Below are 72,089 nucleotides of genomic sequence, written 5' to 3' on the forward strand. Positions count from 1 at the left end.
CGCATGTGCCGTCCACGTACATGTATAATTTAACTGTGCTTGGAAGGGGATCAAGGGGACCAATCAGCGCGAGATTAAACAACGTTTGGCTCGGGACTCCGCCCAGGGGGATGCCACAGTAGGTGTAATGTATAGGAGTGTGGCCGTCCTCGGGGCTCACAAAGAAGGATCGCATAGATAGATATTTATGTATCTCTCGAAACATCCAACCACCGAGGTTTATACCTGTTCGAGAGCGGCGAGGATGGCTTCGTATGTAACGTTGTCGTACGCCCCTTTGTTGGCGAGGAACAAAGTGCAGAGACGGCGATACAAGCAGTTTATGGTTGACAAATAACCTGCAAAAGTTCTGCATGCGTAATTCTGGGGCTTTACGCGCCAGAGCACCGATATGATTATGAGACACGCCGTAATGGGGGACTCCGGATTAATTTTTACCACCTCGGGTTTTTAACATGCCCGCAGTGCCCGGTGTACACGGATGTTTTCGCATTTCGTCCCTATTGATATGCGGCCGCTGCGGCCGGGATTTGATCCCTTGCCCTCGCACTTAGCAGCGCAATGCCAGAGATACTACGCCACCACGGCGGGTTTCACTCGTACTGCGAGTGCGCTGCAGGGTAAGTACTCTTTCTCTCGACATGTAACGTATGACACGTTGGCACAGAAGGGGAGCAGACGCAACACGTACGTTGTTTTGCCAGGCGTGTACAGCTTGCTTTGCTTACCAAACTAGACTCCTAGTCCTGTATAATTCGACACCGCTGTTGTGTCACTTTGGTCTCGTGTGGTGCATTCCGGTGGGCTTTGGGACGAATTCATTTCTCGTTTGGCCGCACGTAACCCTACCAATACTGCCTGATGCATGCAGTAACGCACTCGTTAGTCCATAGTACGAACCATACGTCATACATACTGGTAGATTAGTGCTTACAACTTGTCACAAGTCCACTCGTCGTAGGTAAACTTGTCGGGAAGGCCAGCTTGCCATGAGGCATGACTTACGAATAATGCCCCTTTACTTCCCATGATTCCTCGTACCACTATTCGTCACACGGAAAATTCTAGTTAAGAGCTGGGTTTGAGCTGTAACAAACAATTCGGTTCTGCTTACCACGCGTCAGCCACCACACTTCAGAGCGGGCCCACACATGGGGCGCTCTGTGTATGCTTCGCCCAGCCATGAACGTGAACTTCAGTGTAACGTGCCAATAGATATATGAATAATATGGCCACTCCAGCCGCATTTCTGCCGTCGCCGTGATGTACCGTATAAATTCCAAGGGCGATAACATCCTCGCCACGCGCCGTTTGCTCTATGTACCAGTAAAAGCGTGCAAGGGTAAGCCGATGACGGTGCCTCAGTCTCGCGCGTGCAAGGAAGGAAAGCGGGAAGGAAGCGCGCAGTCTTCGGTCGCGGGCAAGGAACCTTGGGGAGAGAAGGGAGGGGGGCGTTGTACTCCTACGGCAACTGCGTAGGGCGCGACCACGCGGACCCAATTTTTAAAGCGATCTGCGATGGGGACACAGGCTAGGTGTGCCGACGGCTCATATAGCTTCATGTGCGTTGTTCTCACCGCTCAGTTTGCATTGAAGCGATAGGCAGCTCGAAGGTCACTTCGCTCGCTGCTGCTGCCAGGCTTTCTCACTCCATCGTTTTGACAGCAAGTGTCCTCAGTCATCTAGTATGATGTGTTCATGTTAGCCTCTGTGCGCGTGACGCTATGCTTGTCAATTCACTTAGTAAAGGAATGTGTGCAAGTTTGTACGGCCGATAAAACTACTATCCTTACTTATAACCATCTACTAATTTGCTATTGCCATCGATGCTTCTCCTTTCGGGAGGAACTGCGACTTTTTCACAATAAAATGAATTCGCAGTTAGAACGTCTTCATTGGTCTGCGGTCGCTAAACTGGCATCTCCCTAACCGATCCACCTCTCAGGAACCATATCCCTGTCAGGTGTGATGGCGAAGCATAGGAAAAAGGAAGATGTACTGCAGAAGTGAAATGGTGAATTAGTAAAATGCTGCAGCAATATTTCACCATGTATCTTCCCTGCATCAGTTCTCATTCCTCCAAAATATGTGGCTGTTTGCGCCCAACTTTCTATACGCCCCACCCTTCCTGCATAGACAAGAATAGAAAACAACAAAGAAATTATCTCCAATTGTCAACGCCAGGTGAATACCCACTTACCATTCCATTCTCCGCTCAGTGATTTCGTTCGCAAAGTGGCAGTGAAACGAAATTTGACGAAAACGCACTCTCCCCGAGAATTCCTATCTCAGATGGCATCGAACCAGATGGCCGGTGTGACGCGTTTCTCTATGACTTTTTGGGTGACGAGTGCGATCAGTGGCGTAGCTAGGTCAATCAGCACCCGGGGCCCATAAGTCTTCTGTTACCCCCCCCCCCCGGGTGTAGTGAGGAAGGCGAGGATATAAAAAATTTTTGAGGGGAGTATTGTTTCAGCGTCAGCACAGCCGCCTTGGATACCGCACATGTCCCCCCTCTCCCTCCCTTCAGTTTCGTTCCCAGAGATCGCGAATGTAGCAGGTATACACGATGTTTTATTTTCTGCGCTAAATACCACAGGTGGCACTACACTGATAACGTGTCATCAGCACATTTGCACATCTGCTGTCAGACTGTAACACTTGGCAGCTAATACACATGCGGCATTGTAGAAAATATGGCTCACCAGTAGCAAAACAATTCTAATGGAATTTTAATTAGCGAGTTTAGAGACGATATTACATTACCAAAATGCAAGCCCGCCAGTCATATGTTCCCCCAACAACGTCACAGAATTTGTCGTAGGTACTACGGCGTGCAGTATTTTGGCTGTGGGCAGCCCTGAACCCGAACGAAAATTAAATAGCGCGTCAGTGACGATGATTTCCTCATCCTATTAGGAAACTCCATCTGCTTTCCTGCTGCGCGGTTGACAACGCTATGACAATTACGAGTTCTCTTCATTCTGATCCATAAAGCTTTTTTTTTTATTTGCTGCTATTGGTAAACCTCATTATCCGAGCTTCGGTACCGCCACAATCTTTCGAACGGAATAGAGCTCGCTTCGATTCCTGGTGTTACCATGAGAGAGACAGAGAGAGAGAGAGAGAGAGAGAGAGAGAGGCCGCAATGAAGCCCGTGCCAGCGAAAGCTTGCGCTACTGTTGCTCTGCACTCGCAATGGCGAGGATAGAAATATCGACGTCGCTGGGGCAGTGTTTCATATTTATTTCGGTGCCGCCATACTGGGCCACCCACAGTGGCAAAGTACTGATAGGCTCTAGCACCCAAGATGATCTTGTTTAAAGAATAAATTTTATGTTACTAATATGACTTAGGGGTCCTCTATTCCAGAATTGCAACGTTTCCTCTGATTGTTATTTAAGCTGTTGCTTAAAATATCGTACTTTAAGATCGCGCGGACTAAACGGAAGAGGCACATGGCCTAACTATGTTTAGCGACGTCCGCTCTGATCATGAGCGCACGGCGAGTGGTTTAGCGACCACTCAACAAAATAAATTTTTTAGCCAGCACATTCACGCAATTACGTAGGATGTTGATGAAGCTGCGGCCGACAATTCTGCGGCTCTACACTTCTGGTACATCGGGTACATGAGCTCGGGCTGCTGGTTACCGGAGCATCTTAACCAGTTACGCCCAGTCAAGCCGGCGGAAAGAGGGATGTCTTCAGACATATACGACACCCCCTTACCCCCAACTGGCAGCTGGCACCCGGAGCCCACGGCCCCCTTTTACTACGCCATTGTGTGGGATTGTGCCGAGTGGGCTCGTTCCCGGTAGATTAAACCGATACCCGAGACTGTCGAATCAGTCGTAGGGTAGCAAGTGCGACTCACTTTTTTACCGCGCTGGTGTCGTGTGGTTACTCTGGTAACGACACGCGCGGCACGCTTACCTCGCAAAGGAAGAATCGCGCGATGGCTCACTAGTAAATAGCGTTTTTTTTTTTTTTTTTTTGCACTTGTTGGCCGTATACGCCGCACCACTGCAACACGTTAAATATGCAATGTTGCAAATGCTTTCTTAATAGATTCACCTTGTCTCAGGGTGAGTGAAACGCAGGGCTTATCCTTCTAGCGTCGGTCCACGAAGTCGTTTTCGTCGACGAAACTGTTCGTAGTCTTTTCCACGAACTGCTGAAGTGTTTCCCTCACCAATATTATGGCCTCGAACACGTGGAGAATTGTTGTCCAGTACTTCAAGCTGAGCACATTACCGTGGATCACGCAAGGCGCGCTCGCTTCGCACACATGCCCGGCAGTAATGGCAGCGCAGCTTGGCTGCAACTGGCCGGGACTGAGTACACGCATGCGCATAGCTGAATTCGAAAGGAAGAATGTCCTTGAATGTTACCAAAAATTACTGATAGCTTCTCAACTCGACTGTGAACATTGTGTACTCAGTTTTGTACTAAAAAATGATCAATCTTTCATCTTCCTTTAAAGCGTATTCTATGTCAGCTGTGACACCCTGTATAAGATACACAACCTGTTTATGCTGCACAACCTAGCTGTCTATTCTGAAGAGTAAGCTGTTCGAATTAAATACACTAAAAGCTAGGTGCGTGCGTGCGTTTGTGCGTGTTCTCGAAAAGCCGGTGACATGGTTTTCTTCTCGATAGCGGTCTTCGAAAGTGTGCATGTTTATATGACATGTTTACCTCCAGCACTGGTACGAAAAGTTGTGGCTGACGTTCCCTTTATGGCGTCCGCGGCGTTCCGTCCGTATTTTCTTATTGGAATGCACGTAGTTGTACCTCCACCCATAAATCTCGAGAAACCCTTAATTGTTCAGTCTGCCGCTCTTGACGTGCTATTCCTTTCTTTTTTTTTTTTTGCTTTCCTCTTTTCCTTTTTTGGCAGGCCCGCATTGACGTAAATGGGTGATGTTATTGGTTCCGTCCGCCAATGCAGTCACCGACACGCCTTCATGCAATGCGACTCGCTCCAGTGACGGTGGTAGCTTGCATACCAAGAAATCGACGATGCGCCCAAACAATGACGAAATTGGGATCCACCGATATCGTAGCCACACAATGTTATGTTGCAATGACGTCTTGAACGAGCCGTGCCCATAAAATAGCCTGGCTCATTTCTTTCTCTTTCCGAGGTCAGACACGAGCGCCGAGGCTAGAGCCCAAGCCCGTGACGCTCACGCTCAGCTGATAATTCTAACCGCTACAGCAGCTGGTCTCTGCTATTTGGCTACGCTAATTTCTAAGGCTTTCGATTACTTTCATACAATGCCACGTACCATCATAATCGATCTACAAGTATTATGCAAATCGAACGCACATGTTGGAATCGATGTGAAGCGAAGCTTTAGTGGAGCAGTTACTAAATTGTATGCGCCATTGCGTATACCGGAATATTGGACTCGCTGAAGCTCTCTAATATCTCGTAGCTGCAGGGACCTTGATGGTTCTGTGTGGAGCCCGCCATGTATTTATTGTATTACTATGTATTATTTCCTGCATTTATTGCTGTACTACTAGTGAACGGACTGTGACATATAATTGATTTGGGACGCAGCGTGAATAGACAATAGATTGTGTAAATTTGAACTCCGTACTTCTGGTCTGTAGCAAAGGAGGAAGCGGGATTTTGATATTTTGCACACATAAGTGCTTGTACGAACATTGAGGAGACTTTCAACGATGAACAATGATGATAAACGCTAAGCCACGTGCCAGTCTCCATTGCGCATATTTTCAAGCGCAGGCAAATATGTCGAAAGGACTCGCGCGCAGCCTTGGGAATCTTTTGCACAACGCTATACTAGCGTAGTGCTCGGCTTAGAGGCATCAAGGTTGCGTTCACCCATGACGAGTAAATACCTCTCGTTCCATTCGCCGCGCAGGTAGCGTATACTGAGATTGTGACAACCTTCACTTTTGGCAACAGAGTTACGTTACGAGACGCCCGCTGTTTTTGTTGGCTTCCGATTTTGTTCTCCGAGCGCTTTTTTTCCGTTCTACGTTCCTCTAGGCCGTGTGTGTTCCAGGATTTCCTAGTCATTACAACACTTTATTTTATTTGTTCATTGTGGCTTCTTAGGAGATCTAGGCGAAAGGCCAAACTGTTACGTTCAACGCAAATGTTGATTGTCCAATAGGTTCCATGGAATCAACAATGTTTGATCACGCACCTAAGCTGTCATGATTTGAACCTGCAAGGGTGTCTACCGAGGTGGCCGTATTTGCCGGCATATAGCCAGCTTCAGTCTCCCTACTAGCCTAGTCAATAATCGAATATAGTCCTTGCTTTTCTGTTCGTATTCGATTCGTGCTTTTGCTATTAGAAACTGTCGAATCCTCGTTCCGTTCGCATATTATAATAGGCAGGAACACCTGTTGCGGTCTACAGGGCGAAAGACTACTGCAAGTGCAGACTTCCATATCATTCTGCTGCACAATAACCACAGTTGTTGAGCAGATGAACCACTTCCTGAGCGAATGCGTGGTTACCATTTCTGCGTAGTTGTTCCCAGTCGTTAAATGAGCATTTCTCGCATTCGTCTGCTTACGAATTGGCTGCCTCGATTTAGGCCAGGCGATTCCTTTAAACGGTGTGCTCTATTATTGCGCTTAGCTGCTTCAACGAGCACTAAATTCTATGTCCATCTGGTGGCGGCGTGTTGTTCCTGTTTTTATTATTATTATTATTATTATTATTATTATTATTATTATTATTATTATTATTATTATTATTATTATTATTATTATTATTATTATTATTATTATTATTATTATTATTATTATTATTATTATTATTATTACGGCGATTGTCATGGTGTACCAAATATGATTTCTTCAGCTGACCGGAAATCTAGTTGATTATTAACGGCGTCATATACATCAAATAACCCGAATAAGCATATTATTACCAAACAGGACTCCACGAAAGCATTATATTTCAGTTTGTTTACAAATTTTAAGTATTCGATATTTAATTCGATATTTAATGGCGACTTTTTCTCGAATATTCACATTTGATCTAGGTCAGAAATTTGGCTATTCAAATGCATCTTAATAACATTCCTATGAGCAGCTCATTCTGAGTCCTAGTGAGTCATAATGCTCCCAGTCTGTGTGCGCGATTTCGTGAGTCCGAGTGAGCCTGCTTACGCTTGATTCTAGTGAGTCTGAACCAATTGCGTAGTAACCGGGTGGGCCGGGGGGCCGTGGGCCCCGGGTGCCAGTTGGGGATGGGGGGGGGGGGGGGGGTGTCGTATATGTCTGAAGACACCCCTCTTTCCGCCGGCTTGACTGGGCGTAGCTGGTAAAAAATGCTCCGGTAACCAGCAGCCCGAGCTAATCTACCCGATGTACCAGAAGTGTAGTGCCACAGTATTGTCGGCTGCAGCGTTATCAACATCCTACGTAATAATTGCATGAATGTGCTGGCTAAAAAATTTAATTTGCTAAGTGGTCGCTAAACCTCTCGCCGTGCGCTCATTATCGGAGCGGACGTCGCTAAACATTGCAGCTCAGCCTCTTCCGTTTAGTCCGCGCGATATTAAAGTATATCTTAAGCAATCAAGTATATCAAGTAACAATCATAGAGGAAACATTGCAATTCTGTAATTGACGACCCCAAAGTCGTATTAATAACTTAACAAAAATTTCTTCTCTAAACAAGATCGTCTTGGGTGCTAGAGCCTCTCAGTACTTTGCCAGTGTGGGTGGCCCAGTATGGCGGCACCGAAATAAATATGAAATACTGCCCCAGCGACGTCGATATTTCTATCCTCTCCATTGCGAGTGCAGAGCAACAGTAGCGCAAGCTTTCGCTGGCACGGGCTTCATTGCGGTCTCTCTCTCTCATATATAATATATATATATATATATATATATATATATATATATATATATATATATAATTCTCTCATGGTAACACCAGGAATCGACGCGAAGCGAGCTCTGTTCCGTTCGAAACATTGTGGCGGTACCGAAGCTCGAATAATGAGGTTTACCAATAGCAGCAAATAAAGAAAAGCTTTATGGCTCAGAATGAAGAGAACTCGTAATTGTCATAGCGTTGTCAACCGCACAGCAGGAAAGCAGATGGAGTTTCCTAATAGGATGAGGAAATCATCGTCGCTGACGCGCTATCTAATTTTCGTTTGGATTCAGGGCTGCCCACAGTCAAAATACTGCACGCCGTAGTACCTACGACGAATTCTGTGACGTTGTTGTTGGGGGAACATATGACTGTCGGGCTTGAATTTTGGCAATGTAATATCGTCTCTAAAATCGCTAATTAATGTTCCATTAGAATTGTTCTGTTATTTGTGAGCCATATTTTCCACAATGCCGCATCTGTATTGGCTGCCAAGTGTTAGTCTGACAGCAGATGTGCAAATGCGCTTATGACACGTCATCAGTGTAGTGCCCCCCTGTGGTATTTAGTGCAGAAAATAAAACAGCGTGTATACCTGCTACATTCGCGATCTCTGGAACAAAAGTGAAGGGAGGGACAGGGGGGACATGTGCGGTATCCAAGGCGGCTGTGCTGACGCTGAAACAATACTCCCCCTCCCCAAAAATTTCCGATATCCTCGCCTTCCTCACTACACCCGGAGGTGGGGGTGGGTAGGGGGTGACAGACCTATGGGCCCCGGGTGCCGGATGACCTAGCTACACCACTGGTCTGAACAAATCCGACCGGGTCTGCTTTTGGTGAGTCTGGATGAGCGCGGATAGGCCTGCTCTTGGTGAGCATGAATCCGAGCGAGCCCTACGCTAAATATATATTTTCTGAGTCTGAGTGAATTCCGCCTTCATGGCTGACCTATCGGTAAAACAGAATCAGCGAGCGCTTTTGGAGATGCACTGGAAGTATCCCCGCGCGCCCTCTGACGGGTAAACAGGAATAACCAAAGCAAGCGGCTGTGAGCGGAGTTAAAATGATGGGGAGAGGAAAGCGATCAGCAGGGTATTGATCATCAGGCATCGGATGGCTGCGTATATTATGCTTTCCTCAGTTAGATTGATCACCACGCCTCCTTAATATAACATGACATGCGAGCGCGTCTCGTTAGATTCAGCTTGTTTTACCACAGCCGCACCGTCGCTTTCAATGACCATTGAAGCCAAAGAACATCGAAATCCACGAGCGTGTGATTTTGGGTATTATACCGCAATCAAGCATGCACTTTCGACGACGATTGAAACCGAAGGCCACTGAAATTCGTTTGTCTAATTGGATCCATGTTTGAGCTCGCGGGAGGCAGCCAATGAGGCTTGCTAATTTCAGTGACCTTTGATTTCAATGCTCATTGAAAGCGAGTGTTCGACATAGGCTGAATCGATTTTTGACACGGAGTGGACGCAGTAAGCTTAGTGCAGTGAGTCAGCTCAGCTTCATATCTCCCCCCCTCTAGCGCATTCTGTAAGCTAGGGATGTGAAAACACATTGACATAGTTTCGTCATTTCATTTGAACCTCAGAACCCCACATTCCCATGCTGCCTCCACAAACACTTGCATTATCCAATTTACTCAGACATTCAATGCCTTGCTCATATAATTCGTAGGGAAGGCCCAAATTATCCAGAGAGCGGTGGCTAGTTTGCGCCGTGGGTCAACGTGGTAAACAACAGCAGGGACACCCCGTCGTAAGCTGGCCGACACAGACATGTTCCTGGGAGAAGCGAGGAATGCCCGAGATGGGCGCGGAGCGTGTCGCCTTTCTGGTAAGATGGCCGTGCTGCAACCGACGGCCAATTCAATCCGGCGCTCCTTTCCCAGCACCCTGACGGTGAAAGCAGCCCGAACGCGACGTCGTCGGTGGGACTTTCCGCGTTTAGGAGAGCGCGCCCGTCGACGATGACAAACTTTGCGCGCTCGGGAGACGTTTCCACTGCTTCCAGCCACTCCGCAGTTCGGCTTTCCTGCCAACCATACGTGCCCTCTCCACGCCAGCGCGGCCGAGAAAAAAAAAAAAAAAAAAACACGGCGCGCGTGTTCCTCCTCACGCGCTCGCGCGTACTTCAGCGTTTTCCCTCCGCTCACGGCGCGTCCATTCATGTATGAACAAAAAAAAAAAAAAATTGTCATTTGGTGAATGCTACATAAACAATTGGGATTTTTTTTTTTTTTACTCTGCTTATATGAATTAAGGCAAGCAAACTTCAAAGCGAGATGAAAGCGCAGTTAGCTGACCTAGCACCTCTAGAACACTCCGCCTTCTCTCTCGCCGCACGTGAAAGCGTTACTGAAGGCGAAGAGTGGCGGTGGGAGCCCGGTGAAGGTCCTTCGGCGAGCGACTGACAACGGGCTTAGCGCTGGCAGCGTCGCCGATATACGATAACCTCCTCCGTCCCTTTCCCACGAAACCAGCAGCAATCCGGCTCGTCTCGACAGAACTCCTCTCCGATTGTGAGCCCTTCCCAGCGCTTGCGGATGACTTTCTTCCTCTCTTTCGATGAACAGCGGGGAGGAGAGAACTGGAAGCCAGGGGCAAACAAAAATTCGTCATGCTCCTTTCCCAAATCTGAAAGCCGCAACCATGCCGACGCCCCCCCTTTCTCCCCTTTTACTCTTCTTTGTCACCGTCCTGCTCTCTCTCTACTTCCACCCTTCGCCCTCACCTTCCGTTTCGTCACTCAAGAAGGTGGGTGGTGAGTGGGGGAAGGGTCCTGGCCTGAGGTTTTTACTTTACCTTTCTCTGTTGGTTCTTGCCCCTTTTTCTCGTCGCTTGTCGTCGGGAAACGGTATTTAAGAAAGGCAGTCAGCTGCTAGGCTTCCAATAACCCTCCGCGAGTCAGCCCGAGACCCCTCTATTCTATTGCGCGGGCAGACGTGCAAGCCCTTCGGTATCGGCGAGCTTGTGTGCACCGGACTGCTTGCTTAGCTTCGACTTCCGAGCAGCTCCGGCGTTCGCAGGTCGCCGCACGTGTGCCTCACCAGTGACTGACGCGTGTGATACCCGTCTGTCCTGTCGTCGGGACTCGGATTTACTCTTGCCTGGACGCCTGAGAGGAACACCTGCAATCTTCTCGAGTGCGCGCCTGACTTCGAGCCCCTTCGTCGCGCGCAGTATAGATATATATCTATATAATAGTACTGCCCGCTCTTTATACCCCGCGCGAGGCCTGTGTCTTCGGCTGCTGACACCGTTCTAATAGGTAAGCTCACGGTTTTTCTTGTTCCGCAGACAATGCAGTAAACAAGATTGGACTTGTTCTGGCGTGTTCACTGCATTCATGCGGCCGCTTCTGTTAAGTCATGTTATTGTGAATCACTTACTTCGCGACTCTTGGTCTTTCTGGTGATCGCGATAAGACAGTGATTCTTTTCAGGCATCTTTTTTATATTTTCTTTCTCTGACGAGTAGCAGCCGATGCCACCAAATCCTTCTCTAAATTAATTTTAACCTAAGCAAACAGTGCCTCGGCTGAGCTATTCGGTGAACACTCAAGTGGCGCGTCTTGTTTTTGCTTCTAAATAGGTTTTTGAAGGCAGGACTCGTGTTGAAGAGTGAAAGAAAAGATTTACGCTATGGGAGTCCGTAGTTCGCCTGCTGAAAGCAGTGATACCATCCGAAAAGAAAAGGTTATGTAAAAATCACTCTTCCTATTATCGCAGAAACCCAGGCCGAGAGAGAAAGGCAAAGGAAAGACAGGGAGGTTAACCAGAGATTATCTCCGGTTGGCTAACGAGGCTGTCACTTCAGTACTTTCTCACCTTTAGAGTTGTCTTCTTAATATAACGCTGTTTTCTGCGTGCCTGGTGTCGCAGAACAGAGGCAACTAGCCAACCTTACCATCAATTATTCAAAATCATGAAACCGATCGATGTTTAATGCAAAAACTCGAGTTTATTCATGCTACCAGCGCAAAATTAGACGGGGCAGGAAGAGAAGCAGACACTACAAATTAATCATATTAGCACCGCTTCTGCTGGCATCACATATATCTCAGGATGAATGGAGTGCATGCGTGTTAGCAATGCTTTGCTTCTGGTTCTTGCTTTATGTAGCCCTGCGTTTACTAAATATGTTGTCCATCGTTTGCAGTGTCTGCGTCTTCTGTGTCCCCTCTAATTAAGCTCTGGTAATACGAATGAAGAATTCGGCGACCAATTGGCCCGCCTAAACGAATTACAACTTACAATTCTTCACACTCTTTCATTTAAACGCAAACGTCAGTTCTTGTGCAGACTTGCGGTGAAAATGTATTTTTTTTTTTTTGCAAAATATTGTTTCAAAGATTTTCAATATTTCTCGTGGAGAAATAAAAATTCCTTTGATTCATTTATTGCGCAGCTATAGAAAATTGCAGCTGTGCCAGCATGCATTCATCGCTAGCCTCAAAGTGGTGAAAGCGTGTTGCCCGCAGCCTGCCAAACCTCGCACCGCCGTAAATCCTTAACGAAAGATGGATCAACTCCCGCAATTTCCGTCGACGTTTTTTTTTTTCTCCTTCCTTCTTTCACGTGGGCTTGTGCCTCTGCTCGCGAGTTGGAGGTTGTGTTGTGGAGGGAGGCGATTCCGCTTTCGTCCATGGCGTTCTTTTCGGGCGCCTCCGTGCATATCAGAAAGAGCACCAACGCGCACCAGAAAGCAGTGGCCTGGTTGACCAGTACATAGGCGAATTGCTGGCATTCCGAATGGTAGCGATTCTTGCCTTTTCCCGCTGGACAAACTATTTGGTCTTATAACATGTGGCTCATTATTCTGGAGTTTTCCTGTTCGCGGCGCAGTAGCGCGCGATAACAAAGCGCGACGCCCGCTTCGACAGGACCGCTTCCTTGCCAGCAGTCCTAACTGGGAAGCCCCGAAGAAGTATTCAAAGGCCGTCCGCGCTGATGCCCGTAGGCTTGCTTCAACTGACCACACAGTGACGCTTGGTTCGATTAGATCAGCTGACGTTGTGAACGGCACTGCACTGCACTTCCACAGCGAAACGGCTTGTCGTTCCGTCCTGTAACGTCACGATAAGTGCTTATCGGCAACCGATATCTCCCGGACCCGTTCACAACGGATGCGCAGGGCCAATATAATCGACTCGGGAAGTGTGTTTGGAAAGCGCGGCAGACGGTTGCGTGTACGCCGTGAAGTAAGAAAACAAGGGCAGCGTAGAGGAAACTCGGCGGAGTGCAGAGCGGTCTGCCCGGTATTTATACGCCCTTATCATAGTCTCGTATCGGATAAGCCACTGCAACGCGCCCGTGACCATGGGACCGCGTATATTGGAACGCGTTTCGCAATCACTTTCTGCACTACCTCGCACAGCGCGGCTCGGCGATATTGGCGAAACGAGGAATCGCGTGACCCCCACGAGATCGACGCAACTTTCGATTTCGTGAGGATTATACATTGCAAGAGCGTGTGTGGAACGACCGCGGACTTCAGCTTACCCGTTGATCTGTAACTATGCCTTGGAAGTTCTGTTTGCTCCTTCTTGCTTTCGACATAACGCAGCGATGTGTAAAATTTTGATTTCCGGCAACAGCCGGTTGGCTGCGCTTGCGCAAAATGAAAGCAAAACGAGGAACGGTACCCGAAATGCGAAAACAGCTCGCTTAAGTAAACAGCGCGCCGCAAGAACGAAATCAAAAACCGCGCGGTGCACTTTCACCGGTGTCGCCTTCCTTACAATATAACTCTCCTCGCCGACGAAAATACGGCTGATGAAACATTTCGTAGAGGAGCCCGCGCAGTTAGTGTAGTAGCCTAGTATCCCGGCATGGCTATTGTCATTTCACCTGCGCATGGCACCTTTACGCCACCTAGTTCCTGGTGGCAACGACATGTATTACTTGGGCTTTGATACCAAAGTTTTAGGGCATTGAAGGAATCCACCTCTTGCGCAGTAGCGCGAAAATCAACAATACTCGCGTTCAATATTACGGAAATAATTCTGGAAACCTGTCTGTCGGATGCAATATCAATTACGTTTATCATTAGTATTCCTTATTACGCGGGAGGACACTTCACTGTTTTTTCGACATGTCTTCTTATCACGACGAAAGGACCGCGTTTGTAAGTTGCACCTGAAAGGGTGGCTACTTGGGCTGGTTGGTGAAACGTTGTCGCCTTGTGCCTTGCTACCTACGAATTGCGCACTGCAAAAGTTCTTTTTTTTTTCCTTGTTTAAAAAAAGTTCTACATCTCGGAACAAGAAAACTTACCACATAACATCGAGAAATAGAAAGCATGGACAAAGCGCTATGCGCAATGCGTTCAATTCAAAGCAGTCTACCCACCACGGTTGCTTAGTGGTTATGGTGTTGGGCTGCTAAGAACGAGGTCGCGAGATCAAATCCCGGCCGCGGCGGCCGCATTTCGATGGGGGCGAAATGCGAAAACACCCATGTACTTAGATTTAGGTGCACGTTAAAGAACCCCAGGTGGTCAAAATTTCCGGAGTCCCCCACTACCGCATGCCTCATAAGCAGATCGTGGTTTTGGCACGTAAAACCCCATAATTTAATTTCAAGGCACAGTCTTTTAAAGAGTGAGCTTTGTAAAGGCCGTACTTGGTAGCGTTGACGACTGCATGTTCAGCACTTACGCATGTTTCCTTAATAGCCACTGCTCAACGCAGATGCCTCGGAACCCGTTCGCTAAAAGGTTGACGCGCGCGTGTGAAAGCGCTCCACGAACTGGTAGTCATTTCCATGTCATTTAAAGGGCTGACCACTTGGCATCGCGTAGTGGAACCTCGATTGTCCGCAGCGTAGCACTTGGCTTTCCCTCAAGCGAAATCTTAGTTGTTATGACAGCGTGCACACAGTGAAATCGGCACAGAGCTACGAGTAGCCGGGACCAAATTGGTCGCAACATTCCTATCTAGTTAGTGAGCGATCGCACCCTACCCTACCGTACCCGGGAGCGAAGACACTCGGGCTCCAGTTCTACGGGGCCAGCGTCTGGTCCAGTCAAGAACGTTTCGCTGTTTCTCTGGCGCATCTGTGAAGCGTCCAGTCAACAAAGAAACGCTTCGCGTGGACTTCGAGTCCGCAATGACCGGTGGTTTGTCGCCCCGCCAAGGCTGCTCGCAAGGTTAATTACCATCGTAGGACAAGCAGCGCAAGTGCGTAACGAATAGCGACCCCGATTTTCGGGCGGCTGACAAGTATAGAGGAGCGAGAAAAGAAATTTGCCTGGACCGATCGTGCTGGGCGTCACGGATAGAGCAGTGATATATAAATTGCCGACGCACGGTGAAGGCCGGAAATAATGTGCACTCTTTTCTGTACACTGGGCACCCCGTGAGGCGGATCGGAGTTCAAGGCTTTGGTTCGACGACAGCCGGTGATCATCGTTTGTAAGTGGCACGACTTTCGTGTGCCCACGAGTTTCGTACGCGTTTGGCTTTACGGGGCCGTAACAACACCGTCTAAGGGCCCATTGACACATTTAAGGTAAAGCAGTGAATCAGAGAAACTATACTAAGCAGGGACTGGTTTAAAAGAAAAAGAACGAAAAAAAGAGGGGGGGGTAGGTAGGTTAGAAGCAGGCGTGGTATGCTATACTTAATAACTGTCACATAAAACTCACAAACACTCAAAACAGCCTAAATCTCTCGTAAGAGCGGTTATGAGGGCGCGTATGTGCCGACAGAGCTTGTATAACTGCAAAGGGCTTAGATGCGTTGAAAGACGCACCTTCTCAAATGTTACCGATTGAGGAATTAGTGATGCTTCGACGCTTTCAGTCAACTATAGTTGCTGTCTCCAGTTAGCTACTCGCATTGATATCCCTGTCTTGTGTGCGCAGACCATCTCATGTCACCAGATTAATTTGCTGACTCTCTTTGGCGCAGGACTTCGCGCAAGCAGCCATGGCTCCCCGGACCGAGACTGCAACCATCGTAGCGACCGAGGCACGCTCCAAGGTGGACCTCGAGCCAGCCAGCACCAATGAGGAAGACATAATGACGCAAATGCCACCCCTCAAGTCAGAGCCCATGGAGATCATCTGGATCAACGTCTTCAAAATTCTCGTCATCCATGTGATGGCACTGTATGGCCTCTATGTTGCTCTCTTCGAAGCCAAGTGGATGACTATTCACTTTAGTAAGTTCCTTTCATATCTCTTTGAGCATGATTCAAAATTAGCCCTTGCCTTCTAAAAACTTCCCACTGCACCACGCTATGGCCAACATAGGAATGCTGAAACAGTCGTGCAGGTGCGTTTGGCATTACACTAATGTGTAATACAAGGCGGCCGCTCGCAGAAGCCTGCTTGCCTCAGCAGACCTCTGCGTCGTCGTCGGCGCTATATACGTGGCGCATGGTGTGCACGTCGATTGCGTAGTAGTCGGGCTGCGCGCTTGGTTTACATCAGGTGCATTCCCGCGTCGCGAAGTTGGCGAACTTGCGCAATTTACTTGGGCGGGGCGTTGCCGCACTACGGCACCAAATCTGTACCAGCTGAACGGGCGTTCGCTCCAGGATTTACCACGCCGCGCATATGAAGATGGCAGCAGACGGGGGCTGTAATGTTAGCGAGGGAGTGAAAATAGTGCGCTAAATATTCTAATTAATGACGAGCCAGCTTGGATGGCTGCAGATATAGGAAACGGGATTCACGACGGACCGGAGCAAAGCTTTCCTCAGTCCCCATGACAGCCTCCGTGGATACGCCCCCCCTCCCCCCTGACCCCCTTTCACATACCCGAAAACTTCGACATGAGCACTATACGCTTTATCGCGCTACATTTCAACATTTCATTCGCCCATAGCATGCTTGGGGAATTCTTTCCTTTCGATCAAAACGCAGTGTTTGCAGGTGGGGGTGTAACGTGTGTGTGAAGTCGTTGAAACCTTCCTCTCACTTCAGACGTACACTTCTGCGCATGCAAACGCCCTTAAAAGGCTATGGTGTTAGGCTGCTGAGCACGAGGTCGCGGGATCGAATCCCGGCCACGGCGGCCGCATTTCGATGGGGGCGGAATGCGAAAACACCCGTGTACTTAGATTTAGGTGCACGTTAAAGAACCCCAGGTGGTCGAAATTTCCGGAGTCCTCCACTACGGCGTGCCTCATAATCAGAAAGTGGTTTTGGCACGTAAAACCCCATAATTAAATTAAACGCCCTTAAAATCCCGTGAGGCCACCGTAGGCTTCGCTGATGGGTGATGAAGCACCGCGGAAAGGATGGCCATGAAAACTGCACGCTCGCTGTTTGCGGAGCTCCTGGCCGCACGGTACATCTCGTATTTTGCAAGCAACGCAAACTAATCCGCATCGTTCTAAGAAAAAAAAAAAGCTTCAACGGGCATACACAAGGTCCTAATGATTACGCGAGTGAGTCACTCTCGAAACGCTTGCCGTCGTGGCGCCTGTCTCTGTTTCCGGGTGGAGTTAGTGTATATGCTACCACAGGTACCCTTTGGGAGCAATATACAGAAACTCTATTACCGGATAGCTCTTGCGACGACGATATACGGAGTGAGCGTTTCGATTGAACATTACTCATTTCCAAAAATATGTCATCAGTGGTTACGGATACTCAAATGACGAAGGACAAACCTTCGACATCGTCGAGGTTTGATAAGGGCTTTCATTCTGTATTGCTGAATTTTTTAACTTGCTCTTCTAATATTGTTAACTACCACTATAGCAGCGCGTGAGAGTGGTTTGAGAAAACAGCACGGCTACTGCGTTGTGCCGATAGTGAAGAGTGTGACAGTGTTTACTCTGTACACTCTTATCATTGTGAACTCTTTAATAGAATAGTTTATCGTTGTCCAAAATCAATCTTACCGCCAGCCAAGTTTAGACAAATGTCAAGTCGCCAGTGGTGACCAACGGCGATTATAATGGCGATGATAATTAGCGTTTAGTTGCATGCAAAGAATGGGTGAACTGAATACGCACTTCTGTATGCAGCGCTCGACGACAGTAGCACCAAATCAAAGCGCTGCCTTCAGCTGCACTGAAGATGAACGTAGCAAAGAAGGCTTCGAGCAAAGCAGCTGAGTCCCTCACCGCGGTTATACCTCCGAAATTGCGCTATGCGGAGTTCGAAGCCAAAGGTTCGATTTACGGCCGCAGCGATGGTAAACTTGGGGCGGGATACTGGCGAGCACCGGGGTGCGGAGATATTACTGCCAGCGAAATACCGCTGGGTGGTAAAATTAATCCGGAGTCATCGAACTACAGTAAGTGGCCATATTCGTCCGATTGCCTAGACATCTGAAAATTCACCACTCATCAGCCCGACAGAAGTAAACTACGCGCACTTCTTGACTGTGTCTGCAGCGATTTGGCCCTCAAGTAACATACGCATTCTGCCTGGTATGTTTTAAGCGGTAGTTCTTCAGGTAATAACTACAAACTTGTGCGAAGCCTTCGATCCTCTGCTTGTTCGATGACGTCCCTTTCCTCATCCTTTTTGCATGACCTTAAAAAGTTGGGGTCAGAAGTGTAATCGACTTCCGCGCTATTCCTGTCGAAGCTGGTGGCAAGTATATACAGGGAAATTGGACAGCGTCACTGTCCTCAATCCCACATCGCAAATACTTTCCTGTGAGAGCTCAAATCCTCCGTCAGGTGACCCGTACGCTTCAACCTTTCTCTCAGCTTATTCCTACGGCAAGCCCGGCTCTAATGGGCGTCGACACCAGCGCTCGGAAAGGAGAAAACCGACAGCTGTCTTCCGCCTCGTTTGTCAAATGCAAGCCAATCCGAGGCACCGAGAGAGCGTCAAAAAACAGACGCTCTCGGCTCCCGTCGGCTCCGTTTTGTGATAGCCTCGACCACGCGTCCCACACAGGGTGTGAACGGGTCGTGTCGTGTTCTTCTGACATGAGTACCTCGTGGTAATCCCCACCATTTACATCGGCTTCCTGCCAAAAGCGTCTGTCTGGGATGTGGTATTTGGCTAGAGCTCCTACAAGAGGCCTCCAGCAGCTTATTTATGCATTCTGGTTCGGGATGAGATGTTTCCTGTCGTGGCGCTCTTCACTGCAGTTGAATTTCCTACCGTTGTTATTAATGGCTGAACACCGCAGCAAAGAAAAATCAGCGCCCGAAGAAAGCAAGTCTAGCGATATAATTTCGCAGGTGGCGCACTGCATCACTCTTTATGCGCGAAAAGCAGGCAATAGAAATGACGTGCTGCAAGCCAGACCTGTTGCGTGAACAGCAGCGCCATTCTAAGTGACAGGTCTGGCTTATTGGGTGGATTGTTTAGACGTTTCTGTTAGACAAAACTTCCACACCGACAGTCGGGGGGGGGGGGGGGGGGGCTGCAGTTGCCTCTTGTAATCCTGGCTCGCATTTCGGCTCTTTAGTGCGTGCATAAATTACAGCAGCCGCCGTCGCCATATGCATCTGTGCAACGGCGAGCAGAGCAACCGAGGAAACAAAACCTGAGCATTCCCGCGGCGGCACACTATTCGCAACGCAATGGGAAAGGGGCGGCAATGGTGAGAGCAGCCAGTAGACTAACCCATCTATTTGCATTCTTCAGCCAGTTCCATGTTTGATTCCTTCAGCCAGTTCCATGTTTGATTCCTTCTATACGGCGCCGACAGCGGCTGCCACGGCGAATAAGCCCTTCGCTGGTGCGTGCGCGATACGCAGAGCTTCCCTAGTCGCTCCGTTTCGTCACGCTTTCGTTCAGCCTTTCGCACAAAAGATTTTTTTTTTATTTATGCAAGTGAGCGCAGTTTTGCTCCAAACGCTAATGGCGATGCCCAACGGACACCTGTATTATTACTCCCCTATTACGCACTATGCGTTTTATTTTTTCTTTATAGGAGAATGGGGAAGCGAACGTAAGGTATATATTGTTTTGTGCGACACCTCCGCCGATTCTTTGGCAAATTGAGAAATAAATCTGCGTGTTTAGCGCTGCCTTCAAGCATATTGCGTCTGTGCCGTTTTCATCAAGCTGCTTTTCCAAAGGCAAGCGTTTAACTCGTTCGCCAGTGAAGAATCTTGCCGAAATTGCTTTCTTTCCTTCTCTTAGCGATTATAGGCGGTCATCTTAATGATGTTGAATAAAACACGGATATTTTATTTTTCAGAGTGGGTTTTCATTTATTGCTAGATTGATTTCGTCCGTGTCGGTGGCTGTAAATGTGGCTTGTTTCTAAACGATGGGCGCGCGCTCTTCCTGTGTGTCATCTCCGACCTATCATCCCGTGCTTTGCTCGTGCCCATTATAACATCTCCGATTTTCGTTAATGTCCTTATCTTTCGCTTACGCTTCGTGCGCTTCCCTCCGAAGGCCTTTCCGCCCCCGAGAGAGGAAAGGACATGCCATTCGTCCCATGACGTTCGCCATCTAAAGGTGCTTAATTCTGCATAGAACTTTTGTTCGAAACACGATAGCCGGGCTGAGACGAACGAACGCCCGTAAAGCAGTTATTTTAGGACCATATTCAAACTCAGCTAAAAGCAGCGGCCGTTACATAGTAACTAAAAGTGCGGCAATCAGTGGACAGCTGATCAACGTTTTTATTATTGTTGCCGTTTCAGTACTTCTACAAACATGAGTAAAAAAGTAGCACGCATGATTCAGTACATAACACGACTCTGTTATTTAAATCTGAAAGGGTACATAAACAGTGCTCAAAAACTAAAAAAGAAAGATAACTTGTCCGATAGATTGTATGGGCGGTACAAACAAAACAAGGTAACATTAAAGCAGAGTTGTTTATGCGAAATGCATGCTTAACACGTATTGAATATTCAGATTTTTCTTTACAGTATTCACGCTGTATTTTTTAGTGGATGACTATATAAAATACTGATATAATCAAATTAAACGACTTGATTTCACCGGAACAGTACCGATGGCGAATGGTGCAGCAAAAGAACACGACAAACGTCCTGCATTATGCTCTATATTTATTACGCAGGACAGTGGAGTAGCCAAGTAGCTATTTGGTACCTTTGTCACTGAATTTTCCCGAGGATACATCACCACGCAACCGCTTCCTCACCGTGATACGCCGTATGTCTCAAACTGAAATCTTGCTGTATTGCGCCTATGTGGAGTGCGTACGTACTTATAGTTCCTTCTTTGTTGCGTTTGCGTCTACTACGCACGTGCATGATTTCGGTGATAAACATGGAGTACGGAAAAACAAAAATCAACCCAACAGACAAGTAGAACGGCGAAAGCGAACAAACACTGCTGCGTCACGTTCGCTGCACGCAGTACGCGTTCAGTGAAAGCCGACTTTGTATGCATGAATGCTCGCCCGCGGTCCGTGCGTCAGTCAGACCACTGCGGAAAGCGCGGAGCGCCATAACAAGGAAAGATGCGCCGCTAGTGAGTGTTCTCCGGTGGCCCCCGATTTTTCTTCTGCGTCACAATTCTTTTGTTTCAAGCGCACCGTCGTAGCGGCGCGCGGCAGAATTCGCCACGTTCACTACACGCAATAGTAGATACGTGCCGGCGATAACGACAAAGGAGCCGCTCAATGGGCCCTTTCCCGTTCGACTACTCCCTGTATATATTTTTTTCTCTCCCTTGCTTGTGTACAGCACCATTTATTCAACCTCACGTGGCGATTGCTTCTTTCGTTTCTGAATTGGCTGGTCTAAAAGCGATTTCAATCTTGCGCTGGCGTTGCGCTGCGAAAGCTATAAATCTATCTGGAACCAGAAGAAACCGCCGTGGAGGCATGGTGGCTATGGCGTAGCGCTACGAAGCCCGAGGGTGCGGGACCAAATCCCGGCCGCACTCCTTACGCGTGACATCTGCTAAACGAAAGCTTCACGGTAGGATCAGTGGCACACAACGGACAAGCCATCCTCCCTTCTAGGGAACATGCCACTGGCTCTCGTTAATCAGTGGTCGACCCGAGGCCCAGCCTTCGCTGCGCTGCCGGGAGTTGTGCTGCTAGGGTGCAGGGCAGAAGCTCCCCCGAGTCTTCGAAGTCTATTCAGAGTCATGCACTACCGCAACTTTGGACATGGCGAGCGCGTCACAAGATCGAGACGCGCAATGAATGGACCTAAACCTTTGACCTTTAAGCACGTGCTGCTTTGCACAACAGCACCCGGTGCAAGGGCTCGGTACTTGTGCGTGTCAGCGCTGCCACATTCCGCCTTTCGGACAGTGAGTATTCGCTCCAAAATGAGAACCGGTCTTCTAGTTATTTTCCCGCCGATGGGTCAGCCGTGTCGAACTGGGACGAGCGCGACAGCGCAGCGAGAGAGACAAAGCGAGCTATTCAGAGTCATTCATGCCACGGAATGACATTGTCGCAGAGGCTTTTCAAGCACTCGAGGATCGTGGCAAAAGGGGCGGACGCGGCGCAGGATGTGACACCCTCTCAGCGGCAATGAGTTTTGTTGTCGTTGCCCCGAAACTCCCCCCCCCCCCCCAAGCACACCCTCACAACTTCCTAGTACCCCAGTCCGTCACCTTTCTTGCCCTTTCAGAGGCGCGAAACCGTAGTCGTGTCAGCTACTAGAGAAAATTGCTGTACCAAGAAAATACAGGTAGGCACGTCCGTACCTTTGGGTTTGGTTTGCCAACTATTCTTGGAGTGTAAATTTCGGCGTTTCTCAGTTTTTAGCTTTTAGGCCGAGAAGCCTTTAGTTTTCATCCTTATGTACAATGCAGTAGCTGGAAGCAAACTACTGCCGACCTTTTAGCTCTATCCTTTCAGCTAACTCTACCCTTCCCTCTCGGTCACACTACAATTTCAGGCGTTCAGCCGGAAAGAATCCCGCGTCGGCGAACTGTGGGTACAGGGAGCTGAGAAGAGGGGCCCAATTCTCAGACTTTGCTTGCACCATCACACGATGGTGACGGGTGGAATTCCAGCGCACAGGACGAAGCTAGGTCAAGGCACTGCCACCGCTTTTCAGAATTCTCTTTAGAAAGGCTTCGCGCAGAGACCGGCAGAATGCAAAAGTCGTCCCTGCGCAGTAGCCCACCTGTTCATGGTGACATGCGATGGCTTTGCTGACTTTCAAGCGCACTGAAGCACTCTAGAAAAGTTCCCCTCCCCCACCGCCCTTGCTTACTGAATAAGTGTTGTCAGATCAGGTGTGTCACTTTGTGCAGGCAAAAACAATGATTCCGAATCTTTTAGGAATCCGTTCTTGGGAAAACGACTTCGTGACCGCCAGCTTTCATTCTACGCTTCGTGCTTACGCAAGGGTGGCCTTGACTGACGTTTCAAACCTCTGTCAAGGCTGAGTGTGAAAAAGTACGACCCCCTCCTCCCTCTGTCATACATATATACAGAAATATTCTTCCGTGGACTCCTAGGACAGCGATGCTGTAGCCGGCGGCGTTTATGGGCGCCTTCCAGCGGCACGTTGCGCGCAACGATACCTCTCCTCTGGAGACATGTCAGACGTGGGGAGGCCGCGGCGCGGCAGTTCTGTCACATGTGAGCGCTGATGTTAAGTCATAGCTTTCGTGGCGACAGGCTGCGGCCAGTAGGAACAAGTGGATTGTGGGCGCAAACGCAGCTGGCTGATCTGGTTTCGAGCTCCCGGCCATGCTCTCTAAAAGGGCAACTGGCGGATTAGCTGCGCGGGTTGCCGTTCACTCGATACGGCGACCCGACCCAGGGTGTGCTGTTCCGGAATGATTTGTACTCTGCACACATAGTCACATTATGGAAGGATCGGGTAATAAGATAATAAAACTGTTTTGCTTTTTAAATTGTTTATTCCACACTGTTTACATTAGTGTCATGAGTTGACCATAATAATTCGCTAATTATTGCACTATTTAAGCAGTAGCGCAGAAGCACAACGGCTTTCGTCATCCATGTGCGTCCGCGCTACTGTGTAAATAATGCCATACGACCTAGCCCACCAGTCTGTCCTTTTAATTATTGTGATAGTCCTGAATTGTATTAACCCCACACCCTTTGCATTTCTCTCTATGGGTCTTTAGGGGGAATTTTTGAAACAAAAATAGAAAGGGTGTGGCAGACGATCGGGTTCTATGCCTAAGCGCAAGCGGGTTCTTGCGAATGACTGCTTAAGGGTGAGGAATCGGGAGCCACGATTCTATCTATGTACTTATTGACCGGAGTCCATTTTAAAGTTCTTTTATTTCTTTTTTTTGCCTTTGCAGCCTTGTTCTACGTCGTTTGCTCCGGCCTGAGTGTGACGGCTGGTGCCCATCGCTTATGGAGTCACCGTGCCTACAAGGCCAAGCTACCACTCCGAATCATTCTGATGCTGTTCAACTGCATGGCTGGACAGGTAGGGATGAAAGCTCTTCAATTTTATTGAGTAAACTTTGCCCAAACGACACCTATTTGAATTTGTTACATCTGGTACTTGAATTTAAGCTTCTCTTTTTGGGAACGAGATGAAAAGCTTATTTCTTATAAAGTCTATGGAAGAAACAGGCTTCGTTTCCAGGAAAACACAAAAGAAAAATCTGAAGGGGCTTCCTAGCATAGTTATGTAAAACAAATTCGCTGTACACTCAGCTATCAACTGGTGTAGCGAAATAATCTTCTATTCAAAACAATGTCTAATAAAAGGACAACAGGCACGGAAATCCTCACCTCTAACCCAGGTGGTGCAAGAAGTTGGTATTTGCATTTGGCAGAGGCAATGCAAGCAAGCATATCTTTTTCATAGCACATATAAAACTGTGCTGCGGCAACAGTGCCCAGTAGTATTCTAGATATAGATGCACTGAAACGGGTAGTTTTTCCCCCCTTGGTTCGCTGCGACATTTGGGAAGAAAGAATTGCGTTTTTTTTTTTCGCAAAGATCTACGAGGTTAGTTGTCGGTAGCCCCGTTTCGCGCCGCAGGGTTATGGCTCTCGCAATTCCTTCTACGCTTATCGTCGAGGGCTTCAGTGCGAACGGATATTGGAGTCTGTGCGCGTTCCGTTAGGTTAACTTGCTTGACGCCGGCTTTCCTATTAGACGGATAAAACTAAGAGGAAGTGATACAAATCTCGGCGAAAGGCTTTGCAGTGGAAATCAGCTGCGTAGTTCGTGTTCTTCATAGAGAGGAAGAGGGCTGGTAATCTGCAGGCTGTCAGCACGGGAAGAACGTTGGCATTTCAGTAACACGTTTAAAGACTGCACTGCCGCCATATTGCGGCAGCCGGGCGTCCCGAAATGATCGTTTAGCCTTTCGCACTATGGGACCTGCCAGCGATTCAAATGGATCTTATTGAGGGCCGCAAACCACCTGTGCTGGCAACTTCACTAGAAGAAAGCGCTCAAAATGAGTGCTAGATGAGAAAAAATAAAGTAAAGCTAGTAATCGAACAGCAGCCTGTCAACACATTCCGCTTCCTTACTTTTAGCATGCGCCCAGTCATAGCTTATTGAAGAAATGTGAATACCAACGATCACGGGCAACGTGACCTGCCTGGGTGTTCTCTCGCCATTTTGTATCCCACATCGATCAATTTTTCCGGAAGTTTCACCTTCCCCAATTTAGCTGGCGGCGGCAGATGCCCTTACATATGGGTATAAACAACTAGCCCACCTGTGTCTTGAATACCCTTACAAAAGGCGGTCACCACCCTAAAGCAAGACTTGCATGTAGGCTCCCTAGTTGAAGCTGTATTTTAACCAACTCACCAAAACCAGCAAACACAGAACTATACCGAGAGTTTTTTACTTTGCTGCACTGACATACGGTCAAAGTGAGATTTGCGTCGCAGAAAGAAAGCGCCATCGCACGACCAACAAGGTCTGAGGCATACCACCCGAAGCAAGTAGAAACGGAGCGTGCTAGGTTTTCGCGAGAGAAGCAGGAAGTGGGCGGGACAGAAACTGGGAGTTTGTTGAACGCACCATCGAAGCGAAGCAAATCACTGCGTGAGGAGTGTCATTTAGAGGCTTTCACCTTCAGAAGTGAGGAAGTTGGGGTCGCTAATTGAAGACGGCGTCGGTGGGCATCGCGGATATTGCCAATGCTTAGCCTAAATATAGCGTTCTCGCCGGTGCCATTACGTGCACTGAGTAAATGGCGACCTATTGTGCATCTATCCCGGGGCCGAATTTGTACCTACACTTCAGTGGAGGCCGGCGTATGCAGAAGCCTGACCTTGCGCGTTGTCTCTGGCGGTCCGCTTGCTTTTGCTTCCACTTTGCAGGGAATTGAAGGCTAAGTGACAGGATAATTCGGATATTTCCACCGCTTATACTTCCATAACGGAGACATCCTTGGGAGAGATCATATGGAGAGCAAGTGCGATGACATCTACTGCGTGTCTTTGTAGTCTTATGTAGTTCAAAAGAGTGCAGATATCATTAGCTTGGAAATAAAGGTTGCTGAAAAAATTTTTCCAGTAGAATCAGAACTTTGTTTTTTTTTTTATATATAGAACGTCGATGTTATTGCGCTATCTGTAAAGACGGCAGTATGGTACACTATGTGCCACTGAACTCGTCAACTTCAGAAAGCACGAAGAGCCTTAGCATTTCGCACTCCATGCACCTTCTCTTACAATGTGTACGCTATTTTAATAATGCTACGCGCGACTGAAATAGGAACTTCTGCGGATGCAGTCTTGATTGTATGTCTTGCGTTTGTGCGCTCGCGTACTTCCACCCTTGTTTCACTCCGGCTGTACAGGTGTAGGTTTATCGTTACCCTTTCTCACGTAAGGTAGGCGTGGTGCCCTTCTGATGGAAGTTGCCAGCCTGCTCCTCGCTTTCCTGTCAAGTGTTTATACGTTTTCAAATAAAATAACCTCTAATTATTCTCATTTCGTGCACAGAACGACATCTATGACTGGGTGCGCGACCACCGCGTCCACCACAAGTACTCCGAGACGGATGCCGACCCGCACAACGTGAACCGCGGCTTCTTCTTTGCTCACGTTGGCTGGCTTATGTGCCGAAAGCATCCCGAGGTTACCAGGAAGGGCAAAGCCATCGACTGCTCAGACGTCGCCAATGACCCCGTTGTCAAATTCCAGACCCGGTGAGCTGCTGCTTTTTTCATGTTTTCGCAGGGCTGAAAATAATGAGCAACATTGCGCTGTTCGGCACTAAAATATACCTTGCAAGATGCCTCATTCGACGAGATATATTGTGGTGGACAGAACACGTTGTTTTTGCTGCGCTTGGTCACAGTTGTACACTTTAAGTAGTCATTTACGCATTGCAAATAAAGAGAGATGAGAGATAGTTTAATAGTATCTTTAGAGGTTAGCTCAGCGACCGGCTTTGCATGCTACTTGAGGTGAGATAGTGAGCATTGCGAAAAGAAAGGTTAACAGCTGCATAAATTCAGCTGTACACTTAGCCAGAGGACACTGCAAGCGAAAGTAATTAATGCCTTTAGATATCACGCAATTTGTGGACTTCAAGCACGCTACTAGCCTTCTGCATGGTGGCCGTCATTGCGCGTATATGCGGCCGTATTCTTGTACGATCACTTTTGGTGATGCTTTCGCGTTATCCAGATTTTGCGTAACCAGCGCCAGACGTATCGGTATCTACGAGTGACAGCATTCTCGTCACCATGCCAAGCAATTTGTCTTGCTATAGTGCCAGAAATGCGTTTGCCGCTCGACGCTGACGCGTCCGGTACTAGTATCGTGAAAGGGTGGGATCGTCCGTGAATACCTTTCCCCATTATTTTGGTCTGCACCGGCTAGCAATACCTAAAATGTGCTACCTTGTGCAGGGCACTGACTAAGCAACTGCACTTCCGTAATCCACTCGCTAAATGTATCGCCCCCTTGCACCCAGGTACCACATCCCGATGACAATCCTGTTCTGCTTCATCGTGCCGACCGTGGTGCCGTATCGGTTCTGGGGCGAGAGCCGCTGGAACGCCTTCTTCGTGGCCGCCATCTTGCGCTGGGTGTTCCAGCTTAACTCTACCTGGCTGGTGAACAGTGCTGCGCACATCTGGGGCCAGAAGCCGTACGACAAGAACATCTCGCCGGCCGAGAACTTGTTGGTCTCCTTCCTGGCCATCGGCGAAGGGTTCCACAACTACCACCACACATTCCCCTGGGACTACTCGACCAGCGAGCTTGGATGGAAGCTCAACATCTCCACGATGTTCATTGACCTCATGGCCAAGATCGGCTGGGCGTACGACCTGCGTCAGCCCACCCGCGAGATGATCGATCAGCGGATAGCGCGAACGGGCGACGGCAGTCACCAGTCGCAACGGCACCACCACGAGCACGACTATTGAGTTGGATAGACGCCGCCCCGGACGCAGCTGCTCTTCTGTCTGCCTCTTGGTTGGCCCCGCTCAGGCGCAGTGCACCCCTGCTGGGCAGCGCGGAACCACTGTTGAACGTTCGCATGATTCCGGTGCTTAAACGTCACGTGCCCATCTGGAAGATTACTTAAGTCCTGTACCCGGCCGCAGTGTTTTCGCTACTACATGTCGTCACGCATCAACACCCACGAGGGCCCTCGCGACGCCATATTTGCTGCTCAGATTTCTCATTCGCTGCTTCACCGCGCGGCACGAGGCACAGACCACCGCGCGCACGACTGCGCAGGAAGGCTGCAACCTTCTGGAAGACGGCACTTTCACTCGGGGGTAGCGTGCTGCCTGTGAAGGTGTAAATCTTCTGTGTGTCGCGAAGGCCCTCGTGAATAGTCCGCTGGACCCGCGTACTCGGGACTAAATACGTGTGATGCGTGGTGTTTGCATAGCCGTAGATTAGTACGCTAATGCTCGGTTATGCCATCGTAGAACCAGGATCTTGCGACCACAACTTTCCTTCGTAACGTGACAGATTTGCGTGACATTTGTTTGTTTCTTTTGCTGGTGATACTCGCGAGAAACCATTTCGCCTTCGCCATGGAGACGGAAGAGTAGTGTTCGTGGCGCGCAGTTTGGACTATTTTGTCTATTTATCGCAGGTAGTGCCTTAGGAAAAAGTAGTCAAAGTGCAAGTGGCCTCATTCGATTATCTCCCCAGAAGTCCCTAGAAGGCTACTGGTAGGAAAGCAACGAAGAAAACTGTAGGAAGCGTTGCCGAGGCTGAGTCTACCTACTTTTGACTCTTCACTAATTTATCGCCGACAAGCGGTAAAAAGAAACCACCTCTGGTCTCATGTGAAATCGCTGTGCTGTACTTTGTGCGCTTTCCGCAGGCCAAGCCCGCCATGACGCGGACACGCTCACAGTATTTGAAAGAATGAAATATTCGTGTATTTGTTTTATGTTGTCGTTGTTACCGTGTGTCGTCCACTTCCTTGATGTGACACTAAAATCATGTCACGATGGGCTTGAAGTTATCCTATTGATGTCACTAGCGGCACACGCCTATGTATTGTACCTTATTATTTTTGTGCTCTCGAGGGCATGTCATGTCGTTAGTGTTTAACATACTAGGTGTATCTGTAGGCAGTTTTGTCCAGTCATTTCGTTCCAATATGTTGTCCTTACCTACAGTGCAACTAATTGTTTGATGTTGCGCATTAACAACGCCCCCGTATGCCTACCACCGATATTACTCAGCTACATCTAAGCATGTATATATCTACTTCACCATGTTGTTGCCCAAATAAAGTTATAAACTGAGTACTTGTGATTAAGGCTGCTTCATTACTCTTATGAAAGAGTGGAGTGTTTTTATGTTGCCATATATATGTGCATGTGAACTACACGTACTATGCATGCGTTGCCTTGCATACTATAAGCGAGGCAACGTGATAACACTAGTCATCGACAGGCATCTGTAGAGTTTCTGAAGTCTGCGCTAGCGTAGGGAAACGCTGTGACCGCTCTAAGGATTAAGTACCACAATGCGGATTGCGGGCGCTGAGCTATAGGGAAGAAATGGGCACAAGCGTGTGGGTCAATTCAGCTCCTCCCGAGGCTAAAACAAAACGGCTGGAAAAAGCAATTTCCCGGTCGTGCCACGAAGGACCATGTCGCAGTGGCTGGAGAAACACGCGACATCTGTCGTGTATTCGCCCCTCAACTATCGCCTGACGTCGTTAGAGCGAATAAAATATTCCTTGTAAACAATTTTTCACTAATTTGGCGAGAGAGCAATGATGTTGAGTAGAACTTGTTGCTGGGCGAGTTGGTTGGGATCTAAAGAATACATTGTTGCGCCAAAAAAGGAAAAATAGACTTCGGAAGGAAGAGTAAGAAAAGAGATTGAGCGCTGATTCAGCGCTCAATCTGTCTTTTCGTACTCTTCCTTCCGAAGTCTTTATTTTTCCTTTTTTGGCGCAACAATGTATTCTTTAGCACAACGATGTTCCAGTGGGGAAAAAATTGCAGAGCCAACGCAATGTTGGCATCTAAACTAAGCGAAGTTTTGTGCGTCGTTTAGGTGTGTGATTTTTCAAGGTAACAACAGGTCTGATTGGTGCACGCCACGTTCATTAAAGGTGCACTTCAGTGCCCTCGGCTGAAGTGCTGAAACCGTGAGTTGAAAGCCTATGTGTTTATTTATCTGCGTCATTTTTTTTTCGTTCACTCGCGCGCGCGCGTGTGTGTGTGTGTGCACACGCGTGAGTGCGTGCAAAGAGGTGTGTACACGTCTCCGGATATACAAGTGGTGTCTTTCTTACAGTGAGCGAAATGGATTAGTTACATGAGAGGGTCTTGAGGGCGGCAGCGATGAGGGCGATACAAAGAAGCACGTTTGCGCACGCTTACATTGTTTCCTCTTCTCCGCACAGCAGGAGCGCGCAGGGATGCCGGCCGATGCGTGCATGCTTACGGCATTCAACTCGCGTGAAATAACGGGGTCGATTGCACACCCACTGCGAGGCAGTACCGGTGGGTTGGGGTCGTGTCGAGAGGCGACATAAACTTGAGTCCGCGGGTGCCTTTCGTGAAATCGTAGATCTACGTGTTTTGACGTTAGTGAAGACCGACATTAAAGTGTCCCGGACTTACACACATGACGGCAAACTAAACCTAGTGCCCTCCACGTAGTGAGGTCAACTAGTTTCTGCCCCCTCCCCCCCCCCCCCCCCCCAGCGCGGCCTCCATCATATGGAAGCGTTTCGCTTCTCCTCAACTGTGGAACGTTGCTGATTTCTTTTGTTATTGTTAGTAATTTATTCTTCTCTTTGTTTTTTTTTTCTTTGGGAGGGTTTCTACTAAGGTTTCCCTCTGAGTTCTAAGAGGTGAGAGCACGTTAGGGTGCGAAACTTCACAACTTTATATGCCACTGCAGTGTGTGTCTATGTGCGCGCGCGTACGAGTTTCAGAACTCAAAGAAGGTACACCTAAATTCACTTATGGGAATCTTGTGCCAAAGCCTCCGCACACTTCACAACGGAATTCACAACAATTTATTTTATTTTTGCCGTTCTAGCACGTGAAATGTTCAAAAATCTGGATAAAGAGTGTATGTGGTTGCCTTTGAATGGCGGGCAATGTGTTAAGTGCTTTCTTTACCAATAAACAGTTGACTAGAACCAAGCAGACAGCATCGAAATCTATGACGTTACGCGAACTGCTTTTAGGGTAGCGTCGAGGCCGCCGGTCGTTTGCGTCTACATTTTTCTTATTTTTCTTGTTTCTGGTTCACCAAGTCTGTCACCGTTAGATTGGTTGTTCTGCTACTGCAGGGGATTACTTTACTAATGCAACTAAATATTCTTCTTCAGTGCCTTCCCCTTTAAAGGTGAAAAAAGAGAACTTCACTTCATCCCTTTTCTCGCGCGCGTCTGTAACAAAGAGCCACATATTGCTAATTCGCTTTCGTATGCGCATACCGTCACATGGTAGTGACGGTCAAGAACACAGTAGCGAAGCTGTGAATGGCGAAACTAATTCATTATTGGGTGAACCTGTGCCCAGAAAAACAGGCTACACTCAAAGCATAAGGAAGTGGCGAACACACTCGGTGATCATCGAAAACCTAATGAGCGGGTAAAGCGCCTCGGCTTTTATACATGAGGCATCGAAAGTTCCAGAGAAAATGCTGGTTGCCGCATGTCTTTCAGAAAGTACTACAGAATTCGCGTTACGCGTACATGCAATCAGATCACACAAGGTTCAGTGACAAAAGACAGCGGACAGAACCACCCATAACATTTGTTAGACGGTGAAACACGGTCACCCAGTGAGCCAGTACACGCGCCAATATGGAAGCAAAAGACACACCAGAGAGCGGTTAAAATAGGAATATCGCGATTTATGATCGATAACGTAGGGAAAGCTACAGAAAAAGCGCAGCATGTCACGCCGACTTTACGCTTCCCGTGACGTTATTAGTAATATTATTCGTCCTTATGAGCGCGCTGTTCTCAACCCAAAGGCTGGCTGGCTGGCTGACCGACCGTGATTTCGCAACATACGAAACTAAAAGGAAGCGTTGTCACCTGCTCCACCAAAAGATACGACAGTGAAAGTAAGATCGAGAAGGTAGAAAAGGAGAAAGCTGGATGTGAACATTTGGATCAAAAGAATATAAAAGAAGGCGAATGAATATAGCTGAAAAGAAGTATAACACCCATTGATAGGTAGACAGGGAGAAATAAAAAGCAATGACAATGAGGTTAACCGGAGGATGTCTCCGATAGGCGATGCTTTACTGGATAAGGGAGAAATTGGTACGAAAGATAAGAGAAGAAGACCGGGAGAATGAGCATTATGGAACTGTACGTGTGGGTGTCCTCGTGCCGTCTGTAAAGATACGTTACCCGGCTACTTCTCCATCTGGTCTCTTTACCTGCTGAAAAGCGACGCACAACTTTCGGTCGTATATAATTGCTGCCAATAGTACTTCATTGCCATCAAACTACATTGCACGACCACCCTTGCCTTTATGGTACCTTCACCGACTTGTAGTGCTCCTCACCTTTCCAGCTATGTGGTCGGTTTTCCTCAGACACTCTGGTGCTCAATTCAGCCGCCTGCGTGTTTAGACCGGTGGTTCAGTCATGTCTATATACAAGTTCAACTGCCGTGGTGGTGATTCCAGCAAGATCTGTCAAAATACAGCTCAAAGCGTCTAGTGTAACATCAACGACAGTTGCTAACCTCGTTGTTGGTGGAAGTTGCCCTTTTCCGATGCTCCTCAAGGGAGTAAAGGTAATTCTTTCCGGTGGTCCGCAAAGGTAGGATTAATGCAGTTAGGCATTTATACGCATTTCTATCCTAATAAAAAATTACTGAGCTGAAAAATAAAAAAAACAGGCCAGAAAGTAGCATTCGAACTCAAGTCATCTCGCTCACAAGTCTGGTACTCTAACCACTTGACCTCAGTGGTCTTTTTTTCCCCTTTCTTTCATGGTATTTATTACAGTAGCAATCAACCAGAATTTCACCAGTTGGGCATAGTCAGAGAATGGAGAGCACAATGAAAGTCACAGAGAAAAGGCATCGTTCATACCGTGGGTAGAAATGTTGGTTTCACTTTAGAAGGGTGGTAAGGATAGCACCTCACCAAAATGGGATACCAGTCCGGTTGTGTATCAAGTCCATCATAAACCTTTTTTAGGTGTAGTGTCATTTGGATGAAATGTACCCTTATATATAGGTACAACCGTTTCGGCGTTTCGGTCTATCATTCGCGTTTTCCACAAACTGCGCATTCCGATGAGAAAAAAACATATCGAAAGGAACGAAGGACAGCGTCATTGAGATTTTTCCCTGGCCGTTGCATATGCACAAAAAATGCAAACAAGGTTCTTGAATGTCAAAGTTACATTTAAATATTTGTCCTCAACTTGTTCATTTCACAGCCTTTACATCTTTCATATGAGCGGCATGCACTTTTGCTGGTTTCGAACTGATATAGTTCGAAAGTTCGTGTGGTATTTCCTTTACTTATTAAATAGACAGAAAAAACATGGAAGCATTGCTATCAGTCACTTCCGGCAAAATTTTTGGGACATACGAGTATATTCTTTTATAACAAAATACATATTTCACTTGTCTTGGCAGTGCGTAGCGTTCAAGGATTCGTTTGCAGCATCTTTGGCAATGGCGATGCAGTTATTACCTCTGTATGTGATCCCTCGACAAATTCTGTAAGGAGGAGGCCTAGCTTCAACTTGAGCTCCACCCCCCCGCCCGAACAAAAATTCTGGCTACGCCACTGAGATGGGGTGCTGTCGATTTATTATATTTACGTCTACATACCCCTTGTGTCCCGTTCGCCCACCCATTACGGGGGTTCGACCAAGAATGGACACGCACCAGTATCATGTACGCGCAGTGGCGAATTGTCTGTACGCCCACGTTTTCTGCTCGGCAAGACAGCAGCGGGGGCGTAACTAGTGACCCAACTTCATTTTCCTCCCATAAACGGCCAGGAACATACAAACCGCCAAGTGTGGGGAAGAGCCAATGAAAGGTTATCGCCTTAAAAACGGAACTTGCCGGTAACTGTTTTCCCTCCGGTAATGGAATGCGTCTGTTTATTTTTTGCTCATCCTCTCCTTGTCTTCGTGCTAGTTTTGTTAATTAGTTTTTCTCTCTTTTTTTACATTCAGGATTCTACAATACTTACATTCCCCAACTATGACATGCGCTACGGGATTCAAATTTCCAATTACATCCGCAAGTTAAACGTTGCAGAGAGGCACAGGCTGCCAACTCCACTATATATACCGTTTGTTGAGCTAACCCTACATATATCTGAAAACTTCGGTGTACTATGTCAGTCAACTGACTCCTGGCTTACTTCATTGTCGTGAGAATAACCTGAGAAAATTTTATTTTCCTAACCACGGTGTATGACAGATCTACAGTCCGGCTTTGTCCTGCTTCCATGATTATCCAGTGAACAACCACTCAGCGCGTTCAAATATGTTATGTATCGATTACGTGCACAGGTTCAGATGGAATGAAAACAAGCGTCTTTACTTTTCTGTATGCTTGTTAGAAGTCCCGCGCCTTTAGCACAGAGAGTGAAAGAAAAATAACAAGAAATTCCTTGAAAACCGCCAACGTCTTGGCCCCTGGAGATAGTCATCACTGACACGAACGAGCTCACACAAAGAGCAGAAAATAGAAGGAAAAGGGAAACAAGAAGAAGACAAAAGAAAACATTGCTGGAGGCCGGTGGAAACAAACAATAAGAAGAAAATACACAGAGAAAGCGCACAGAAGAAGCTTCAGTCGGCAGGCAAAGCCCCACGGAAAGTCAATAAATGACGCACGAAGGCTTTTCAGCGCAAGCACACGGAGTATGCGTCGAACTGTGTCTTCCTTTCCAGAGCCCTCGCATGGGCATGTGCTGGTTAGGGCGGACAAGGAGGAGGAAAGAAGGAATTCCGATGAGTTATGCGTAAAGCTATTTGCCTTGGTCTGCGCAGTATGGTTCGAGACTACGCGGGAAACGGCGGGACCGAAGCCAATTACCGGAAATTGCCCTGAATTGCCTATATCCCGTGGTCGTCAAGAGGCTTTCAATTTCGTGGGTCTGTTCGGCGTCGTTTGATGTGCGCGATTTGATTACATATATAGATATATATATGTCACCGTTCGCATAGTTATGTGCACTACAGAACGAAGACATGTCCTAGAATGACGGATGGAGAAACAAAGAGAAGCGATGACTTTCAACTGACATTTATTTTCAAAGGACGCGAAATACATACGCAAAGGCACACGAGGCCCCACATGAACCGCCAATAAGAGTAAAAAAATAAACAAACAAGTTCGAGAACTGATAATCAACCTCTTTATAGACATGATGACGTGAGTTGTCACGGTGTATGACCCAAAGGGCATCCCAAGTATGACAGTTCTTTTTTGTACAGGAAAACTGCAGGTTTGCTAACGCAATTTCCTTTTGTGATGGCGGCAGCTTCAATGATAACTCTTAATTTATTATTACAATGTATGGGTGGCAACTGTGGTTTTCTTTTTTTCAAGTTGCGGGGTACAACATCCTCCCTACAATGAATTTCGAGGAATCCCTCGTTGCCTTTTTTCCCCCTTCATCTTGTGTTCCTGCAACCGTACGTTTAAACACCTACAGGTCTGCCCCACATATTTAGGCCACAAGTGAGCGGAACACCACAAACTGCGCCTGACACGCAATCCCCTAACCGGTTCCTATGCTTGGCATTACACATGCGCGAACCCTTTAGAACTGGACACGTTCGTGTTGAGAAAGTGTTCTTGGTGCACAAAAACAACAGAAACACCTGCTATTTTTCCAATAGAATATATGATGCAGGTAAGGAATTGCAGCCACATTCATTTATGCTTCTTCTTGCGTTTCAGGAATGGGGTCAACATTTCGTATAGCTTCCTGCGTAGCGCCTGCGATACAGAAACGAGCAAGTGTCGTGGGTGGCTTGATGCCTCCAAACGGGCAATCTGCATGCTAAATCTCTCACGAACCTCGTGTAAACAGGACTTGTTCAAGGTGCTTCTCAAAAAGGAAAATGCTATTCCACGCTTGATAAGCTTACTGTGCTGAAGCTCGCGAATTAGCTGTCGAAAAATGGATCTATAACCCCCCCCCCCCCCCCCCCCCTCTGTTGCGTTTCGAATCAACTTCGAGGTCACAGTGCCACTTACCGAAAGAATGGTACAATACTGATTAGCAAAATCAGGCAATATTTCCAGAATCCTCTGTCCACCCGGTTTCCCCTCCTGCCCATTTTTTCCCTTCTTTGTGCGGTTTCTTGCCTAGATACTTATTAGTATAGTATTTATGCGGTAATCGTACGTCCCCCACTGCGTAAGCTCGCTGGCTCTGGCGTTTGGCTGCCGAGCACGAGATCAAGAGTTTCGATTCCCTGTCACGGCGGTCGCATTCTGTCGGGGGCCGGAATTCAAAAAGACTCGTGCACCGAGTTTTAGGTGCACGTTCGAGATCCCCAGGCACCCAACAAGTCGTTAAAATAATCCGGAGCCCTGCCTTGCGTCTCTCGCGCGCCCTGCCCGTGTTGCTTCGGAATGTTGAACTCCGTCAATCAGCAAGGTTGCAAATAGAGAAGAAAAGGCGGAAGCTCGGCGCTCGGGAAAGGTGCAATCATTCAGGAGAGAGATGGAGCGAACTAAATGACGAATAATTGGGAACGCTGATGGCTCATTGTTCGGCTTCGCAGAAAACAAGTTAAGGGCACGTGCGCGTAACAGCCGCTCCTTAAGTACGGCGCTGTTCCAGGGAGCCCGACAACGCATGCTCTCGTGGATGAGCTGCGCCTTCATCGGCGTGCGCAATTCAGAATGCCCGTGCACGTTACTACCTTTTCAGCTCTCGGCGAGGCCAGAGTGAATTTCGAAATGGTGTTGCAGCACCATCTGCACATCGTACCTATTGATCACCATGGTAGGGTTGAATTCCAGTTTCTTCCAAGCGTACCCAAAATGAAGTGTAATCGAGAGTTCGACGGAAGCCCGTCTGGTCGGGATGAGATATGACAAAGAAAGACGTACACCGACCAAGTAAAACTTATAAAAAGACAAAACGTTTCGGCTTCCGTGCGGTAGCCTTGTCCACAATGGAGCGAAAAGTGTTGAAGTGCCTGTTTTAATAGGTTTTAGCAAGGGGCGTAAACACCGCGCGTAAGACGGGCGGAGGGTTCCTTCGCTTCCATTGAGCGCGTGTCCTGTTGAACGTATTTTGAGAGACTCCAGCTACAGACGTGACTAGCTTCCTGTTTCTTCCTGGCCGATTAGACTAGGCTTCATCTAGACTTCATCAACGACTATAGTCGTTCACTTCATCCAGTCAATATTATGCGTATACGCACAATATTGACTGGATGAAGTCTAGTCTAATCGGCCAGGAAAGAAACTGGAAGTTACGTCTGCACCTGGTGTTTCTCGAGATACAATCAACAGGGCACACGCTCAATCGAAACGAAGGAACCCTCCCCCCGTCTTGCGCGTGGTGCTTGCGCCACATGCTAAAACCTATTTAAACAGGCACTTCAACCTTTTTCGCCCCATTGCATGTGGACAAGGCTTCCGGACGGAAGCCGAAACGTGTCTTTTTAATAAGTTTTACTTGGTCGGTGTAAGTTTCTTTTTTTTTTTTGCCAAGTTGGAGTGTAACCTCATACTTTATTAATTGGCTCAAATAAACGTGCAAGCATGCAATGAAGAAGAGGGCCGACGTGCGACTTTTACCTTCAGGATCGCCTCAGAGCTTGACTGCAGGTGCCGCAGAGCGGGGGCGTAGATAACATGAACAGAAATGAGGAATCAGTTTGCGGTGAAAAGGAAGGAATGGTCAGGCACATGTCCTCCACAAATGATGGAATATAAATAGTCATGCCGGGCAGGGCTAGGCCACGGCCAATCCCTGTTCTGAGAAGCACCATGTTCGACAGCTTCTCTATCCAGGTTGAACAAGGTGCCGACCTTGCCCGCGTGCGTATGGCTGTTTATATTCTTTGTCGTTGTTGGCCGAGCCGTCGGCATTTGCTACAAGTTCACACACTAGGTAGTGGCTTGTAAGAAGCGAAGACGCCCAGCCATGATGAACTCTTGTAAACGACCATATATCGGTGGAATTCGGCCCGGTGTTACTAAACGCTGCCCTTTTCTCTTTTTTTTTTTTTAAACTTCAGGTGGCTGATCGCTGCACACGTTTGAATGCGCAGGAGGTTGAGATTTTTAAAAGGCGATCATCTTTTAGTGCGCGAGTACCGCGTCAGTTTCATTATTGAAGGGCATGTCTGTATATGGCGGTTCGTGACGCAAAGCAGACATGATTTATTGTGCGAAAGCAAGTGCGGCGCACCATGCTATTTGATCCCGGTATTTGTTCATTGTAAATAGGTATGACGTGCTGTTCTGTGTGCCTTCCAGTGACTGCTATGTCCTATAGAAATTTCTTATGCGGCAAATAAAGAAAATTGTTGTGAGCAGTAATTGGCCTTCATTTTAATATGCCAGTGAGTTCCCTAAAGGGAACGGTTCTGTGCTATCACAATAGAAAGACAAAAAAAAAAGAAATGGAAGAGAGAAGCAGGGTTGTTAAGAGAAGGCAGGTTTGTTAACCAGAAAAACGACTGGCTGACTACCATGCGCTCGCAGAAAGGAACAAATGGCTAGATAGATGAGAGAGAGAGGAATGGAACTGGGGGTGAATGTGTGAACGTGTGCGGACAGCACACGTTCACACATTCACACATGTTACACATGTTACTGCGTGGTGCGGACAGCACCACGCAGTAACATGCGATCACACAAACTAGCTCTTTTCAAAAAGCACAAACGTGCTTTCAATGCCTTATGGACGGGTGACCGGGAGGGGGGGGGGGGTGATTTAATAGCACCTGCGCGCGACTAGAATAAGAAGGGAAAACATCAATGTGCAGGTAACTCCTCAACATGCGTGCACAAACGGGAGCCCGCAACGAGCCTTCTCGCTAGTAGGGCGCCGAAGTTCTCCCTCCATACGCTCTATGTATCGCGCAGCTTTAACCGGACTTTAAAAGTGGTACATCGTAGGTACACCGAGGCATTGACCGAGGGCATATTTTTCTTTGTCGTCTTGGCTTACTTAAATACCTTGTAGTGTATGTGGTTAGCTTAAGTTCACTATGCAAATTTTACACGTTCACTTTATGTCATGTAAGTCCTATTTGGAAAAGCTGCAAAGCCCGCTCCGAAGCACGCAATGAATTTCAGACGAAGCCAACTACCTCTAACGCGCTTTTTTTTTTCACCCTATGGAGAATCACGTGGGAGACAAAAAAAAAAGAAAGAATGACGCCACTGTACGCGCTTGCGCGCATGCATTGCAACGCTCTCAACACGTTTTAAAAAACAAAACCCTAACATCGCGAAATAAAAAGAAAAAGGAAATTGATTCGCCTCATTGTTTAGGGCAAACCAGGTAACCACGTCACCATCTTCATCGTGAAATGTGTATCGCTGTCCACAGCCGTAAATCGTAAATTATAGGCCAGCGCTGAAAGGCCAGCGCTACCTGGAGGACCAGGCTAAGCACGCAGCCCACTCTTCCTTTTTCAGGCTAAGAGGTTGAAGGCATATGTGTTTCCTGCTACTCCATTTCGCTTCTATAGAGGCTAACGCGCTATGATAAAACACGCTAGAAAACGTAATGAAAAAGGAAGAAATGGTGATGACGTAACGTTACACTTAAGCGCCAGATTAAAAAAATAAGAGAGTTCGAACGTCTTCACACGGCCAGTACTTCGAGGCTATAGGTTGCACGAAACGGCGCTCAAAACCGACGGAAACACCTTGGTCAGCTCTTAAATCAAGAAGGGAGCTAAGAGATGCTACTCGAGTAGCACACTGCGGTATAAAGGTACAAAGCCCAGCAGGAATAACATCATCATGGAATGGCGTGTGGATAGCGCACCAAACCACGGATACAAGAAGAAACGACAGCCGAAGACAAGCTTGGCTTCGTCTGTCGTTTCTTCTTGCGTCCGTGTTTTGCAGCGCTATCCAGATACCATTCCATGATGACCAACAAGCCCATATATCACCACCCTCGGGGGATGAGGTGCCTCAGAATGGCTGGCCAACGCTTCGACAGGAGGACCTATGTTCGTCGAAGGCGGCCTCGTCGTCCTCGGCAGGTTAGCTTAAACAGGTTAGTAGAGTGATGTCACGTGTGGTCGTTGTCGGTGGCGGCTGGCTCTAAAGGGAGAGAATGAAAATAAAAGAATATGCGGATCCCACGCACTGTGCAAATCGATGTAAGCGAACCTTTCTGTGCTGTTTGCTTTGATTGACAATAATTAGCGGTGATGCTGGCAGCAAATGTGTAATTTTTTCAGCGTTTAGTTCGATACGAGAGTGGTGAATTGGTGTTGAACGTTACCTTGCGTGCACCACTGCTGTTTGTCTGCGTAGTCCACAGAGAACACAGGGAGACGTGTTTGCTTGAGGCAGTGTTACGCGTCATTGTGCATGATTTCTCAGAGTTGAGCATTATCATTGCCTCACATGGCACATTGCATGGTGGCAGAAGTGTTAAACTTTAATTGAATTATGCCGCTCTACGTTATTCAATCAATTAATATAAAAGTGTATGTATACATTGTATAGATACATTCGAGGTCTGCACCACGCTTCGCTGCGCAGCGAAGACGCTCCTGTTCCGCGCGACGCTTCTTTCGGGTCTGGGCGTCCTGGACGCTGAGTGCACGCTTCGGGGCATTTTGCTGACGCATGATTACGTGCTCCTTGTGCATACGTGGCCAGCACGCTGTTGAGACGCCAGCTTCAAGCGCACTCGTCAGGCTATGGACGATTGTAATGTTTACACTATCACAGCCCATCACGTGACCTACAGCCCAGCACCTGCATTTTCGTAGCATAGGAAAGCAAACAGCACGTGCCATGGATGGATGTTATGAGCGTCCCCTTTGGAACGGGGCGGTGGGTTGCGCCACCAAGCTCTTGCTATTATACTGCCTAATGTCCTACCTAGGTTAAACAATAAAAAAAGAAAAAAAAACACTATGAACTCCCACAACCAAATTTTCTGATCCCTTATTGAGAACTGTGCTTTTGTACGTCTCCGTTTTTTGTCGTTTCAATCGGGAAGGAAGGGGGGGGGGGGAGGCCTCTCACTAATTCCTATTGCGGACATGTTTACTTTTCCACGGCTCTCGCGTAACCCAAGGGCTTCAAGGAGGCCAGCGGCCTAAATCGACCACTGGGTAGACGTCTTCATATTCTAATAAAACGTGCTCCATAGTTTCCCTAGCTTTACCGCAGCAAGCACATGCTTCTTCTTCCTTCTTATAACTCGCCTTATAGGTGCGTGTTTTAAGGCATCCCGCTCTCGCTTCGAAAAGTAATGAGCTTCCCTTTGAGTTATCATAACTTGTTTCTTTCCTGATTTCGTTTTTTCCTCTTAAGTAGTTACTCATGGCAGGTTTCTTTTCCATTGCCGCCACCCATGAGATTGTTTCGGCCTCTCTGACTTTCCGCTTGACGTTCTTTGTTGCTGTGTTGCCCACCATACAGGCCGCATACTTACTGGTAAGCTTCCTAGTCCTTTTCCTCCACTGTGAATCAATGTTTTTCCTGTACAGATACCTCAACACTCTCCCATCCCATTTTCTTTCTTCCATATTCCTCAGTCGTTCTTCATATTCAATTTTACTGCGAGCTTCCCTCGCTTCAAAACTAGTCCAGCCCACATCGCCCTGCACAGCTTCATTTGTAGTCTTCCCGTGAGCGCCCAATGCGAGGCGACCCACTGACCTTTGGTTCACATCGAGTCCTGATTGTACCCCTGATTTAAAGCAAACAACCGCATTTCCAAAAGTTAGTCCTGGAACCATTACGCCTTTCCACATATTCCGGAGCGCCTCGTACCTATTGTATCCCCATAGCGCTCTGTGCTTCATTATGGCTGCATTTCTTTTCCCCTTCTCTGTTATTGTTTTTTCCTGTGTTTCCATATATCTATTGCCTTCGTCTATCCATATGCCAAGGTATTTATATTCTGTTACCCGAGGTATTTCCTGGCCCTGTATTGCCACTGTCTGTTCACTGTTTTTATTGAGTACCATAACACCTGATTTTCTAGCACTAAATTTCAAACCTAAATTGTTGCCTTCCTGTCCACAGATATTAGCCAGACGTTGTAAATCACTTTGCTTGTTAACTAGCAACACAATATCGTCCGCATAAGATAAACCTGGAAGCTGCTGCCCTATTACAGTACCCGCCTGTTTGTGTGAGAGATTGAAACCGATATTACTTCCTCCTCACGCCCTCTCCATCCTCATACGCACTGAGGCGAGCGCCATATGGTGCAAGAAACCCAGCGGCACGCGTGGCAAGACCATCGCAGCAGCGCCCGGAAAGTCGGAAGAAGAGGGAACTTCGCTTTAAAATCATCCCGCACGCCATCGTTGTATTGCTAACCTCCACTTCAGCCCCGGAACGTCGGAAAGAGTGAGTACCGCTCGTTACGCAGTGACACATAGTGACAAAGGGAGTATATATCACCGCTTCCTGGCATGTAAGTTTGTCGCACGTTATACACACCCACCCCAACACACACTCACACTTACGCTCACTCTATAATCAAAAATAAGTGAATGGAATCAATGGATGGTACAGCAATGGGTGACGACTATATACCGACAGTTCATGAATGTTCGAAGCTGTATGTTTAGTGACTGTCCAAAGAGTAAACGAGTGACTAGCAATGATATGTCGATGCTACCACCTAATACTAATACAGAGCAATGCTAATGCTCGTAATGCTAATCCAGAGCACCCACGCTCCAAGCCTTAATTGTGCGCGGCAGGAATAAATCTACAGCAACTGATCACACCCGTGAGCAGTTCGGCATGAAATAAACAATCGGATAGCGACCGCACCGAGGAACGTTACTGAGTCATTTATACAGGGTGTTTCAGCTAAATTTAGCCAGCGTTTAAAAATATGCCGGTGCATTCTAAAACGACGCGACCAAATGCATGTTGCCCCCTTTTGTATGTGTGTTACGCAATCTTTTTGTATTTTGCTTAATTAGGTAATAATTCAAGATTAATTAACCAACATCTGAAGCAAGGAAGCTAGGAAACAAATTCCGATTAGAAAGTTGCCGAGCGGTTTGTAAAACGACCGAATGAACAGTTTCTGTTATTCGATCTATTATTAGTGTTTTTGAGCTGACTGCGCATGCCCGCGAAATAAAAGAAATAAAAACACCCCATGACGTGCCCCTCTTGCGCGTCATGATTGCACTGCTCCCAAGCGTTCCGCGCACAAACGAACATAGCATTTAGCCGGGTGTGCTACCGCTGCATCTGTTTATCGCTATCATGAACCGCCGCGAGGGAAGCACATCGCTGTCGTAAATCGAACAGCCAATGCCTTTGTCACCGCCCTGCCGCCTTTTAAGCGGCAGCACGCCCTGCTAGATGCTATGTTCCTTTGTACGCGGACAGTTTGGGACCGCTGCAAACACGGTGCGCAAGCGGATATGTCACGTGGTTTTTTTTTTTTGTATTTTGGCTCTAACCCCGGAGTGGCTCGGGGATAGAGCTCCTACGGAGCTTTCCGGAGGGGGGGGGGAATCCCCCCCCCCACGCACACACCCAAAAGTGCCAGTACCAGAGCTTTGTCACCCACACCATTTGAGGTTTCTTTTAACTTTCCTCGACCTTTTCACTTGAAATTTTACTGGGGCTAATAGCTTGTTGCATCATTGTTGGCGCGGACCGTGCACGGCTTTTAATTCCTACTTTCGCTTTATTTCTGCAAATGCTGACAATAGGAGGAAACATGCATTAGAAGCACTAGCGGCGGCTGCCTCATTGGTATTTTCTCGCTTCAAAATTGCTATAAATTTCGACTGTAAACACCATGCACATACACACTATATTTAAGTGCACACACAGGACAAAGTTTAATATATGTTACAAAGAGATGGAGGTAGCCAATTAACAATTATTTCTAAAGGTATGGATAGCCTATGCCTAGAGAATTAATATGTTGCTGTATGTTCAACACGCTTCAAATTGCTTTGCGGGCTTTCTTGACCATGAAAAAATCTATAGACTTCAGTGAACCCTTCCCTGCCTTTCCCATACTGTTTATCTGTTTTTTTTTCTCTCTCTCTCTCTCGGCAGAGTCTTTTATCAATGGCGTGTGAAATGCACATGAATCTTGTGTGCCTCAGTATTGCGTCTCTTTCCAGTAAGCAAAGCTAAAGACTCATGAAAAAAGAAACTTTTCTAATAATTTGCAACATTTATTATGGATGGTTGCATGCAAAGGACATAAATATATGCAGGGTATCCCAATTAACTATCATGCACCAAGATTTAAAAAAGCAATGCGTTACTCGAAGAAAACTATGTGCATCTTGTTTGCAGTACAATGGAGTAGCTGCCAGTAATTTTTCCGTTACTGAGATTTAATTAGGTAATTGAAATAATTATCTAGCTCGAGACGTACTATTATAATTATCGAAGTATTAACAAAGCATATGAAGGCACAGCCAAGGGCCATCTAACTGTGGTATTTTCAGCGACGTACTAATTGTGTGCTAATTTTTTGCGAGTGATAAATAAACGCCACGAAATATGGAGTATACCACGGGACTGCGCTCCCGCAAGATCATAAAGCAGCGCCATGTATGTAATTAATAAAGGGAAAATGAGACATCTACCCAATCGTAGCAAATGCTACAAAGGAAACCTATACGGGTTCCTCGAAAGAAAAGCTTCGCAGTTGAAGAAAAATTCGTCCTGGTCCGGGACTCGAACCAGGGACCACCGCCTTTCCGGGACAGCCGCTCTACCATCTGAGCTAACCAGGCGGCTAGCAGATGGTAGGGCGAAGTCGAACTCATCAACAACTCTGAAGCAAAGGCAAGGGTTTGATGTAATAGTTCTGCGGAAGCTCGCAAGGTGGAGGGAAGTAATTAATAAAGGGAAAATGAGACATCTACCCAATCGTAGCAAATGCAACAAAGGAAACCTATAAGGGTTCCTCGAAAGAAAAGCTCATTCCGTATGTATGTGTGTGTGTGTGTGTGTGTGTGTGTGTGTGTGTGTGTGTGTGTGTGTGTGTGTGTGTGTGTGTGTGTGTGTGTGTGTGTGTGTGTGTGTGTGTGTGTGTGTGTGTGTGTGTGTGTGTGTGTGTGTGTGTGTGTGTGTGTGTGTGTGTGTGTGTGTGTATGTATGTATGTATGTATGTATGTATCAGTCATGGAAGTGTGGCGGTAGACCAAACGCATCGACTATGATCAGAAATTATGAAAACCTGAGACAAATCGGCAACTTTGTGCGGGATGTGGCCGCCCAGGTACCAGTTTCCGAATAATCAGTTTGGAGAATTCTAAATGACGACCTTTCATTCGTATCACTTTAACCAGCACCAATGCTTGGAAGATAGGGACCTGTATAGAATCGTATAGATTTCTCGAATTGGGGGGCAACATCATGTGCGCAGATGAAGAAAATTTTCACAAAAACGCCGAGGTAAATTTGCATAATGCACACTTTTGGAGGAACTGCAATCCACACTGGGTAAAGCGCAATCGGCACCAGTACGAGTGGTCACTCAATGCCTGGTTCAGAATTTACGCCGGTGCTATAATCGGTCCCATCTTCGTCGATCACACACTGAATAAACAGCGTTACGTGACCGAAATCCTTGAAGGAGTGGTGGATGAGTTTCTCAACGAAGTCCCGCTGTCACGTCTTCCACATGTGTGGTATCAGCAAGATAGGGCATCCGCACGCAGCAGCAGTCGAGTGCGAAACTGGCTGAATGCAACTTTTCATGCGCAATAGACTGGAACGTACCGGGCTGTAAATTGGCCGGCTAGGTCACCTGACCTCTCTCCACTCGATTTCTTTCTTTGGGGTTATGTGAAAGATCGTGCTTACATGATCAAGACTGATGTCAGATTAGTTCAAGTCAAGGATAACGGATATCTGCCGTAGAATTCCGGCGTTGGTCATCAAGAAATCCACTGAGGATGTGATAAAGCGGACTCAGTACTGCGCGGCCGCAAAATGAGACCGATTCGGACACGTCCTCTAGGCTGGTGTTCAACGGAGCATACGAATTAATAGATTTTAAGGGCACACTGAAAACCGATGTTCTCCCTTTTTTTTTCTTTTTTGCAGACATCCTGATTGCGAATTCGGCTCATTTAGAAGATGTATATTTACTTTCTGAACGCACCGGTGTTGCCTTTTCTCTACACGTTGGTCGCTTCTCAATCCGTTTATTTCGCTTTTATTTTTTGACACGCACCTGTCTTTGCAGCACGTATACAGTTTCATGAAAAATAAAACGCGCCCTTTAATTCGGCTTTGGTCCGAAGGAAGTCTCTGGCGCGAAATAAAACTGGGCGCGCGCTCTTTTGATGCGGTGCGAGCAAAGCCGGGATTTTGAAACATTCTATGTCAATTTATTGCTTTTCGCATTTTGTGCGTGGTCAGAGGGGCGCTGCGGCCGCGTTATCAAAGGGCTTTTGTTATCAATGTGATCAGTCGGCCTTTAGAGATGCATAATAAGTGTGAAGTAGAAATGAGAGGAAGGAATATCTGCGATGCCGCGAAACCTGCTGTTGGTGCTCCTTCCGTACCATTGCCAAGGTGATGCGCAGTCTCTTCGGGATTGCGACAGGCAATGCATTTCCTCTCAATCAGTTACGATGCGTGTGGGAGCGCACTCACGTGGCATTTTTCATATTTCGCGAGCTTTTCTGCAAGTCCGAAAAAGTTGTACGCAATTAGTACGTCGCTGAAAACACCGCAGTTAGATGCCATTTTGGAGTGCCTACAAATGCCTCATTGACACTTTGAAAGTAAGGACAGTACTTCTCTAGTTAGATAACTAACTTCAATTACGGAATTAAATCTCAGTAACGAAAGAATTACTGGCTGCTACTCCACTGTACTGGAAACAATATGCACCAGGTTTTCTTCGAGTGACGCAACTGCTCTTTTTTCAAGTCTTGATGCATGATAGTTGGGGAACACTGTATAATTCACTCAGTAACCGAAATGATGCCAAGCCGGATTCACTCTAAATCAGAATCAGCAGCAGTCATGCGCAGCAGCGCTTATACTTGGACTCACAGAAAAGAGACAGAGAGTCTGCAGTTTCGACGGAAAGGGGAAGCAGTATTAATGATAGCGAAGTATACGACAATTACACGAAGGAAGATCACACCACCGAGAGAAGCCAAGTTCTTGGTCGTGGGAGAGGACTCAGGCTGTGAAATTGAATGGTCTCCTACAATTAGGTCTTGTACATACTCAATAGCGCCGTCACTTCAGCGCTCAACTCTTCGAGGTCACACGAAATTTCTTCAAGTGCAAGATATATATATATATATATATATATATATATATATATATATATATATATATATATATATATATAATCAGCCTGGTTACGCCCACTGCAGGGCCAAGGCCTCTCCCATGCTTCTCCAACTACCCCGCTCATGTACTAATTGTGGCCATGTTGTCCCTGCAAACTTCTTAGTCTCATCCGCCCACCTAACTTTCTGTCGCCCCCTGCTACGCTTCCCTTCCCTTGGAATCCAGTCCGTAACCCTTAATGACCATCGGTTATGTTCCCTCCCCAATACATGCCCTGCCCATGCCCCCATTTCTTTTTCTTGATTTCAACTAAGATGTCATTAATTCGCGTTTGTTCCCTCACCTAATTTGCTTTCTTCTTATCGCCACCCCCCTTAACGTTACACCCATCATTCTTCTTTCCATAGCTCGTTGCATCGTCCTCAATTTAAGAAGAACCCTTTTGGTAAGCCTCCAGGTTTCTGCCCCGTACGTGAGTACTGGTAATACACACCTGTTATACACTTTTCTCTTGAGGGATAATGGCAACCTGCAGTTCATGATCTGAGAATGCCTGCCAAACGCACCCCAGCCCATTCTCATTCTTCTGATTATTTCAGTCTCATGATCCGGATCTGCAGTCACTACCTGTCCTAAGTAGATTTATTCCCTCTTCCAGTGCCTCGCTACCTATCGTAAACTGCTGTTCTCTTCCGAGATTGTTAAACGTTACTTTAGTTTTCTGCAGATTAATATTTAGACCCACCCTTCTGCTTTGCCTCTCCAGGTCAGTGAGCATGCATTGCAATTGGTCCCCTGAGTTACTAAGCAAGGCAATATCATCAGCGAATTGCAAGTTACTAAGGTATTCTCCATTAACTTTTATCCCCATTTCTTCCCAATCCAGGTCTCTGAATACCTCCTGTAAACATGCTGTGAATAGCATTGGAGAGATCCTATCTCCCTGCCTGACGCCTTTCTTTATTGGGATTTTGTTGCTTTCTTTATGGAGGACTATGGTGGCTGTGGAGCCGCTATAGATATCTTTCAGTATTTTTACATACGGCTCGTCTACACCCTGATTCCGTAATGCCTCCATGACTGCTGAGGTTTCGACTGAATCAAACGCTTTCTCGTAATCAATGAAAGCTATATATAACGGTTGGTTATATTCTGCACATTTCTCTATCACTTGATTGATAGTGTGAATATGGTCTATTGTTGAGTAGCCTTTACGGAATCCTGCCTGGTCCTTTGGTTGACAGAAGTCTAAGGTGTTCCTGATTCTATTTGCGATTACCTTAGTAAATAGTTTGTAGGCAACGGACAGTAAGCTGACCGGTCTATAATTTTTCAAGTCTTTGGCGTCCCCTTTCTTATGGATTAGGATTATGTTAGCGTTCTTCCAAGATTCCGGTACGCTCGAAGTCATGAGGCATTGCGTATACAAGGTGACCAGTTTTTGTAGAACAATCTTCCCACCATTTTTCAACAAATCTGCTGTTGCCTGATCCTCCCCAGCTGCCTTTCCCCTTTGCATAACTCCCAACGCTTTCTTTACTTCTTCCGGCGTTACTTGTGGGATTTGAAATTTCTCTAGACTATTCTCTCTTCGATTATTGTCGTGGGTGCCACTGGTACTGTATAGATTTCTGTAGAACTCCTCAGCCACTTGAACTATCTCATCCGTATTAGTAATGATATTGCCGGCTTTGTCTCTTAACGTATACATCTGATTCTTGCTTATTCCCAGTTTCTTTATCACTGCTTTTAGGCTCCCTCCGTTCCTGAGAGCATGTTCAATTCTATCCAAATTATACTTCCTTATGTCAGCTGTCTTACGATTGTTGATTAACTTGGAAAGTTCTTCCCGTTCTATTCTAGCTGTAGGGTTAGAGGCTTTCATACATTGACATTTCTTGATCAGATCTTTCGTCTCCTGCGATAGCTTACTGGCACCCTGTCTAACGGAGTTACCACCGACTTATATTGCACATTCCTTAATGATGTCCATAAGGTTATCGTTGATATCTTCAACACTAAGGCCCTCTTCCTGAGTTACAGCCGAATACCTGTTCTCTAGCTTGATCCGAAATTCCTCTATTTTTCCTCTTACCTTTTATATATATATATATATATATATATATATATATATATATATATATATATATATATATATATATATTGAGTTCGGAAAGCTGGTTGCTTCCCCCGGAAAAATGAAAACTTTCCGCGTCGAAGCCTAAACTCAGCTCGCACTCTTGTATGCATGACGCGAACTGCATGCCGCAATAAATGCTGGTCAAGTTAGCACGGGGTGCATTCTGGTCCAGCATATGGTGGTTCCGGCGTGAGGTTATAGGTCCCCGTGTGCATTATATTGTACATTGCATTGAATATTTTTCCAAATTAACTCATAAGCGATTACGCTAAATAATAATCATGGATACGTATTCCGGTGCATGTGTGGAAGTGATTAACTCAGATTCTTGTCATCCGGTTTCGGCAAACTTGACCCTGAATTGATCTAGACCTCTGTGTGGTCACAGACGGCGGAAAGCAATCTTGAAGTGTGTTTCGAATTGCTCGAGCTTGCGTGAAAATTCAGGACGCAGCAGCAACACGGCAATATATACTACACGTAGATCCATCTTCAGCATCTCTGCAATTAGGCAATGAAATGCAATTTTTGCCATCGCGAACATGAGGAGGTGGTTAGTTTTTACATAAATATGTTGCTTTTGGCAGCTAACCGAAGTGTTTAAATTAATATATATATATATATATATATATATATATATATATATATATATATATATATATATATATATATATTTGACCAACGTGTGAGCGTCGTCTATTGAAACGTGCTAGGAGGGAGGGGTGGACGAGTATGAATGTTAGGCAGTCATCCAAACGAGTAATCACCCCTCCTCCCCACCCCCCCACTCAAACCTCCATTTCCTGTGGGTTTCTTTCAGAGTCAAAGTGGAAACCTCGTGGGAAAAATTTCGTTGGGGATCTCTGAGCGCGATCTGCAACTTTTCCAAGATACAACTTATATTTCCTGAATCACCAATAAGCAACGAAAACAAAGAAAGCAAATATATACTCAACTAACTATATGCACTACAAAAATGTTTTTCTTTCTTCTTTTCTAACCCAAAACGACTGTGAACAACATGATGTTGGTCACCTTTCCCTACAATGGGTGATTTTCTTTAATGTTCGAGCCAAGCCACCTGAAACACCCAGCACGCCAGTTAAGAAAGTACACATTGGCCTCATGTTTCTTAAACAAGCAGAACACGATGATTTCGGCCAAACTTTCCAATCTACAAGATTTCTACACCAGCCGTTTCTTTTACTTCTTTCATGGATATTTTTTTTCACCCAGGTCAGAGAGCGCAGTATACCGCATCTTCGGATAGACTGCAGATTCCTACCCTATTCCCTTCTATTCCCTTCCTATTCCTATTCTAAACCTATTCCCTTCTAAAGTAAATTCGCTTTGTAACATTCAGTTGATCGCCTTAGTGGGCGTGTCTTAAGAGGAAGCTTTAGCTCGGGTGCTCCTATCTAAATACATGTAAAAGGATAAGTCGTTTTTCTCGGGAACCACTGCACCAAATTTGACGAGGTTTGTTGCATTAAAAAGAAAAACTTAAAATATAGTGGCCGTTCGTTTCTAATTTTTTATTTATGTCCACAATTCTTCATAAAAATTGGCAAAATCGTTACCTTTCAAAAAGCGAAACTACAATTTTAGAACTCTGTAAATCAGCAATGAAAAGTGATAATACAATTCTCTGAATTGCCTCTAATAGTGCATTTAAAGCGGACAAAATTCATGTTTTACGTGAATGTCAAAAAATTTAGTAGTATGAAAATACACCTTTTGCAGAACCCTTGTAAACAACGTAACACATTCACGTAAGATACAAAATGACATAACGAATTTGTCCGCCTTCAATGGTCTAATGGATGCCGTTTACAGAACCGCGATGTCTGCTCTTGATGCAGAGCTATAAGTTTGTAAACTTCGTGCTTCTACTTTTTTCAAACTTTCGAATTTTTGAAAATTCTTGTAACAAGATTCAGGATCTAAATCTCAATTCGGCTTCCAAGAGTCAGTAGAATTTAACTTTATCTCTTAAATGCAACAAATTTTATTAAAATCGGTCGAGAGGTTATATCAGAAAAATGTTTTTTTTTTGCGTTTTACATGTATTTGAATAGGCCGCGTGGGAGATGGGCCCAAGCCAAAGCTTCCTCTTAACTGCGGAATTGAAATCGGGCAGTAATGAAGTCATTTCCGTTTAACAGAAATCCAGAGACGTAGCATCTGTTCGCGATAATTAACCGCCGCCTAATCCCTTATAAAATATGCCTCGAAAATTTCAGGTGATAGTTTTTCGACATAATTATTGAATAAATGTAGAAAGAAATTCGGCAAATCACAGTTTATGATTCGCCCAAGGAAGACGAATTCGCACGTGCTTCCATTCTTTCACATTTGGTTCCCCCGTACGTCGTGTGTGCATACGGCGCAAGCAATCCACTCAGAAATGCTTTCCGCACTCACTCTGAAGGCGTGCGGGGACGGTGTGCATGCTGGTCCTTCAGGGTCGAAGCAACCGATCCGCGGAATGGGCGGGGAATGAGGAGGTCTTCCGGCTGGCTGCCTTTATGTACAGGCGAAATTATCGTGTGATGCTGCGTTGCCATCTAACTACTCCTGTACATAGTATCCTAATGGTTGGGGGAAGAGCTGCAAGTCCTCGGCGTTGTTTGTTTGCCACGTAAGCATTATTTATTTTTCCTCGCGTGGCGGCCGAGTGGATCCTGTGGCATGCGGTGAAGTATACAAGTATCGCCTTCGGTGCAGCTACTCGCATTCGTCCCTGTCGCGGCCGGCAATCCCGCTCTCTGAACAAACGAAATCTAAAGCGTGTCGGACCAAACGTTTTAAGCCGCACTTGTTTGAAGGGTACGATAAGATACGTCTTCTGGTAAGACAGTGTTAAGCGAAGGCCCTACGTAAGAGACTAAGAATGCCCAGCGCTTGTCGGGTGTCGCCGTTTGCGTTCAGACAACTATGGGGACTTTATAGAAGGCGTCTTTAACGGCCGTTATAATGTTGCGACAGTGACATCCAACAGTAGCACATTGCGTCACATCGGTAGGGCTTCACATCCATGTTAACATGGATGATGCACTAGCAATGCGAATATAAATTATGAGTGCGATATGTTGGCATTGCATGTATGTAAATACGGCTCTTGAAATGTCTTCTGAACGCAGCCGTAAACGTTCGCATCGCCAGTGATATCGTTGTCCTTCTATAACTCTTTTCAGTGGGCCCCAACAACTAAGTATACCACGCATCGAGATGTAAGCACTGAAGCATCAATGACGTGGTAACTCTTAGGCTCACCCAATGGGGCGGCTTAGCGGCTATGGTGTTGCGCTGCTAAGCACGAGGTCGCGGGATCAAATACCGGCTGCTGTGGCCGTATTTCGATGGGGGCGAAATGCAAACAGGCTCGTGTCCCGTGCATTAGGGTGCGTTAAAGGTCCCCAGATGGTCACAATAAATCCGGAGCCCCCCACTACGGCATGCCTCATAATCAGATCGTAGTTTTGGAACGGAAAACCGCAGAATATAATTTTTAATTTACCTCCGAAACTTTTCACATCAGCGCATCTTGCGCAATCCGCCTTTTTTCATGTCCATGTGCTGTCCTCTACCGCACGCCGTTGGAAACGTTTTGGAAGGGTGTCGGGGCTTCCGGTTGATTTGAGTACTGTTGCGTCTCAACACTGCCAGAGGTTTTAATGAGACGTTTACGTACCACGAGGCGACCCCCACCCATCCATCAGCGCCTACCAAGAAATCAACGCAGCGTTGACACCGACGACTGACGGGCCCTCAAAAGGCACCGCCCCCCCACCACTACCTGAACTATGATGACAAGTGCTCGCATCAAATGCTGCCGAATCCTAGCTCCGACCGTCGATTCCCAGGTTGCTATCCTGCCACATCTTCCTAACCGTCGGGCTTCGGAGGCGGGGTTACTGCGGAGCGTTGCGATAGCATAGGCGTGGTATCGCAACGGATTCGACGATTGTGATTTGCTGCTAGACGGTCTTCAGATTTCCTTGTCCACACCCCGAGGGAAAACAACGGCATTAAAAGCGGAGACTTTTCGTGCAGTAGGGCCGAGGGTCCTCATGTGAACTCGGGCGTTAAACTTGCTCCTGCGTGGAGTAGGTTTCCGCAACTGGAGCCGTGCAACTAAGCCAATAAATTCTTTTTTCCTTCCTTTCTGCTACTGGACGTACTCGTCGATGGGCTTGGTGCATTCCTTGCCCTAGCTAACGCCACCCTAAGCCGCAAAAGCCCCTGTGTCCATGTTGAGGGTGCGTCGGTTGTGCGTTCCGTGGATCTCAATTAATTATTAGTGACTTGTTCGGGGCAGCATGTCATTTTTGAAAGTCATGTAGCACTCACCGACTACTGGGTGAGAAGGCCTCAGAGCGCTGTTGTGCTAACAGTGCGACTGATAAAGGCGCACCGAGTTCCGTCTGCCGATACGCGCGGCTGCCTTGGAGTTTGTGTCGCTGATGTCGGCTCTTACAGCTAGCTTTTTGTATTCCTTTTATTCATTCTTTTGACATTTTTCGTATTCAAGAAGTTTTCGAGTGCAGCCTTCAACGTTGGATTTGCCAAAGAGGTGCATTCGTTTGCATCGACATCTACAGCAACAGATCATTGTTAGTTTCGAATAATTTGGAAACGGCGCATCGCTGATATGAAATGTCAAAGCGTAGCAAAACTTACATATCTGCGCATATTAGCCGCGTTGTTCCACCTTGAGACGAGTCAATATGTGCGGCTGGGCCACGACAACTGCGATCCAGACACACATATTACGGGCTGTACTGTTTCCCGCGTTTCTTTAACCTCATCATACTTACCCTTTGAGTGTTCCATAAAGTATTATTAGAGAAAACTGTGCTCGGCATAAGCACCTTCCCATAGGACGTGTAGTTCTCTCGGGAAAACGCGGATGCCATCGATGACACCGTCGGTAACTGAGCGAGGCTGTTGTTTATGCTGCTGTACCGAATAAACTATCTCTTGTTTCCAGTTTGACGCAGAGGTAAACAGTGCTTCTCTGGGATCAAGAAATGTGTCAGCATAATAACACGCACAGACCCACCCACCTACGTAACGAATGCGATCGGCAGCTCGCGGGTACCGTGACGCACAGATATAGGCACAGCGCTGTGTCGCCGCTTGCAGCTTGTTGTGTACGTGCCGGATGAAGTAAAGAGTAGTTGATATCAAATCGTTCGAGGGTCACAACTGAACTATAATAGCAGTTTACTTCGTCCTAACTCCTTATATTTAAGTTCAGGTCCACCGATAGTGAGTTCACGAACTCGACGCAGCCAGGCCTAACCCTACCTTCACTAAACATGATCAACATTGGCTCAAACTTCATGTGCACAGCTTGAAAGGACTGAAGCTTCTATACTTCAACTTCTAATCCATGTTTCGACATTTTGAGCACGAATAACTATATATAAAAGTGAAGCAGCAGCGGCTTGGGCTTCTGAGCACGACGTCGCGGGATGGAATCCCGGCCACGGCGGCCGCATTTCGATGGGGGCGAAATGCAAAAAACACCCGTGTACTTAGATTTAGGTGCCTGTTAAAGAACCCCAGGTGGTTGAAATTTCAGGAGTCCTCCACTACGACGTGCCTCATAACCAGAAAGTGGTTTTGGCACGTAAAACCCAATAATAAATTTTTTTAACGGAGCATGCGGCTATCGCGTTATTGGTTTGACGGCCGATCGCGTGGGGTTCGGTCGAACGATCACGGTCGGCACGCTAATTTTGTCGGAGCCGTCGACAAGAAAGCTCGTCGCGCTACGACAACTCGAGCCCGTTATTTGCGTCGTTGTCAGCCTGTTATGATAACATGGTCTCAGCGACACACTGCACTGAATAGTTGGTCAATCGTTGGCGTCACTGTCCTGTCGGTCTTGTTGGTCTCGTATCGACCCAGTGTTACCGCGCTCTACATGAAGTTAGGCACGCGATTCCACCACAAGCAAGAGAAGGCTGACGCTGCAAGAAGACTTAATTCGTCAGCAACGTTATGTTTTTGATGTGTTGCCTAAGTGTAACACAGGGGTTTCTCGATAAATTTGTTGGTGATCAATGCAAAGAGGTAACTAGGTCCTTAACGGTGTTCTCCAGACGTAGGCCTGGCCGCTTTCTGTTTTAAAGTGGAGTCGCACTCCTACGCTACGCGCGTTTTCAGAAGAGCACCGACGTAGAGCACCAACCAGTGGAGTTCCAACGCGGTACACGCACGAGCTTTTGCTGCTGTGCGCGTCCGGGCGCATTCTTTTCTTTCTTTATTTTTCGGGGGACTTTCCCAAGATATCAAGCCGCGAGGCGGCGCGCGCGTCCCTTACAAAATGCTTCACGTCTAATCCGCTAGGGCAAGGCGCATGCGCCGTCGCGCCATGCAAAAAAGGGAAATTGAGGCAACATGCGCAATGTAAATATACCTGGTAGCGAAGCTCCCATAGGAGCCCATACGTTCAAGACATGGCGGTCCATCGGCGGTTCATGGGGCTTAGCGCCATCTGTATGTGGTGGGAACACTTCCGGCGTGAAAAAAAAATAATGATACGCCATGTCTAGGGCTAGCCACGTCCTTTAAAAGCAGAAGTGACGTCATTTTGTTTTCGAAGGCGCGAACTTTGTTTTGTCGGCCTGCCTTTGGAGCTATATATTCAAGTACCCCGTCATTCGACTTGATGGGCGTTTCGAGATTTCAGCGCGGAAAGCGATGCAGGAAAAGGCCAGCCGAACGGTTATCAAAATCACACCCCTGCACAGAACATACTTTCTTTGGAGGCCAACGAAAGCTTTAGGTGTAGAGTGCTGGTCCTATCGCCGGACGCCAAGTTCATCGGCCAGCGCAGTCGCACGAAAACAACTACACAATTATCTGGTGGGCGTAACTCACTACTTTTGACTGAACAGATTAAGAAGCGAGGAAGCTACACGCGTCACTAAATTTAGACAAACTTCGACAAGCAAAAAAGCACAACATGTGAGGGGGGTGTATTACAACAGGTGAACTTTACGAGCGTTCCTTTCTGCTTATTTCAAGACGTGCATTGCATAGCGAGTGACAGTGACGTCAACGCCCCCTGTAGCGATGGGCGCTGAAAAGAAATGCATTTATTAATAATAATAAAAACAATAAACTTGTATTTTCTTAACTCGTCACGGATGTATAAAATTGACCAGGAATTTTATTTTCGTTGAATGAATCTAACTGTGTCTCGCTTGAATTAAAAAAACTCTTTTTTTTCTTTCCCAATGCTGGTTCCCTCCAAACATAGTCGCGCTTCAATCGCTGCTCCCATAAACCCCCTTGCTGATGTCGGTGACAATTTGCACTGAACCACTTTTCGCCACGAAGCTTCGCGACCTATTTGAATCGACCTTGACATGCGCACGAGCGTTATACAGTACAACAGTCACATGCTGCGAAAGCAGACAGGTTGGCTTTGACAGCTACCTATACAGTGTTTCTTTACTTCGAAAGTTTAAAACCTACAAAACTTACTCGAATTGCGTCACTAAAGATGAATTACTTTTCCAGGCGGACATCCTTTGCAAGCAAAAATCTAATCAATCTATTCACTAATTAAACTAATTACTCTAATTACCTTCTTATTTGAAACGTAAGGCACGTATTTAAGTTAGAAAGTTGAAGGGAATCGTCATAAAAATCTAGTTCAGTCCTTTTGCGCTTCAAAATTGCCATGCAGACAGAAATAACTTTCGTCAAATGATTCGTTCAATTTAACTAATTATTCATGCGACACCACAAAACATGGCTAGTCATCCAACGCCTTTGTGACGTAGAATCGGCAAGCCGATGCCGATTCTACGTCACAAAGGCGTTGGATGACTAGCCATGTTTTATGGTGCCGCATGAATAATTGGTTAAATTGAACGAATCATTTGACGCAAGTTATTTCTGTCTGCATGGCAATTTTGAAGCGCAAAAAGACGGAACTGCTCACTTGACCGATGTAGCTACGACTACACAAGAGTGGAATGGGAAGCAGTTCATACCGGAGCAAAAGCAGACGCCTGTGTACGCGGTCCTTAAATATGTTTATTATAGTCAATGAAGTTACTTTCTTGCGTATAGTGAGTAATGGTTTGCTTGCGGCAGTTTCCTTCGTCGTCCGGCTGCATATAAGGAAGGCGCATGAATAATAAAATAATGGCCGTTAGCCAGCGTCGTGTGCGCGTTTTCTATGTTTCGCCTCGTCCTTAGCGATGTTTTTTCTTGAATATGTTACCAGCTCCCCAACGAGCCTTTTGACTCCTGATATCTTGTTGATACAAAATATGCTTGGCGTTCGAGAAATGAATCGCAGCAATCGAAACATGTGAACTTTCTTACGTTCTGCAATGCTGTAACGCCCTGCGAGAAACATACCGACTCGCGCAGAGACACTTAATGCTGTCACTATAAATTTGTCGTGACCAGAAATTGTAGCAATATTACTCCAGATAGTAAAGTACTGAATGACTGAAGCTCATGCTCAAGTATATAAGCACGTTCTCTTTAGCATCTTTGTTCGCTGAGGATTGTATTTTTGCAGCCACGCAGAGTACAGAGAAAAGATTTGCCCATTCTAAAACTGCTACAACACACACACATACACGCACACACACACGCACACATGCACACACGCACGCACACACACACGCACGCACACACACGCACGCACACACACACACGCACACACACACACGCACACACACACACGCACACACACACACGCACACACACGCACGCACGCACACACACACACACACACACACACACACGCACGCACGCACGCACTTGTTTTCTCTCCTACTAGTGATGTGCTTTAAGGGGGTCAAACCTATTCTACGTTGTTGAGAGCGACTTGAAGGAGCCTGCAGTATCTTTTTGTGCTCTTCTTAATAAATTCGTTTGTAATTATAAACTAACCAAATTTTAATTGTTACATTTACAACAAATATGTCAACGCTACATGTTCTCGAACGCATTCAAATGCCCCAGTTTCGTTTGTCTGTGGTGCGCTATCTTTCCCGGGTATCTTTTCCTCACGTTTAAAAGAATGCCTTCGAAATTAAAAGTAAGAAGCCGTTGCAAGCTCCAGGCCTGCGCGACACCGCAGTGCTGCTCTCAAGCAGCTATGAACATGATTTCTTTTCAGTAATTATGAGCGTGGGTTAAGCTTGCGATAAACATCGTATTCTTAGCAAAAGAAAAGAGAAATCACAACTTCCCGTCATTCCAGCCGAACCCACAACCACCGCCTGAGGCGCATGATGCTCTGTAGTACCTATTGAGTTAATGCGGCGGTTGTCCATCCCTCCACTTTCTAGGGTATCTAGGTGCATGTATGAAGCCTAGTTGGGGGAGTGCTAGCCAGCGCCACGTTGTCACAGTGAGAAACAGGGAAAACACTACACATTGTGAAGATATATATTGCATTACTTATATAATGCATTATTTGTAAACCAGGTAAAACCCACTATATAAAAACCCGGTATAAACCCGGTTTGCCCACAAAAACAGTTCTGTATCGTATGAATTTGTGTGTGGATTTTTCCCTTTATTTTACATTATTTTTCTCTCTCTCACCTATCGCATCTCTTTGCCCCTCCCCCAGTACAGGGTAGCCAACCGGAGATAATCTCTGGTTAAACTCCCTGTCCTTCCTTTGCCTTTCGCTCTCTCTCTCTCTCTCTCTCTCTCTCTCTCTATATATATATATATATATATATATATATATATATATATATATATATATATATATACCCGATGTTTTATGTTAAAGTTAACAGATCTTTAAGAATCGCCTGTGCCATTTAGCACAAAGCTGCTTATCGAGCAGAATTGCTTGAAAAGCTGTGCATTACATACACTGGAAACCACAGGCGGAAATAACTAATTAACTTAATTTCAGTCATTATCTTTCCAAATTATTACTTCATCGCACATATTGCAATGCACGAATTGATGCCGGTAATTTGATAAGGCGATGCATCCACTTGAAACAAATTTCGAAACTAGCTCCAGTTTTCAGAAAAGCTCACTCAAACTTGCTCTAAAAGTGCACTGTTGTTTCGTTTGCTTTTTTAGGAAAACGCCTTTTTATGCATTGAAGTTCAAAAGTTACCGGAACACTGATGCATTTCGTCGGAAACTTTGGTAACGCATATCTCGAAACTGGTGACATCCTCAGAATTCGTTTTAAGTGGATATGACTTTAAAAGTCACCGGCTACAATTCGTAAATCGCAATATGTGGCGTAAAGTAATTAGTTCAAACGTTAATCAGCAAACATTTGTTAATTCGTCAAATATTGACTTTAATTGATAATGCATATTATGTATGACTCCGAGATGAGTAACCTAGTTCACCAAGTATAATTCTGATGCAGGTCACGGGTCAATTTTTAAAATGTTTTTATCGATAACATTAAACACCACGTACATCGCGGAGCTATTGTATGAGAAATGAGCTTTCTTCTTTTCCATTCCTTAGCTGCCCGTTGCGGCGGGATGCCACCGTCCAGAAAAGCTAGCGCTTGCACCGAACACTTGTGCTTCTAACACCACCTCCAATCCTTTCGCAGTTATCTACCTGCAAGTGCCGGTACAAGCATTTTCAATGCACAGAATCTTGTATATACAGCCGAAACATGTGAAACATCTTGCGGCAGCGGCGGGACACCGCTCGTCGAAACGCTTCACATCGCAGAATAGCGGCGTCCATTTCCATAACACCTCATTCATGTAAAACGTTGGAGCACATCATTCAAAAACATACAGTGGAATTACTCGTTACAAACAACCTTTAAAGCGTTTCCAGCAAGGTTTCAGCCGTGGATTTAGCACAGTAACCCAAATGATTGAAGTGTTCACGGCATCTCTGAAGAATGACTTAAGATATCAAATTGATGCTATTTTCATTCATTTCTCTAAAGCATTTGACACCGCAATACATTCGAAGCTAATAATAAAGCTTGGCATCATTCTGAATAAGCCTCATTTAATATATTGGATTTCCAGGAGTCATCTTTCGTTGACGTTTCATCAGGAGTATACCGCAGGGTTCGTTCCTGAGTCCTTTATTATGTGAATTAATATTAGTGAGCTCCCGCATAATGTCATGTCGAATATCCGACCATATGATGATGACTGCGTACTTTATGGGAAAATTACCTTTGCAACTGATCATCACCGGCTGTCTCCATGACTCTTTCTCACATTTCTATCCATGGCGTGACACATAACAGGTGAATATGAACATCAGTAATATACTCCTAATGACATTCACCAACAAACTTACCCCATAATATTGTGCTTATTTTTGTAATGACATTTCTGTACAGAAAGGGTATCAGAATTTCAATGCTTACTTGTTATCTCAACTAACTTTTCGTGGCACAAACACATAACCCAAATTTGTGCTATAGCTCTAAAAAAGTTTAATTATCTTTGTCGCCAACTTACTTCTCCACCTAAAGACAGTAAACTGCAATTACATAAACCATCATTCTGCCAGTTTTTATAATCTGCTTCAACGGTTTAGAACCCCTTACAAGGACCTTGGAATCAATATGATAGAAGGTATTAAAACAAGCCGATTCGGTTTCGCTACCGTAGGTGTGACCGCTAACTTTTCGCCGACCTTAGCTCTCCAATCTGTAAACTTGCGATCTTCTCGCCTGCACGTCGGCTCCTTAAAATTATTGCATTCAGTTATAATAAATGTTCTCCCCTGGCTGGCAGCAAGTACCATAAGTTTCACAATGAATTCATCTACTTGTCGCCATCATGACCTTAACATCACTCCTTTCTATCCATTGACGCTGTTTAGCCACATCATGGCCCTTGCTCCTATGAACACCAATAATCATCATCATCCGTTCTATCCTCACACTAACATCTTCAAACACAGCTTTTTTTTGTCGCTCTATTGATAGTTGCAACCCGTCCCCCGGTTCTACTCGTTCGTTGCCATTTCTAAGCTTTATTGATGAAATTGGCGATCATTAATGCTTTTTGGTCCTTCCTATTTTGCCCTGAAAAGTGCGGCCACCGATTCCGGCTTCAAACGAGCATGTATAATGGCAAAACGTACTATATTATCATAGGCGCCTTTTATGTCTACGAACAATGCCGCAAATTCAAAAAGCCATGCAAGAGGCTACGCGTACTTTTCAGCCTTTCCCGAAATATGAAGAAATTGAAGCCGAACTGCAGCGACTACGAGCCATTCGCCGGCGGGCTGAAAGAAGATATAGAACTAAATCCATCTATTATCTCAGAGAGGCAAGGCGGATGGAAAAGAAGATTCAACGCCGCATTGATGTACTACAATCTCAAAGATGGAAACGTTTCTGTGAGTCGTTGGATCCACGTCAGCGATTATCTCAGATTATCTCAGCGTGATCCTTTCAAATCCCTTGCTTTGCACCAAGGTCGCCGCGAAATTGACATTGCTGAAGAATTTTGCCCAAGACTTGCCAGCTTGCAGCTCCAACGCGCCCTTACACCATGTGCCACTCCTGTGCCACGGGATTCCCGCATGGATGTAATGTTTTCGGTGGAGCAACTTGAAGCGGCACTGGCGACTTGCAGGCGCTCTTCGTCACCTGGGCCGGATGGCGTTACCTATGCGGCGCTCGCCAATCTTGGGCAGAAAGCACGACTCATGCTGCTAAACCATTACAACGAGTCTTGGCGCAACGGTTTGGTTCCACGGGAATGGAAATGCAGCCGCTTGATTCCACTTCTCAAACCTGGTAAATCACCGTTAAACTTGTCTTCGTACCGCCCCATCGCTCTGGCCAGCTGCATAGGAAAAATAATGGAAAGAATGATTTTGACGCGCCTAGAACGGTACCTGTAAAATTACAGCGTGTACTGTTAGAATTGGGGGCGCAATCCCATCGCTCGTAACCCGTTGCCAAGATGGGAGTCCGGCATGGATTAGAAGGTAGCGGGCCCATGCCTTAGTCCAACTTATCCACGCTGAGGACGTTGATGAAGGGAAGGACTGCTTCTCATCGAGAACGAGGAATATGGGTTTATTTACAGTATCGACATGCAGTTCCCCAGTCTAGCATGACTGCGAGAGAAAGTACATCAATCTAACATGACTGCTTGAGAAAGCATCCTGAGCATCCGCACAACAGCGGTTTATAAACACTCGGTCCTCCCTCGATCCCAAGGTGACGGAAACGTTCGTCCAATGACTGTAAACAAGACACCTCTCTGCGGGACGGTTTATAGAGACACACACACGCACACACACACACACTTCTTTGCGCGAGGTTCACGGTCCGGAACCGACGTCAGACGGACTGCGTAGAACTCGGGGCTTGTGTTAGGAAAGGTGCCTTTTATTCCCCGAGCTAACCCCGTAGCGCGGCCCCGTGGTGTCCATTGTCGTGAATCTTGAGCGGCGCGTGGGAAGGGGTCTCCCTAGACGTTCCCGCGGCAACTCTCCCGCTCATAGCAGATCAGGTCTGCGGTGGCAAGTGCAGGCACAAAGCCTGTTTCGTCGAACTCGGCTCCAGCGACGGAGAGTTGAGGACGCGCGTATTGTTCCCCACACACAGTCGACTTAGTGAAGCCGAGGCTAGAGGTTTGCGGTGGCGTTCCGCGAAAAGTTTGCCGCCGCTGTCGCAACTGGCTGGCAAAACTTGCACCTCAGCTGGGCCGTTCTTAACAGTGCCCAGATGCTATGGCTGGCTTCCGGCGTGGGCGCTCATCTATAGATAATGCCATCGATATGGTTATGTTTGTTCAGCATCAAAAACATCTGAAACGACTCTCTGCGGCATTGTTCCTAGACATAAAAAGCGCCTATGATAATATACCACGTTTTGCCATTATAGATGCTCTGATTGAAGCCGGAATCGGTGGCCGCACTTTTCAGTGGCGGTGCAGTTATTTGACCGACAGGCATTTCTTCGTGATGACCGAGGATGGCGCCACGACTCACACCAAACGTTCCGTGGAGTACCACAAGGCGGAGTATTCGGCACGTTGCCCGATTACCTTCTCACCATCTTGCCGCTCTACCCACAGAAAGGCCACACACAACTTTCAGTCGTTTAATTGATGCCAATCGTACCTCATTGCCATCGAACTACATGCCTGCAGCAAGACCATCCTCACCTTTATGGTGCCTGCACAGACCTGACATACGCCTCACCATCCCAGGAATCATGAAGAAAGCCAACATGCCGTCGTCTGCCCTTAAGCAGGCCCCATGAGAACATTTACATGATGTGCACAGTGGCCGCGTACACGTTTACATCGATGGTTCAGTCACATCTGCAAGCGCAGCTGCTGCTGTGGTGATACCAAGAAGATCCGTCAAGATACAGCTAAAGACATCCCATGTATCATCAACGACAGCTGCTGAACTGGTAGCCCTGCGTGCGGCTCTTCATTTCAATAAGGAGGAACCATCCCACGCATGGTCAATCTTCTGTGATTCCAAGGCAGCCCTACAGAGTGTACTCCCAGCACTGCGCCATGGATCACATGAGCAGCTCGTCGCGAAGATCAGAGAAGTCCACCATCGACTAGTTGACGAAAGACACGATATAATATATCAGTGGTTGCCTAGTCACTGTGGCATACATGGCAATGATCGAGCACATGCAGCTGCCCGATCTGCCCATGACGGCGTCAACTGTATTGCCATTCCTCTTTCGAGAGCCGAAGCAGCGAAAAAACTTTCCACACTTGCGCGTGACCTGACATTAGCTCAATGGAATTCATCCGATTTCACAAGTGCACGCCTTCATACCCTGGACCCTAATTTACAGCTCCGTATTCCACCCGAGCTCCCACGACGTGACTGCACCCTTCTAGTCCGTCTATGGCATGGAGTAGCATTTTCAAATGCCTACTCTTGCCTTATCGGAATGGCCAGCAGCCCACTTTGTGACTTCTGCGGGTGCATTGAAACAATCGAGCATCTTCTTTATCAGCGCTCTCGTTTTAACCCATAAAGAGCGGTCCTCTCAGCCACCCTAGACAAACTGTACAAGCGCCCAATGTCAGAAAACAAGATCCTTGGAAACTGGCCTACGCGAACAGCAGCGAGATCTGCTATGAAGGCGCTGCTGCGATACTTGAAAAACACGGGACTTTCTGACAAATTGTGACTGTACACTGTGGGACGTAGGACTGCACTGTGACACTGCGTAAGACTAGGAACGCCTTTGCGGGCTGCGTGACAGTGCCCACAGAAACAGCTCGTGTGTACGTGCGTGTGTGTATTTTGGTTTTTCTTTTCTTTTTTTTAATCCTTCTCTCTCACCTATTGCATCCCCTTGCCCCTTTCCCACTACAGGGTAGCCAACCGGAAATAATCTCTGGTTAACCTCCCTGTCTTTCCTTTGCCTTTCTCTCTCTCTCTCTCTCTCTCTCTGTCTTGGCCCTTCCTTCTGTTTGCGTTGGACTTCTTTTTATAAGGAAATTTTAATTAAAGGAAACAGACAACGCTTGCCCGTGTTGCCAGCATGGAATTCTTCCTAGATCGGGGGGTTTTGTGCATCAGTTAGGGGAAAAGAGATATTGGTCCTAATCTAAATTAATTTTGAAAGATTTACGTAAGTCTTCCCAGTCTCGGCAACTAAAATTGCAAAAAATAAGGGTTATTGCTGGCATGAACATGTTTTCTATTGTTAATCTGCACGAATTTTCAACCATACCATATTTGTCGGTTAATGCTGGTATAATCCTTCGCAGAAGAAAACTCATTCCACACTCTGAAACCACAGGAGGCAATTTGACTTAGGTTAGGTTTTGTATAATTATTCGATATTCCACTCGTACGATTGGGCTCCGTGCAAATAAATACTGTTCAAAACAACATATATAAACTGCTAAATCATTGGCACTTAAGCGCAATGACTACAGAATTGAAACGTTTTAAAAGCAGTTGAGAAAACAATTTCATCCATAAAATATATCAGTTCGATTAAGGCAGGACGTAAGTTACCTTATATATATATATATATATATATATATATATATATATATATATATATATATATATAAACGAGAAGGAAGGGGGTTAACAGAGGGTCCCGATTTTATTAGTCATATCGGCAATAAAATCGGGACCCTCTGTTAACCCCCTTCCTTCTCGTTTATTACATAACGAGGGTCGCGAATCCGGCTACATTGATGCCTTCAGGTAGCATATGTGGGTTTATTGACCAGTTGCCTTCACCCAAAAGGATCACGTTCTCGTGACGCCTGCGGCAAAAAGGACGTCCCACGTCCGCCGCCAAGGTCTGTGTGTGGTGGCGCTGGCTAACACTCCCAGGGTTCTACTAGGACACATAAATACCCAAGAAAGTGGATGGGAAAACAGCGCCGCGGTAGCTCAATTGGTAGAGCATCGCACGCGAAATGCGAAGGTTGTGGGTTCGGTTCCCACCTGCGGCAAGTTGTTTTTCCATCCACTTTATTTTCCATTAATTCTTCGTTTCTTTATTTCATTTATTAAGCACAAGTAATTTCCCCTATGTTGTCCTTGGTGTCAATGTTTGTTGGCTTCTTATGATATGACTATATATATATATATATATATATATATATATATATATATATATATATATATATATATATATATATGAAAAAACATAGGTGCAGACTGAAGAACCGACCACGTAGTGCTGGCAACACTCTATTAAAAATCGGGGGAATTTTTTATCCGTGTCCCGAACAAAGCTCGTTACTAGCACCGGTACTTGATGTCACACGTGCCGTTCTTGTAAAACATCTCGGGCCAGGACGTTCACGCTGCGCTGAGCTAGCCCAACTACAGCGAGGCGTAAGGCCGCGCTCAACCGCCGCCTGGAAGACACTCCAGTCAAGTATGCCGTGAGCGTGAAGTAGACCTCGCCATCTCTCAAGGCCACCTAAAATCAAGTAGGCAAATCTCGTGTTTCCTCGTAGCACGTTTTTTTTCCGGCACGCTGAACCCATCAACGTTTGCTGGTGCGTCAGACCTGGCACTTTAAGTAACTGGCACCCAGACGCGGAATTATTGCCCGACGGACTCTTGCACATCGAATGTCCCGTGGAGGCAGGAGCGCCTTCTCCCCCCCATAAAAAAACAAACGAAAACAAAAATTGAGCGCTCTTACGCTTTTCACATTCATCTTGATAGTATGAGTCCTGCATACCAGTCTTATTCAGTGAGTATTTAAAGGGAAGCTTTCATTGCCTACCCTGCCTGGTTTGGCGGGGCTGCTGCTGCCTGCTGCTTGGTCGGTTGGTATGTTGGCGGATGTGTTTCTGGATATGTATACGAACGTTATATGTACGCCGAATGCAATTACCAGCAAATGAGCTTATATAAACCCTGCATAATGACCAACAAAGTAGTGCCACTAAGTTCACCTACGTTCAGCGTAATTAAAATATAAATCCATATATAAAGCCTGAACATATAATTTCATCACATAGATATCTCTAAAGCGCACATACCTGTTAATGAAGCAACGGGGTATATTAAACGGATTCATTGATTCACTTGGTTTTCTTTGATTTAGCCATTCCACATGTGCCACTGGGTGTGTTCTTGTTTTTGGCCAATCCTCCCTGCAGACTACCCGCGTATGTGTCACGGTGACACAGGAGTTACATGATCCTTAAATGTATACACTTAGATATGTGTCGCACTTCTAAATTAGTCATATTTTCACCGCGGACACGTTCACATGGACGGTTCCACCAGCTCTAGTAGATCTGTAGGAGCAGTGGTCGATGTTTTAACTTTTTTACGTTGCGACGTCGACAGCCGCAGAATCTGCGGTTTTTAAGGTGCAATCAACCACGTGCTCCAGCAGCCTCCTAATCCTTAGGCCATTTTGTGCGTACCGCAGGGCAGCGTAGTCGGTCATTATTATTTCTTAATAACATAAATGATTCACCTAATAACATTTCATCCTGTATGCCAATTTTTGCGGATGATTGTATTATCTATCGCCCCATTAAATCTGCTAATGACCACCTGGCACTCCAATCAGATCTTCATCTTATTAACAATTGGTGCAACACATGGTTAAAGACCCTTAACGTATCGAAATGTAAAGTCATCTCGTTCAGCTGCAAACGTAACAGTTCTAACTATACATACCACATTCAAAACGGCTTATTGTCTGACGTATTCCATTACAAGTACCTCGGTGTTAACCATTCATCAGGCCTTTCATGGTAATTTCATCTTATGCCCCGTCACCTCAAAATCTTTAGGGTAGCTACGCCGTAACCTCAGAAATTCCCCTGCTAATATTCGCAAACTAGCTTACCTTACTGTTGTTCGCCCACAACTTGAGTTTGCCTCCTTCATTTGGTCTCCCTATCATAACAATATGGTCACAACATTAGAATCCATGTAAAATAGGGCAGCACGGATAACCTGAAGAAACTATAACTACCATTAAAGCATCACTCAGATTAGAACTAATCATTCTCTGCAATCTTTAAGCACATGCCTTGACATCGCTCTATTAACATTATTTCAGAAGAATCTACACTCCAATAGATCATGCTCATTTCAGATTGATGTCCCATGCCACACGTCCAACAGACTGCACAATCATTTGAGTTTTACACGTGTATGTGGGGGACACTTTGGCTTACAATTCATCAGCATTTCCACGAGCCATCATATTATGGAATAACCTGCCAGACAACATCGCTTCTCAGTCTAATCCTGATACATTCCATCACCACCTCATTATTTCACTGAAGCCGTCATTTAGCATGTCTAGGTTCATATTATGATTATTTTATCGATTTGCTGTTAAGCATTTCTGTTTCCTTTTCTTAAATATTTTTGTTGCCGTAGATTATGCTATATAACCCTTGATGGTTTGCGCACTGATCCATGTGCCGTTCGCTTTTTATTTTATTTTATCGTGTGACTGAACCTGTGTACTATTTCTACTGTTATTGCCGCGTTGCTTTGTCTTCTATTCTTTACTGTGATTATGTGCTCAAATTTTATCATGTACGGTAATTTGTTTTTTTTTTGTTCGTTTTGGGCATTCACTGTTGTGGTTTTGAACCCTTCTTACACAATGTCCTACGGGTCTGTAAGGTATTTCAGATAAATGAATTAATAAATGAATGAATGAATGAATGAATGAATGAATGAATGAATGAATGAATGAATGAATAAATAAATAAGTAAATAAATAAATAAATTGATAAATAAATAAATAATTTAATCAATTAATTTTCTGCAGTTCGAAGGCAGCCCTAAAAACTATGCAGTTTGTCCTACGGCATGGTTTACACGACCGAGTAGTGTACTAAATAAGTCAATCTCACCACCAAGCGCTCGAGAAAGGGTACGAAATTCTATTTCTGTTAAAGAGTACGCATTTGGGCTGGTTGGTTCATGATTACGAGCAATAAAAACAGCGCTAAACGACGGGACGAGCGAAGGGACACAGACAACAGCGCTAACAACCAAAGTGTCTTTATTCCTTCAGTCAGCATATATATATATATGCTCCGCCGCTATCTGAAACCACAGAATATACAGAATTGGGCATGCGCAGGTGGAATCGCAATTAATGTGATAGGAAGGCAATCTCCTTCGGAAGGAGAGGAATGGACGGAAGGCTTACACATGCTTCGCCACTAACGTGAATGTGGAAAGCTTCGGATATAAGGCGTGCGCGGTCATCACGATATTTTGACAGGTAGGTTACACCTTCGAAAGATGGCTTGCAGCCGCATTCATTGCAATGCAGTGACAACTGACTATCTTTTGCCCGTTTTTGGAATTTGTTTAAGTGCTCGCGCATGCGGTCGTTGATGCAACGCCCCGTTTGGCCGATATAAAAACGCTTGCATGAAAGGGGGATATCCCCCTTTCAATCCCCCTTTCATGCGAGCGTTTTTATATCGGCCAAACGGGGCGTTGCATCAATGACCGCATGCGCGAGCACTTCAACAAATTTCAAAAACGGGCAAAAGATAGTCAGTTGTCTCTGCATTGCAATGCATGCGGCTGCAAGCCATCTTTCGAAGGTGTAACCTTTCTGTCAAAATATCGTGATGAACGCGCACGCCTTACATCCGAAGCATTCCACATTCACGTTAGTGGCGAAGCATGTGTGAGCCTTCCGTCCATTTCTCTCCTTCCGAAGGAGATTGCCTTCCTATCACATTAATTGCAATTCCCCATGCGCATGCACAATTTTGTAGATTCTGTGGTTTCAGATAGCGGCGGAGCACATATATGCTGACTGAGGGAATAAAGACACTTTGGTTGTTAGTCAGCGCTGTTGTCTGTGTCCCTTCGCTCGTCCCGTCGTTTAGCGCTGTTTTTATTGCTATTTCTATAGTGCAGGTGAATCTGCGTGCTCGACTCATCATCAAGTTCGGCGGGTGCCTATACCGCTCTCGAAAACGGGTGCTGCGCTCCGAATACAATCCTTTGTGACAATGTAATTAAGCGGGTTTCACCAACTTCCGCTTGTATTCTCTCGACGCTTACTTGCGACTTCGCCTGTCAGCCACTCTCCCGTCGCGAAACAACTTTATTGTATCGCGTGTGGTTGAGCATCGCATTTACGAATGCCTATTCTAGGAATGGCCAACAGTGCCGCGAAGCCCATGCATCCTTCGACACTCAGCAATGTGCATGCTCTTCGAGCTGGTGCAAGCCACTTGGATGACAGACCGCTCTCGAGGGAAAAGATCGGAAGAGCTTGGCCCAGGCTGTCTTGCAAGCACAAGGCCCCCAAACCCCTATATTGTGCTTCTTGAAGACCACTTTCCTGGATGAACACTTGCGAGCAATAATATGGGCCGATTCCGGCGACAGTGCACGTAGGCACTGTGGCTCGTACTCCAGTTAGGCACAGGCTTCAAGCGCTTGCCAAAGTGAGGCTAATAGTGCATATATTCTTTGAAATCACGCTTGCAACATACAGAACAGCATACGTTTCAATAAAGAACGAGCACAAAAGAAGCATCCGAACCATATAATTTATAATAAGGCGCTCCTGATAGCAATGCCAGACACGTAGCGCTCCCCGCATGCGTTTCCCGGTAAAGATTACTGTTGCGCAAGCTGCCGCGGCGACGCCAGCTGCCCACGTGGGGTGTGACGTCCCTAGCCTTTGGTATATAGAAGAACCAGACTATAGCAACTGATTTCAATGTTGTTGCAGTACTGTTATGGGCGGCGGCGTGCTGTCAAAATTACCATTACTCCCATTACTCTAAATTGTCATCCCTCTAAATTGTCATTACTATAATTACTCTAAAGCAATCAAGCATTGCACACCCCCCTCAGCACTTGTAGTGGTGGTTTTCAACAAGTTCGCTGAATATTCACTTCCGCAGGGCAGGTATGACGAGTCAACTTTTTTTTAAGTATAACTGTCTGCACCTGTATACGACGTGACCAGGTTCCGCTGCTGTCTCGTCAGTGTATTTCGCTATTCGCCTTCCAAGCCAAGCTGCTTTGCGTATCGACCATCGTACCGACGCTGCCCAGTTTCACGCTTCCAGACAAAGCCGTGATTGCAGCGACAGAATTGTGGAGTAATCTATCGGGCCCTACGCATAAAGTCAAGACATCTAGCCGTAGGCGGTATACGATGTCTTGGCGACCGCAACAGTCGCACGACGACGACGGTGACGAGGGGAGCATCATGACTGATTTACTGTATGCTCCATGGTCGAAGAAGTGCTACAACCCAGTCAGTTACGACCTAGGAAAAGACTGAAGGTAGTGCATAAGCTAAACTGCATGGGCCGATCCCGAAGGTGGTGCAATGTGATATAACGTCTCAAAGAACTAGCTACCACTAGCGAAGGACAGGGGAAGTTGGTCCGGCCGTTCTCGCTTTTATAATGAAATTGTTTCTACATGTGCGAGGTATACCGCCAACCATCTTTTCGCGGCATCGCAGCATAATTGAGTCACCGCAGAGCCGTAAATATTTCACCAAGGCGCCAGATAGGATGAGCGCCTATGTTTCAGCTGACAATGTTTCTGAGCGCTTCGCAATTCCCACAGGAGGAAACGATGGTTAAGCCTGGAACGCGAAACTTGTATGGTGTACACTGACACTTGGGCGGCGGCCATTTCGAAGCCTTCGATCCTGGTACATTCGATAAATTTAGTTCACTAACGAAAACTAACGCAGTTTTCAGCGCAACCGAAAAGATGTACTCGCTTACTTTGAAAATAATCTGAAATCACTTCTTTCGAAATTCGTTTGGAAAACTCCCAGATGTGCCACTTGGATCGTTCCTGAAGAAAAGTACGGTCGTAGTCCACAT

The 72,089-nt window shown here is 46.4% G+C and overlaps 1 protein-coding gene across 1 annotated transcript; it reads left to right on the top strand.

Annotated features, from left to right (window-relative positions):
• Positions 1 to 10,777: 10,777 nt before the first annotated feature.
• Positions 10,778 to 29,471, top strand: LOC142579345 (stearoyl-CoA desaturase 5-like). The gene is made up of 5 exons (XM_075689439.1): positions 10,778 to 11,169; positions 15,814 to 16,066; positions 24,060 to 24,190; positions 26,686 to 26,891; positions 27,665 to 29,471. Exons 2-5 carry the CDS (start codon positions 15,832 to 15,834, stop codon positions 28,119 to 28,121), a joined length of 1,029 nt encoding a protein of 342 aa, XP_075545554.1. The 5' UTR covers positions 10,778 to 11,169; positions 15,814 to 15,831; the 3' UTR covers positions 28,122 to 29,471.
• Positions 29,472 to 72,089: the final 42,618 nt, after the last annotated feature.

Source organism: Dermacentor variabilis, chromosome 1 (genome assembly GCF_050947875.1).
Source record: "Dermacentor variabilis isolate Ectoservices chromosome 1, ASM5094787v1, whole genome shotgun sequence".
Taxonomy (NCBI): Eukaryota; Metazoa; Arthropoda; class Arachnida; order Ixodida; family Ixodidae; genus Dermacentor; species Dermacentor variabilis.

What these genes read in the sequence shown, in the direction of transcription:
- LOC142579345 (XM_075689439.1), top strand. Translation starts at nt 15,832, where the DNA reads ATGGCTCCCCGGACCGAGACTGCAACCATCGTAGCGACCGAGGCACGC. An exon ending in GTGGATGACTATTCACTTTA is followed by an intron (nt 16,067 to 24,059) that starts GTAAGTTCCTTT and finishes TTGCCTTTGCAG; the next exon opens with CCTTGTTCTACGTCGTTTGC. An exon ending in GTTGTCAAATTCCAGACCCG is followed by an intron (nt 26,892 to 27,664) that starts GTGAGCTGCTGC and finishes CCTTGCACCCAG; the next exon opens with GTACCACATCCCGATGACAA.